General features: G+C 32.1%; 5 protein-coding genes across 9 annotated transcripts; 1 reads left to right on the forward strand and 4 right to left on the reverse strand.

Moving 5' to 3' along the window:
- Window positions 1–16,161: 16,161 nt before the first annotated feature.
- Window positions 16,162–19,699, forward strand: LOC107421182 (nuclear matrix constituent protein 1a). Its single transcript, XM_016030363.4, has 2 exons — window positions 16,162–16,514; window positions 17,190–19,699. Exons 1-2 carry the CDS (start codon window positions 16,452–16,454, stop codon window positions 19,452–19,454), a joined length of 2,328 nt encoding a protein of 775 aa, XP_015885849.3. The 5' UTR covers window positions 16,162–16,451; the 3' UTR covers window positions 19,455–19,699.
- A 711-nt stretch (window positions 19,700–20,410) lies between these two features.
- Window positions 20,411–25,360, reverse strand: LOC107421183 (protein KINASE OF THE OUTER CHLOROPLAST MEMBRANE 1). 2 transcript variants are annotated; one of them, XM_048475806.2, is made up of 5 exons: window positions 25,155–25,360; window positions 23,628–24,001; window positions 23,445–23,536; window positions 22,867–23,340; window positions 20,411–21,622 (listed from the first exon to the last, which is right to left on the reverse strand). In XM_048475806.2, the coding sequence occupies exons 2-5, from the start codon at window positions 23,991–23,993 to the stop codon at window positions 20,659–20,661; spliced, it is 1,896 nt and encodes a 631-aa protein (XP_048331763.2). In that variant the 5' UTR covers window positions 23,994–24,001; window positions 25,155–25,360; the 3' UTR covers window positions 20,411–20,658. The 2 variants fall into 2 exon arrangements, with proteins under 2 accessions (XP_048331763.2, XP_048331764.2); XM_048475807.2 differs by having other exon boundaries at window positions 23,628–24,048.
- Window positions 25,361–33,331: 7,971 nt separating this feature from the next.
- On the reverse strand, window positions 33,332–34,290 carry LOC107421175 (ATP synthase subunit b', chloroplastic). The gene has a single exon (XM_016030357.4). The coding sequence runs from the start codon at window positions 34,127–34,129 to the stop codon at window positions 33,470–33,472; it is 660 nt and encodes a 219-aa protein (XP_015885843.3). The 5' UTR covers window positions 34,130–34,290; the 3' UTR covers window positions 33,332–33,469.
- A 4,079-nt stretch (window positions 34,291–38,369) lies between these two features.
- Window positions 38,370–43,333, reverse strand: LOC112492137 (uncharacterized). Of its 3 annotated transcripts, none has more exons than XM_048475021.2 (6): window positions 42,906–43,333; window positions 42,387–42,486; window positions 42,123–42,222; window positions 41,260–41,348; window positions 39,482–39,687; window positions 38,370–38,802 (listed from the first exon to the last, which is right to left on the reverse strand). In XM_048475021.2, exons 1-6 carry the CDS (start codon window positions 43,132–43,134, stop codon window positions 38,765–38,767), a joined length of 762 nt encoding a protein of 253 aa, XP_048330978.2. In that variant the 5' UTR covers window positions 43,135–43,333; the 3' UTR covers window positions 38,370–38,764. The 3 variants fall into 3 exon arrangements, with proteins under 3 accessions (XP_048330978.2, XP_048330979.2, XP_024931023.3); XM_048475022.2 differs by having other exon boundaries at window positions 38,370–38,742; window positions 42,906–43,332; XM_025075255.3 differs by lacking the exon at window positions 38,370–38,802 and having other exon boundaries at window positions 39,165–39,687.
- Window positions 43,334–44,889: 1,556 nt separating this feature from the next.
- Window positions 44,890–52,244, reverse strand: LOC107421174 (UDP-N-acetylglucosamine transporter UGNT1). 2 transcript variants are annotated; one of them, XM_016030355.4, is made up of 10 exons: window positions 51,752–52,233; window positions 50,359–50,435; window positions 49,855–50,010; window positions 49,619–49,752; window positions 47,705–47,835; window positions 47,586–47,630; window positions 47,355–47,452; window positions 46,636–46,743; window positions 45,470–45,526; window positions 44,890–45,349 (listed from the first exon to the last, which is right to left on the reverse strand). In XM_016030355.4, the coding sequence occupies exons 1-10, from the start codon at window positions 51,903–51,905 to the stop codon at window positions 45,275–45,277; spliced, it is 1,035 nt and encodes a 344-aa protein (XP_015885841.1). In that variant the 5' UTR covers window positions 51,906–52,233; the 3' UTR covers window positions 44,890–45,274. The 2 variants fall into 2 exon arrangements, 1 of the variants encoding a protein (XP_015885841.1); XR_009639146.1 differs by lacking the exon at window positions 44,890–45,349 and adding an exon at window positions 46,092–46,189 and having other exon boundaries at window positions 51,752–52,244.
- Window positions 52,245–72,089: the final 19,845 nt, after the last annotated feature.

A 72,089-nucleotide genomic window follows, 5' to 3' on the forward strand; every position in this document is an offset into this window, starting at 1 on the left:
GAATTTAAGAACATAGGAGGAATGTTTACCACATGTTGAATTTGCTTATAATAGATCTTTGCATTCAGCTACTAAATATACACCTTTTGAAATTGTTTATGGTTTTAATCCTTTGACTCTATTTGATTTAACACATTTACCTTTAAATGAACGTGCTAAGATAAATGAAAAGCAAAAAGCTGATTTTATGAAGAAGATTCATGAAAAGACAAAGGCAAATATTGAGAGGAGGACCAAGCAATATGCAAGGAATGCTAACCAAGGCTGGATTAAAGTTGTCTTTGAACCTAGAGATTGGGTATGGTTGCATTTAAGAAAGGAGAGGTTTCCCGAACAATGAAAGTCGAAGCTTATGCCGTGTGGGGATGGACTTTTTAAGTTCTGGAAAGGATTAATGAAATGCTTACAAGCTTGACCTATCAATTTAGTATAATGTTAGTGCTACGTTCAATGTTGCTGATTTATTTACTTTTGCTTCAGGTGATGATTTTGATTTGAGGACAAATCCTTTTCAAGAGGAGAGGAATGATGAAAGTTTGCCCGTGCTTGCACAACCGATAACACGCTGAGGTACAAATCCAATACAATTGAAGACCGGACCAATCACTTGGGCTCAAGTGAAGAGATTTGAGGAAAAACTGGTTGGCCTTTTACAAGGAGTTATTAATTCTCAAAAGGGCTTGTCAATACCCGAAGATTCAAAGCCTGTTTTAAGTATCCAAGTGGTGAAGGCCAATATGGACCCAGATAGTTGTTTTAGTGCATTTGTGGACTCCGAGCAGCAAGGAATGGGTTCAACACTTCTTGAACTCAATTGATATCACTAAGAAGTCATGGAAACAAGTAAAGCCAGAGAAAAAGCAACCAAAGAGGCCATTTGCACATGGAAAGCATTTTTGGCCGAAAACTGCTCCTTTGCAGCTGGCTTTACTGTATTTTGATGATTAAGCGTTTTCTTTTTGTTTCAATCAAGGGACATGTATCTGAATCAATATTAATCCTATTCGGCATCCTACATGGCATATTGAAGCTGATTTGGAGCCTTTACAAGCTGGAGATTAGTCAAAGTTAGCTTAATTGTCAAACTAGTCATCTAGTTTTCTAATTTGAGTTTGATATTTTGTTTTAGGAAATTAGTCTTTTACTTGGTTTTTTTTGTTTGTTTGTTGGACAAATCAACTTAGGAAAGTTATTCTTTTATTATTTCAATTGTAGATTAATTAATTCTTAATTCAAAATAAAGGAATTAATTAACCAAAATTAGATTAGGAAAGGAATGGCCAATTTTGTCTTAGTTTTTTTAGGATTTTTTTTTATTTTGTAACTTTAGCCTATTTAAGGGTTTATTTTTCAATGAGGATCAGCTTACATATTATTTAGAAAATTATTTGTGAGAAAAGAATTGTCTTTGAACACCTAAAACACCATTAGAGAGTGAGTATTTTAATTTGACTTATCAATAGGGTTTCCATCACCTATTGTAGCGTATTCATCGTATACCAAGGTTTCTAATCACAAGTTGATTAGTGGTTAAGATTTCCATTAGAATTTGAACATAATTAAGATCCGGGCTAATGTAATACGGGTGTAGTAGCAAGTCGATCTAGGTTCGTATTATAGAATCTTTGTTTATGCTTCCCAAGGGGTTATCCATCCTAGGATTGCTCCCACTAAAGCATCCTTAATTGTAGAGTTCTTTTGATGCCTGAAGCTAACCTTTTTCAAAAGACCTCGATGTTACGAAAGTGACTATCCTTTTATAAACTAAGTCCTTGTTACACGGGACGTTGTGAGATAATTGAGATGTAAAGACCCGCCCACTGGTGTTCTGTCACTTGCTCCAACAATGTTGTCTCCAATTTTGCCACCACAATCTAAATGGTATGGAATTTTTGTTTAAGCTTCCCAAGGGGTCAGCCATTCTAGGATTACTCCCACTAAAGCATCCTTAACTACAGAGTTCTTTTGAAGCTTGAAGCTAACTTTTAAAAAAGATCTCGATGTTACGAGAGTGAATATCCTTTTATTTGAACAATTATCGTTACAGATCTGGGTGATGTGCAGTTGCTTATTGATCTTGTCCCTTTTTACCTTGCATCTTTCAAGGCTCACAGCTTTTATAATCCACCTTCCTAATTGCTTACTAATCTTACCCCTTCTTACCTTACATCCTTTAAGGCTCATAAGTTTTACTATCTATGTCCCTTAACTGGCACATTTTCGACCGGATACAAGCTTTGATACCATCTGTAGTACGTCGTCTTCACTAGGTGTCCCTCCTTCATTGATTTTATCCCTCATTTGCCCATTGCACTCCAGACACTAATCAATTTTTGTTCAAACTTCCCAGTGGATCACTCATCTTAGAATTGCTCCTCCTAAAGCGCATTTAGCCTTAAAGTTCTTTTGAACCTTGAAGCCAATTGTTTTAAAAGTCCTTAGTTGTTAAGAAAGTAGCTATCTTTATATTTAAACCATTATCATTCCACACTTAGGTGATGAGGGATTGCTCAGTAATCTTGCCCTTTCTTACCTCGCATACTTTAGGGCTCGTAGGTCATACAATCCATTTAAATGTTCATTGATCTTACCCATTATTGCCTTGTATTTTTTAGGGCTTACAGATCTTACAATAGAGTAGGTCCAGTAGCCTACAAGCTAGATTTACTATATAGACTTTTTTGAGTTCATGATGTGTTACATGTCTCCATGCCTTACCCACATTTAACAAACCTTTCACATGTTTTAGAGGCACTAGAGAAGAGCTGAGAGACGACTTGTCATAAAAAGAACAACAAGTGCAGATTCTGGATTGGAAAAGAAAGAGCTTCATAACAAGGCCCCTTTCTCATGAAGGTCCTTTTGCAAAATTATTAACTAGAGGAGGTAACATAGAAATGAGAGACCAAATACATAGTCAGCATCCTTACCTATTCCAAAACTAAGGTATGGATTTCATGGATGAAATTTTTTTAAGGGGGAGCTTGCCTCAAAACGGATTATCCAACTAAAATAAATCTAGATCTTGGATTTGACTTTTTTTGTGGTTAAGTTTTTGCTTTGACCAGTATGCCATAGCGTAGAGCTCGTTAATACAAGTTCATAAACTGATTGCATGTCTAATTTTGAATTATGGTTAAAAAGTAATGGATCTGTGAAATTTTGAGTATCACTATTTTATTCGTATTCAAACCAATCCTAGTTTTTATCCTTATTCAACTAGGGGTTTATATATACCAAAAGAGTTAAGCCATGATTTAAACAAATCCCAAAATTTCCATTTTATCCCCAACTCGAATCGAGTATCCATGACTCGATTTCACACCAAACTTAGTCATGTCAAATTTCATCCATTTTTCGACTTTGGAACACATGATAACATTCCTATTGACAAGCCAATTTTTGACCAATAATTGAAAACCCATGGTGATTTGCGGCTAGATGCACTAAAATTGGTTGGCCAAATCACGATTGCACCGTTTTGGTTTCTAGTGGGTTAGCTGAAAATCTAACAATTCCAAGTTGATCTATACACTTTCCTCTATTTTAAAGCCTCTGAATCCATTCCCACCCTCCGTTTGATGAGATTCTTGTCTGTTTAAGAGTTTATGACACCATGAAATTTTGCTAAACTTTCTAACATTTTTTCTCATCATTGGCAATGCTTTGGACCAAGATGAGTATACCAATGTGTTCCCATTTCATGGACTTTCCATTGCTATATGATTTATCAATTTTGGATATAGTTTAAGTAATTTTCCCTTTTTAGGTTAATTAATTTAATAAAATGTAAAATTGGATTATGTTTGGAAAATCTAGAACCAAATTTGTGTTGATAATGTGTTCTTACATGTTATTCTGACCTATTAGAAAGTTCAATTTCATAAAATTATCATAGGTTAAAATACCAATTTTGGATACTGGATTTTGAGGGTTCGTAGAACAAATGGATCCTTTAGTGTCCAATTTATTTAATTTTAGAGTTATATAAATTATTTTAAGACATTTGATATGCACTCGTATCTTTCTTTTGATTTTTTAGGTCTAAAAAATATTCTATTATATTATAGGTACTTGTATTATGCCTAGACCTCGCCTTGTCGAGAAGCAAAAGTGATCATTGCCGATTTTTATGAATGAAATTATTTTTAATATATGGTCTCGGCATATTACTATAATAATTATGTGGTTTTTGAAAAATAAAATGCTTATTTATGCCTAAATAGTTATGTGTACTTACATATATATTTTATCATTTTGTTTAATTTCTTAACAAGATTTTAAATGATTCCAAACTTTAATACAATTATTGTCAAATTGTGAATTTTGGTATTTAAATGTGTCAGTATTTGTATCCATGATTTAGTTTAATTGTTGCTAAATCTAATTCTTGTAAAATGGAATCATGGATTGGAAATAGTTAAGTTTGATAGTATTGTTTGATTAATCATGTATAGAAGATATGGAATTATGGTATGGTTGGTTGAAATTAAGATTTGTTGTCATAGAATATCTATATGCAATTTGATCGTATGGTTAGATAGTGATGCTAAGTTTATTAAATTTAGTGTAGCGTACGGTATAAGTGGATATATTAGATATTGGTTATAGTCATTGTGCATTAATATTCATCTTCCATTGCAAAAGTGGTGATGATATATCCCTCCCACAATGCCCTTAGGATTCTAGAGGGTCATGAAGATTCCCCTTTCTCCTTGTATCTTGTAGTGCTTTGAGACGCCAAGGACCACTCGGCAGCACTAGGTTCATAGTATGGTATTCTAATGATCAATTAGTGAATATAGGTTTTTTAAGGTGATAGATGACCAATGAATGTTTATAGATAATTACATAAATATTACAGTCTTATAAATCTTTTTGATGCATGAGTTCATATTGTTATTTCTTCGCATATTGGTTCTATTCGAATAACTTTGGGATTTAAAGAGATGGGTTTTGGTGAAAATTATTTGTAAACGAAAAAACAACTTTTAAAAGAGTGGTAATGTAAGGTCTTAAGAGAATATTTTTCAAGAAGAGACACTTATTTTTTTATTACACTATACCATTCATTGAGATATTTTTATTTCACCTTTTATTTTTTTTTAATTTATTCCTCTAGGTTAAGCAGTTAAAGGACAATCTACCTCGTGCATCACTTATTCACATTCATATTCCAAAATAGCAACAGTATTTTATCTTTCCTTTAATTTCTTTTTAATTTATATAGACTTATTTGTATATGTTGTATAGCCTAAAATTTTAATTACTCTTAAAATGCTCTGATCTAAATTATGGACATGGTAGTAACCATATTTATGTATGTGTGATAATCACTTGTAGCATCACCGATTGTAGTTATTGACTGTAGTTGATGATTTGCATGTTTTTGTGAACTTTTCTTATTTTATTTGCATGCGAGACCACCTTAAGTTCTTGGGGCAGGTCTGATAGGTGAATTTATGTACTCAAATCAAACACTTTTTACTTGATATTTTACAGTTTTTACAAGCAATTTCATGGCTTTTGTGTCTGTTTGTAGAAAATTTCAAAGGTCAAGAGATATGAATGAAGTAGACATATTTCAAAGAGTTTTGGACTAAAAAGAATGTGATTCAAGCTTCATTAGTTGTGGGCTGTGACACTATGCAGAAAGCAATCTCAATATATTTTCTTGAGACTTGGGGTTGTAGTTTTACAATCCTAGGTTTGCGACAATGGCTCCTTATGTAGTTGTGTTCTTTTAGTCGTTTTCCGAGGCCATGATACCACAAAGGTAAAGCCATGATACGACGACAAACATTTATGGTGAGAGTTCTAGTCAAATTATTTACAAAACCTTAACTTAGGAGAATTCTAAATAGAGATCAATAGATCGTTCGAGAGAACTTTTGGAAGGCTGGAGATTGAAAGTGTGCATGCAAGGAAGCTAGGAACGAAAAGGGAACAGAGTTTGGAGATGAAATTTGATTATCATTCTTCTTAAATTTGTAGTTTCTTCTCCTTCTTTCTCTATGCTATACAATATGTTTAGGAATTTGTTTTTATTCATAATGTCCTAATTTTTTTCCTAAGGCACGCTGTAGTTGGATTATGAATACTTAAGTTCCTTTCTAGTTTTAATGAAGTTGATTTTTATTTCATATATTCATTAAGTATTTTATTATGTTGTTTATGCTTATGGTTGTTTGGCCATCAATTACATGATTCATGATTTGATTTGAGACTGAGAAAAGATAACTGAATTATATCCTAATAAAATACCATAAGATTGTCATAAAATAGAGATCTTATGCAATGTAGTTAATTTCTTCTGCTTAATATTAAAGTAACATAGAAATATAATTTGCTTATTTATTAGAATATGTTATTGGTGCTGCAGAAAAATTAATAATCACTATAGTGAAATTTATTGTCAATATAGGAAATAAGCATTAGTTCTTTAATCTAGGGGATTCAAGTAGGATTAATCTTGGTTAATCGGAAACCCTAGAGTTTTTAAGAATTGAATTGTCCATCACTTTTAATTATATAGTTTAATTAGTTTAATTTGTTTTCGTTTAAGTAACTCTTCAATTTAGATTGTTCAAATACAATTAAAGTTAAATTAATTTTGTAGTTAGTAATCATAGTCCTTAAGGAAACGATATCCTATTCATCACTGTATCATTTGTTTTGATTCGTATACTTGAGATTTTGAGTTAAGAGGGTATGAAGGGATACATGTTTGAAGAACCTCCTAAAGTTGAGAGTTTTAGATTTAAAGGGAGTTAAGTGCACATATCGAGTTTAGGATGCGTTTGTGTAGTTAGATGAGATTGTATTTATGATACATTTTGTATTTTTTTTATTTTCTTTTAGTCAACATGTAAAAGAAGTGTTTTGTCATAAAAAGTTCCAAAGGTAGAGATTGTTGAATTAATTTTTGTGTGTTGGCAAATTTTTATGAATCAAAACACTCAATTGTAAAATGTATCTGTCTTAGCTAGTATTATAGTATGAAGAACATATCCTAATTAGGAATAGTAAGTGCCTTAGGGTGTGTTTGATACGATGTATTAAGGGGTATTGGAGTGGATTGTATTATGTAATACAATGTTTGGTACGTAAGGACACGCGAAGGGTATTGTATTACATAATATCCCTTTGTGTTTTCTATGTGGATGAGGGTGTATTATCTAATACACTTCTTTTTGCTTGTATAATTTAATACAACCCATCTGCTGTGGCGACCTGCTTCTCCTCCTCTCGTCTCTATCTCTGTTGTAAGTCTTCTCCAATTCTTTTTTTTTTTTTTTGGTTCTTGCATCTTATCTACCTGAAATTTGTCTTCACCAATTTCACCCCTTTTTTTTTTTTTTATCAAATGGGTATCATCTATGAGGTTAAACCTGCTTAAGCACTATGCGTGTGTTGATCTTTTGGCAAGGTCAGATATTGATACGAACCTAGGACGACCTGCTCCTAAACCCGTATTATATTAATTCGGATCTTAATTAAGTTCAAGTTCTAATGGAATGGACCTCAACCCCTAACCAACCTGTGGTTAGAAACCTTGGTATAATGTAGACGCCACAATAGGGGATGGAAAACCTATTGATAAGTCAAGCTAAAACAACCAATTCTCTAATGGTGTTTTAGGTGTTCTCAAAGAACAAAGAGATAATTAATCTCACAAGTATTTTCTTAATCAAATCAAAGTTGTATTCTTATTGAAAAATAAGCCTTTAAATAGGCTACAAAGCCACGAAATAAAACCCTAAAAACAAAGAAAACCAGCCACCACACATAAAGAAACCTAGTTGGCCGAAACTATACTTCCTTTCCTAATCTAAGTTTGATTAATTAATTCCTTTATATTAAATTAGGAATTAATTAATTTACAATGGAAAGAATAAAATAAAAACCTTACTAAAGTTATTTGTCCAGAAAATAAATAAATAAAAGCCAAAAAGTAATGGTAGTTTCCTAAAACAAAAAGTAAAAACAAATTAGGAAACTAAAAAATGCTAGCCTTTTGATCAAGTTGACTTTGATCAATCTTTGACCTCTTTGAGCTTCAAATCAGCTTCAAGATTCTTTTTAGGATGCCAAATAAGCTGAATATGAAGTCCCACACGTTGCCCATGCTTGGAAAAATAAGAAAAGGCTAATACAGTAAAATACAGTAAAGCCAGCAAGCAATACAGCAAATTCAGCCAAATTGTTGATGCTGTCCGTACAAGCCCTTTTTGATTGCATTTGAGGCTGATTTAACTTGATTCCATGACCTCTTAGGCATATGTATTGAACCCATAAAGCATTGGAACCATTTCATACTTCACGGACTCCAAAAATGTATCAAAACCGTCACCCGGGTCCGTATCGGCTTCCACCACTTGGATGCTTAGAATAGGCTTTGTATCTTCAAGTATGGACAAGCTCTATTGAGGTTGATTACCCCCTGTATAAATACTCCCAGGTTGTCCTTAAATCTCTTAATTTGAGCTCTTGTGATTGGCCTAATCTTCATCCGTGTCGAGTCAGCACCCCAGCGGGTTATCGGTTGAGCGGCCTCGGGCGGAATCACATCAGATATGGTAGAGGAAACTGAAAAAGTTAGCTGATATAGGGGTGGTTGATTATGGTACTCACATTCTTTTTTATAATATGTATAGGGCAGCTGGCTGGGAAATAGAAGCAAACAGAGTTAGGAAAATGATCTTAGAAGGGGGAATGAAAAAGAAACAAGGGTGCAGTGTGATAGAGATAAATTATATCTTCACAGGATTAACATAACAGAGAAAAAAAGCCATAACCCACCTTGTTGGAATTACAGAGAGAAAAAGAAAATTGTAGAGTGAAAGATAAAGAGAGGGAGAGGGGGGGATTACTTCTTGGAAGCTACGATGCTTTTTCTTTCTTTCACCTTTTTTCCATTTCTTTTTTTTTTCTTTTTTCTTTTTTTACTAGTGTGTGTGTATGATAAAAGAGAGACCAATCAATTGAAGGACCTTATCTCTTCACTTTCTATATAAATGATCACCTTTTTTTTTTTTCCTTTTTTTTCGCTTGAAATATATAAATGATCACGTTAATTTGGTAGGCTTTGGGTTCTATCATATTTTGCCTATGCAATAATAATTCTATTTACATTGTCCTAAATTTTAGGATAAAATAAAAATGGACAAGCTAGTTGATACCATTTATTTTTTTAATTTCTTTTAATATTAAATTTTATTATTGGCATGAATTATAATAATATACAAAATGAAAAGGGTAACATATGATATTTTATAATGTTTATTTTTTTAATAGTAATAATCTATGTAATAAAAAATAATACAATACAATATACTATTGTACCAAACAAGGTATTATATTATGTGATCCTGCACCAAACGCAGTATAGGTATAATATAATACATTCTACTGCAATCTAATACAATATAATTCATACCAATACAATCCAATACAATCTAATACTGCATACCAAACGAACCCTTAGAGACATTTTTTGTTCATAGGTGGTTAGGTACACATTATGTTACATTATTTTTTACTTTTACCGATTTTTATATTTTTGCATGGTATTATATTTGGGTATAATGTTAGGTTTACAAAGCTTTTGAAAATCAAAATATCTAGTTTGATATTTTGTTAGAATCATGGTGGGTGTTGTTTGAATAATTGTCTGCCACATGTCAGTTGGAAACAAGAAGATCTAATGTTTTTTTGAACAACATCTCTGCAACGCATCCATTTCTTTATGAGGGATCTGATATTGTTCAAACAACATGCTACCACATGTCAGTGCCACATTGCTGGATCTAGTATTATTCAAATAACATTAGTATGTTGTTTGAACATTATTTGACATGTGTCATTCACTGAATTGATTTTTTAACTATTGTTTGAATAATCCCTATATTATTCAAACAATTGCATTGACGTAGTAGTCCACATGCCCACAAGCCTGATGCATGTTATATATAGTAGTTTTTGAAAAAAAATCCTAGACGTTTCTTGGGTTTCGAATAAGAAAAAGTGATCCCTAAATACAATGTTAAATAGCAAGGGTTTTCCATGTATTTGTGAGCCTAACATCTTGTAAGTTAAAGAAAATACTTTTTCTTAAGTTAATCTACATTTTCATGGGCTGATCTTTCAACTTTTTCTTAAGTTTTATTTGTGGTTTCATGATGGGTTCTAAGATTTTGATTTTCTTACTTAGAGAGAAATCCTTTGGTTTTCCCATCTTTCAAACACCTTGAAATACCTTTCATCATATCTAAGTGTTGCTCTTTGAGATTTGTTATAACAAAGCTCAGAGAAGTCGAGCCCTTATGAAGGAGGCTTTGGAGAAAACGTTATAGAGTTATCCTTGAGAGGAGTGATTGCTGCAATGGTCTAGGTTTAAAGCCACTGTATTTAAAGTTAGAATACATATCACCTTTTATCATGATGGCTAGGAATGTCAGTACTATTCTTTACATTTTGGTTAATAGTATTCATGTAATTATATTTTTCCTTCTTATTGGATTTTTAGAGTAGAGGTAGTGGCTAACATTAATGGTTTTTCCCATATAAGGTTTCTATGTAAACTTTTGTGTGCTTGATTTTTTATTTTTCTTTTTTTTTTTTTTAAGTTCTTGCACTTTACTTTTTATTTGGGAGAATCAATTCTTTATTTTGTTCCTTTATTGCTTCTTATTTTTTTGTTTGTGGGAAGAATGAGTCCTTGGTTGTTGAAATATACATATACCTATGAATATGTAGTTTAAAGGTACGATGATAAGTTATCAAGTAGGCATAAGCTTTTGTACACTTTTTCTTTTTTTCTTATACAGTGGCCAAAAAGAATCACATAGATCTTGTAAAAGCATATTCAACCTCCTTTCTATCCTTTTTCAAGATTTATATTGTTCATTTTCAAAAAGAAATAGTTTAGCTTCAAAAGGAATGCTTTGATCTTGTTAAAACTCGTGGAGACTAAAAAAGCCCAAGCAACTCAAAAAGTAGTTAATATTGCCAAAGGATTCAAATATTCTATTAAGATGACAAGTTCAATGAATGGGAAAGTGGCTCAAGGTTATTTGGATCGTAAACATGAATTATCTCAAAAGAATCCTGCTGTCAAGATCAAATGTGATTGGATGGAGAATGATGACCCCAAAGATGGTGATGAAAATTATAAAAGATAAAGGGTCATCCTCAATAACTTCAAAATAGTTTGAGTAGGAGGAGCTAACCTCATAATTGCTTATCTTTTAGTTTTAGTAGGACGATATCTTTTGTTGGTATCATATTTATTAAGGACGTAGGATGACATAATCTATAGTATCGCATTTATTCTTGTCACCTTAGATCTTTTGATAATACATCTTTATATTTTAACATTTATGCTAAACATTCAAGATATTAATAAATTAATTTAGATTTTATACTTAATATTTGATAAAACATTGATGATTATCATATCCTTGGTACATTGTCAGTGTTATTTATCAATGGTTATATTTTCAATCATGCTAGTACAATATATATATATATATATATAATTTGAATATGATATATACGTGATTCGATTTAAATGGTTATTATATGCATATATAAATATCATATATATGTGTTATAGTTTCATGTGACTTTTGATAAGATTTGAAATAGTTTTAAATTCAAATGTGTTTGTACTAAACTCTTGAATCTTGATATTTAAATATTTTGACAGTTTAATGTTTTAATCATTTCAGAAAACAATTGATTTTGAGATAGCATATTTAAAATTATATATATTTTAACATTTTTAAGTGTTTTATATTTTAAAGTGCATAAAAATGATTTCTAATGATATATTTTCACTGTTGGTATTTGTGTTTTGGCATAAAATATGATTTGGAATTTTTAGAATATTTAAATAAATGATTCGGTTTGAATATTATATTCCAGTTTATGGTAAAGTATTTGTTTATGGAAAAATGGAAAAGTATGATATTCAAAAAATTGTTTATGAATACTAATGATCTTACAAAGATTGTTTATGAATATTATATTGTTGTTTTTAATATATGTATCATATAGTACTAGTGTTTCGATTTAGTATTATATTATAATACACAGGTTTGTCATAATGTCTGTAGTATACTAAGGGTCATAAGATAGGTTCATTCTATAGGTTTATTATTGTTATAATACCTTTTATATACCAAAAATCATCAATTGGGTTCATCCCAAGATTTTGTATTGCCATGATACCTTCAGGATGTTAACGATTGTGAGGTGGATGCGTCCTATAGGTTTGTTTCTCTCTCTTACTCTTCTGTGATGTTCCAAGATATCATGCACCATTTAGTACCACTAGATATATTGTATGATACATTATTTATTTTTCTAAGCACATTGTTGGTTTTCCGAACTATTATGTTTTTACAGTATTTTCCATAACTATTTTTATGAATATATTTATATTATTTTATACCTAATATATAAATCATAATTGATACAGTTTATAATATTTAAATAGTTTACTGATTTGTAACATTTAAGGCTTTGTTTTATGATATGGATTTTGGGTGCAAATTTGGGTCTTGTAAAATGATTTTAAAGGGAAACTTTTCGAAAGAGCGGATGAAAGCTCTTGAGAGAAAGATTTACAAAAATAAAATATTATTTTCTTATTGTATTATGCTCACTAAGATATTTTTATCACATTTTATTTGTTTTTAAATTTGTTCCCTAGGTCCAAGTAGTAAGCGAACAGTCTGCCTTACGCATCACTTGTTGCTATGTTTTTCATATCAAAAGTAGTATTTATCCTTCTCTATTTCTCTATTTATCTTTATTTTCCTTATACTTATTCGAATTAGTTGTATTACTTAATTTTACAAATACTTTTAGAATGCTTTAACCTATATAGTAGTAACCCTTTTATACATGTGTGGTAATGGCCTATAATATGATGGGGTGTACATGTTGGCTATAGTTGTGAATGTGCATGCTGTTGTGACTTTATCTTTATCTATTGAGTATTATTTGATATTTTTATATGTTGTTTGTCCATAGTTGAATGAGGTTGCATTAGATTTTCTTTAAGGATTTTCCAATGGGACTTCTCTAGGTTGGATCACCTGAGAGTCCTAGGAGGATTTCCGAGGCAAGTCTTATCACTTTAGATGTCCCTTTTTTATCAGACCCTCGATCTCATTGTTTAGGTTTATGCAATCCTCAATAAGGTGCCTTTGGTCATTGTGGAAACGAAAAAACTTGCTTTTATATCTCGTTTACGGGGTAGACATTATTATTATTATTAATTTTTTTTTTTGGGCAAATGTAGAAAACTCTTATCCATGATCTGTTTTAGAACCTATTCAAGTTAGGTGGTTAAAAGGGTATACTTGTGGAAGCAAGTCAAAGGTAGATGTGAAGGAGGAGTCTAGCTTAATTGATATATCTACCAAACTCTATTCTTCTCATGATCCACTTTTTTATCTTTTGATGGTTTCCTTTTCCTTTTCGCTTTAAACATGTCATTTTCTCTCCTTTATATTCTTTTAGGTTTGACCAATTCTTCTACATTAATGAAATTTTGACCCTTCTTAAGCATATCAGAGAAATTTCTCAATAGTTTTTTTTCAAAATTCTATAGAAACTTCTCCATGCTAATGCCCCCCATAATAGCCATTAATGCTACTCATCATTATACAATTCTATTGCATAGGTTCAAATTGAATCGCACAAGGTAATGTTTAAGAGGTTAACCGTTCTTTTGTTTTATTGAGAGAAAATGAGTTGTTAGCCTCCTGACAAACAAAAATGTGCCCCTGATGAGTGAATGAATCAATAAATCTTGATGCGAGCTTTATAAACAACAGTGTAACTGGTCCAATCAGTATGAGAGAGAATATTCAACACATAGCTAAATTTGAAGCTCTTTGAATCTCCATCCATATGTCAGAATGATTTTAGGTGTTCACTTGGATCTATCATTCTATTGTATAGGTTAATCTCCCGGATACGAAACTTGGATAGCATCGGTGCTTCTAAAATCTCCTTAGAATTAAGAGATTTTGTCCCTTTTGAAAGTTCAAATGATTTGGCTCCATTGTTTATTTTGAAATGTCTATTTGCTCATTTAATTGTCTGATTAGATCCTCTTAGCCTTGCTTTCTTATTCTTTAAGCTAAGAGGGCATGAAACCTCTAGATTGACCTGATGTTGCTTTGTGTTAAGGTAATGATGTAGGTTAGACCTGTTAAGACTTTCTAGGCAAAATGTTGTTGAATATTAAGGTTTACCTCGTCATTTCGCACTACGGTGATGATGTAGGTCAGACTTGTCTAACGTTTGACATTCTTTTCCAAGCTTATTGGTCTTTTGCCACTTCTCTTGATTATTGGTCATTCTTTCACTACTACTTAACTTTCCCTGAGGCTTACATTTTTTAGGATGAAGTTGTTATGGATTTATCTAAGTGATAATTTGTTCCGAACTTTAAAAGTTTTCTTCCATCATTTTCTTTGCATTAGTGTAAAAAGATAGCACTCTTTTCCTTTTTTTTTCTTTTTTTTTTTTTTGGTTGACGAAGGGAGAACTTGATTTATGATCTTCTTCAACTTACCTCCACCTCTTAATTAAATGAGAGGTGGAAGTGTACGTATATTGGTCATATTGGAAAGAACATTGTTTGGGGAACTCTCCTACGGTACTTATCATCAACACTGTTTCACGTTAAGATTTATTTTAAAATGTATTTATCCTTAAGTTATAAAAATTATTCTCTCTTTATTTAATTAGATATTATGAGAATATATATCAAAACAATTTATTAGATATAAGCGTAATTTGTTTGACGAATAATCCAAATAGGTTTGCTTATGCAATGTAGGAACGTGGTACAATGTAGGATTGCCACGTAAGATGATAAAGTGACATATTTAATATTTCCATTTAGGATTGCTAGATAAGCGAGAGGCAAATTAACCTATAATAAGGCCTTAAAAAAACAATTGAAATACCACACTTAGTTGTTAGATTGAACTAATTATTCATAAATATTATAATCATGATAAATTATGCAGGATCATTTATGAGATTAAAGTTAATATAAAATAAAATTAGAAAATATATTTTTTAGTTATAAGCATCTTGTGAGAACAAGTATACATATAAGGATCTTTTTTACCTTTCTTTTTTTTTTTTGTTAATCCATATTTCAGTTCATTATTAATATAATATTATATCATTTAAAAATATTAATAAACACTAAAAACAAATATATATATATATATATATATATATCTAAACCTTTTAGACCTTTTGTCTAATTTTATTTATATCCACCGATAATATAATATAATGTTATTTTATTTAAAAACATTAACAAATAAAAAAATAAAATAAACCAAAGTGATAAATAATAATTACTCTATAAAATATACTTGGAGACAAAAAAAATAAATAAATAAATAAATAAAATAAAATAAAATGATGATGACAGAAGATATAGTTCAAGTACACCACCTTTTTCATTTTTTATTTTAGACGAAAAGGTTGATTAAAAAGTTATATATATATATAGATAATAGAATTACTAACGAAAAATACCCTTTTTTAACTTGAAAAAGAAAAAAGTAAATAAAATAACTAGATTCTTCTTCAACTAAAGGAAGGCAGGTATGGCACAATGGGGGAAAAAGAGAAACGAAAGCGTTGGAGGGTGAACGTGAAGCACGAAAAAGCCCCAAAATGCCAAAATCAAATCGAAGCAGGTACATACCCATGCTTTCAACGTGAATGGCACAACTCTTTCCACGTGTCAAGCTCAACACTTCCAGGCTATATCACATTTTCTCATCTCGTGAAGAGGAAGCTTTTGCAGCTGGTTCGCATAAAACAGGCCCGATAAATTAAAAAAGTAAATAAATAAATAAATAAATAAAAAGACAGAAATAAAGAAAAATAAAAGTGCTTTGCAGATAACTGAAGAACAGTGGTCACTAGCTCGCATCGCCTCTTTTTCATTAGCCAGATGGCAGAAACGTGAAGTCCAAAATCTTTGTCATTCCCTGGTCTTGCAACCATTGTATCTTAACTCTAGTACTACAGTAGTATACCAGGATTTTACACGTAGGATTTCTCCATCCAAACAAAATTATTGTTTCCACAACGCGGCGCAAGTTAGTCCATTTGCTAACGTGAACGGTTCTTTCCTTTCTCTTCCTTCCTTCTTTCCTTAATTAGCCCCCACAAGCTGTCATTTCATTTCCCTCCAATCCCTACTTCCATTTTCGAACCTCATCTTGTTCTTCTCGACCTCTCACCGTGTTCTAGAAGCTTCTTCTCTGTACGCAACCGAGGTCTTTTTGATGGAGATGAATCATGGACTTGTTTCTTTTTACTGATCAGCGATAGGTCCGATCAGGCATAGATCTACAGTGGTGGTGTAGAGCGCGGATGTGGTCCAGGGTTCAGTCATGGCGTTCTCGGCCGCTACTCGCTCTGGTTTCCATACCACCTTTTGTCACTGCGACCCCAGGGTATTGTCTCTGCTCCATTTACCTGTGTTGTGAAATATGTGTAAAATGATTTTGTGGATTTATATTTACGTTGTAATTGAAATCTATGAGGATGGTTTTGTTATGTTTTTTGAATGTTTGGATGATTTTTTCGCCTTATGGTTGGTTGCTGAGAAAATAGTGAACGAAGATAATAAGAAACAAAGAATAAAAAAAAAAAAAAAAAAAGCCGCTTACTGAAGTGAAGTAGTTTTAGGATCAATTTCTTTCTGCTGAAAATGGAAAATCTAGGGGTTTAAAGGTAGGAATTTTTTGTAATATTTGGGTGCCACTGAATTTTTGACGTGTTATCGTTGATGTGCCTGGTCAAAATGGAGTTTGGATCTTTATGTTAGCCATCAACGCTCAAACACAGGGCTGGTTCTGTTTGGTCTGACTTGTTAACGAATAAATTCTTTTATCTTGACAAGAATTCTACATGGTAGTTTCAGTTAAATTTGATATTATGCTTCCATTTTTATCCCCTTTTTGGAGAGTAAAACAATAGCTCCTTTTTGATTCCTTTTTTGGATGTGTAGGTTGATATGTAACATTTGCAATTGACTCAATGCATGAAGCTGAAATATATGTGTTTGAGTGTGTATACAACTTCATTTGTCTATTGAAATGATTAATAAATCACTTATAACTCTGCAGTTGTGCTCTCTGAGGTTGAATTGGAAGCATGATAAGCTGGCATTTCTGAAAAACTTGAAAAGACGAGGCCCATCTTTAAAGTTCATAAGATCAGTCTTAGACAACAGGAATTCAAGCATCAGTGACAATGGAGCAACTGAACCGGCAAGGATTCTTCTTGAGAGATTGTTTGCACAGACACAGAAACTGGAAGAACAGATGAGCAGAGATTCTCGCATTCCTCAGGATGATCATCTTGGGTTTAATCTTGAAATCTTGGAGTCTGATCTTGAGGCTGCATTGGCAGCATTAAAGAAGAAGGAAGATGAATTACAGGATGCAGAGAGGACAGTCTTTCTGGAAAATAGTGAGTTGAACCGTGCAAAGGAAGAGCTGCAGCAGCGGCAGAAAGAAGTTGATAGTGCTCGTTGTAAATATGAAAAAATAGAGGAGGAGCTGAAGCAGGCCAATCTTAACTTAGCTTCTCAAGCCAGACAAATAGAAGATCTAAAGCTTCGGATCAAGGAGAGTGACCAGGAGATTGGCACTGTACAGTCTTTGCTGTCTCTGAAAGAAGAGGAAATGGATAAAATGAGAAACGAATTGCTGAAGAAGAGTGAAGAAGTGGTGAAAGTTGATGCTGAACTTAAATCCAAGGCTCAGCTACTGAATGAAGCCAATGAAGTTGTGAAGAAACAAGAAATTGAGCTTCGAGGACTAAAGAAAGTTATCCAAGATAAAGAAGAAGAGCTACAAGCTTCTTTGAGACTGGGAAAACTTGAAGAGGAGAAGGTAAAAGTTGCAGAGTCCAACTTGGAGAAACGGACAATGGAGTGGTTATTAGCTCAGGAAGAACTGAAGAAACTTGCGGAGGAAGCATCTAAACATGCAGAAGAAGCCAATGAAACTTCAGAGGATTTTAGAAGAGTGAAGAGACTTCTTTCTGATGTGCGTTCTGAGTTGGTTTCCTCTCAGAAATCTTTGGCATCCTCTAGACAGAAAATGGAAGAACAAGACCAGCTGTTAGAAAAGCAGATGGCAGAACTTGAAGAACAGAAGAGAAGTGTGATTACTTACATGACAAGTTTGAAGGAAGCCCAAATAGAAATAGAGAGTGAAAGAGTAAAGCTTCGGGTTGCAGATGCTCGAAACAAAGAGCTTGAACGAGACTTGTCTGTCGAGAGGGAGCTAGTGGAGGAGTTACAGGAGGAGTTGAAGAAAGAGAGATATTCTCTGCAGCAGGCAATGCAGGAGATGTCTTCTCTGCAGGAGGATCTTGACAAGCAAAATAATGAATTTGAAAATATGCATAAGCTTCTTCAGGTTAAAGAGTCAGAACTTGTGGAGGCTAAGCTTGAAATCCAGCATTTAAAGTCTGAGCAGGCTGCACTTGAGCTTATCTTAGATGAAAAAGATTTGGAACTTGAAAATGCAAGGAGTAATCTTGAGGAGGTAAACAAGGAAATTGCTGAGCTGAAGGTGCTTTTGAACAGTAAAGAGAACCAGCTTATTCAATCAACTAACATGCTGAAAGAGAAAGATGAAAATGCTCAGAGGATGGAAGATGAACTGAATAATACGAGGCAAAGAGTTTTTGAAGCAGAAAATGTGGTAGAACGAATTGTTGAGCTGACAAACAAATTGGTTATATCCATCAAAGATGAAGATTATAGCTCATCCAGACCAGCTGATGACATGGACCATGAGTTACTCCAGCAATTATTGGACAAACCAAGTGATGATTTTAGGATGCAGAAGAAACAGCTCGAAACTGAGCTTGAGCTGACCAGAGACAGCTTAAGAAGAAAAGAAATGGATGTCCTAGCTGCTCAGAGGTCTCTTTCAATCAAGGATGAGGAACTTAAGTTGGTTCTTGGGAGATTAGATGCAAAGGAGAAAGAACTCAAAAAGATGAAAGAGGAAATTTCAGATGCTAACGATCTGAAAAAGCTTTATGCTTTGGCACAAGAGATGGTTGGTGACAAAAGTGTTGGCGACCTGGCAATTGAGAAGCTCCAACTTGAGACAGCTCAACTAGAAGTTGAAGCTGCAACAAGTGCACTCTATAAGCTTGCTGAAATAAGCCGAGAACTTTTGAATAAAGCTACTCTGAGTATTGGGGCTAATATGGATACTAAGCTCTTGCCCAAAGATGGCCCTGATTTTATTACTAGTATGATGGAGAACAATGAATGTTTCAGTTTGGTTAAAACAGAAGTTGGCCGACTTTCGACATTGTCTGAGCAACTTGTGAAAGAAGCCGGTGTTTGCTTCAGTGCAGACTAGTAGAGGTAGCTGTAAAACTAGTGGCTGGATTCTGTATATAGAAATCTTGTTGGTTGTTACTATCATTAGCAAAAGTTATTGCAATAATTTCTCCACTTGTAGTATTCATCAATCAACATAATGGCATCAGATGTGGCGAGGCGGGTTTCATTGTAAGTTTGTAACATGATCATGTATAAGTACTTTTAGTACGTTTTTACTTCAAAAAGATTTTAATACGAAATACAGAGAGCAATGAGAACTTACACAGAAGCTCGCGAAAGGTGTCTTCTACCAAGCGCTATGCTAGTTTGTTTGTTTATGTTTTTGGTTTTTTGTTCTTTGTTTTTTCGTTCTCTCCCCCTAATTATATATTTGCTTCCAATTCCATCATGAGCTTACTTAGGGGCAAGTCATTTACATTTTCATCCGAAAATTGTATAGAACTTTGACAGCTGGACACACTTTTGGGTTATGGCATTCCACAGATAAAAGACACCACGCAAGTTCAATCAAATACAAGATGCTGGTACTAGGAAAATGACCTCTGATGCAAATGACAAATAGCATACATTGAAGTTCGTGGAGACCATCGAAAACCATTGAAGGTTTTTTATTTTTTATTTTTATTTTTTGGTGAATAAACGATTGAAAATTTAAATTGAATTAAGCATTCAATTAGAGAATACCGTCTGCTCTTTCCAAAGTTTCTTGGTTACCCTTCTGACAAAATGTTTCTTTATTGCTCGGCCATTAGAGACTCGGAGCAATTACTTTTTCCCAAATATTTCAGTATCATATTTTCTACCCACATGGAGGTGGAATTTAATTGCGTATGAGGAAATGTTGACACTTTTAGAGCAATAAACATATGCTCCTAAAAGCAGCCTTGATCCAAATTTCCAAAAACAGCTAATTTACATTTTCCAATTCAAAGGCTTAGCCGTTCACGGTAGAAGAAGTGCATGCACATGAAGTTGAATAAAATAAGAAAAGAGTTTTATAGTAAAACTAACGAATTCACGACCATACCTACATCTTCACATCTATGTACAAGCCAGACATTATCGTGGAAATTTAAAATAACTATTTGGCAGCAAAATAATATTGGTCCATTCTGCATTTCAATACCCAACATAATAGCTTTACCAATAAACCAGGTGCTGCTAATCTAATGTTAGCAAATTCCAACTAGCCATGGGCAGAGAGAATTTGAGTTCAAAGACTATCGTGCAGTAGTGGTGGCGATGCCTTCTCTGAAAAGGATATTTGCCACTGATGGAGGCATCCATGCTGGATTTCCAGCATTCTGACTTTCCACATGTTGATTCTCACTTTCTATAATGCCGATTTCTCGCCTCTTCAACTTCGACCTCCTCATTCCCTTTCCTACGAAAATACCTAGCTTCATGGCTGTAAACAGGCCCAATGCAATCAAAAGAGGTCTCACTGCCCAGTGAAAATCCTCAAGATGTTGGTATTTCCTCACCATCCCTGGGCAAGTATTGAAATTAACCACTTCTACTTCTGCTGGATCAGCCAAGAAGGTGCTGTTTTCATCTCCTAAAGTCGGGATTCCAGGAAACTTGACAATGAGGCATCCATTTGGTAGGATCCTCATAATCCTCCCTGTGGCCCAAGTCCCTCCCCTTTTACGAGGCCATTCAAATCTGGGGCTCAAAACATTGGCTTTCAACCTAATAAACTGGCCCACACAGTAAGACTCTGCCATCTCAAATACTGATGAATTTCCTTCCCAAAGTGTTTCCACTCCTATAAATCCGACATTGACTTTACCATCACGGCTGACAGAATGTAGGATACCCACTGGTGAGTGTTTCTTGTCTTCTTCCTTCAAGCGCACCCAATCACCAGCAGCCAAGCCAGAAGTGACACGTTCCAGTGTTGAAACATGGACCCTTAATGGATCATGGATGCCATGGACCCTTACCAGAACAAAGTTACCATGATCTGTGCCACGTTCTACACCCACTACTGTTCCTTCTGGGACATGCATGTTCTCAGATTTGCAAGAATTTGGTGGCTTTCTGGACCGCACAGTGTCGCCCACTTGCAGACGATCTTTTGAAAGGAACCACTCTGTGTAACCAGTGCTGCTTGATTTTTCTGTGATTGTTCTGCTTCCAAGACCCGTCCAGCTTCCATCACCAGAAAGTGCATTCTGTGTGCTGCAATTGGTAAAAAAAGGTGCAGGTAGTAAATACTAGAAAAATAGTTTTGACATATAAAATAAGCTGAAAGGATCATATCTAAGCTTGAGAAAGAGTTTTTGCATTCTACATCTGTAACTGTTATTCTAATCTTGTACACAAAAGGCATTACCCACAAATATCTGCTCTATTTTTTTTATAATTGGTGGATTAGAAGCCTTCTGCACCCTTTGCTTGCATAGGCTTAGAGGCACTATGGAAAATACAGACTACTTATTCAACTTTAGGTACCACCAATCCCAAAAGTCTAAGCTGTTAGGAAGTGAGATTAACTCTATACAAAGCTTATAAAATACATATCATAAACACTTCTCGGTGTCTTCCACTTTTGCACTACATCTTCCTCATTATGTAGCATAGCGAAAGCAAAAATAAAAATAAAATTAACATAATCAAATATTATATCTATGCTTGTCATGTAAAAATCAAGAAAAAAATTCAATTATGGTTATGTCAACGTAAAATATTCCATTGAAGATTAATCTGATTTAACAATTGTTTTAAAGCAGTCAAATGTTGAAAGATCAACCATCGCAACTTTAACACACCACACAACTTATCAAATTGAACTCATGGCTACATGCAGATCAAAGTATAAATCATAGATGTTGTCAGCAAAAATCAATCATTGACTTTGACTTCTTTTTCCTTTCAGAGTTCATATTGAGACAAGAAATCTGCACTATGAACTTGAACATCCATATCAATCAAATGAACCATGCTAACAGATGCGATCTAGCACACTATAGTTATGCAACTGGAGAAACTAATCTCCATTTCCTTTCATGAGAGCGTCCAAACGGTTCCTCACAAATGTAAGTTTATTTTGCCTTCTATTCTAATTATAGAAGAATCTCAAGCAACTTAGGCTAACAGGTTTCATATAACTAAATGCAAATGAAGAAGAAGTTGATATATAAATGATCATCGAGCTTTTTCGCACTTGAATTCCAGCTTTTTACCCATTAGTCCTTGACTAGTCCAAAAGAATACAAATCATGCACCCATAGAATTAGCCTCTCAACTCTAATCTAATTTTAAATAAGATGTCACCAACATGCAGCAAGTCATATGTACCAATCCAAATCCTGTAAGGAAATGTCTAACCTAAAATATAGCACGATATAAATGCTTGCAGATATCGAACATTGCACTCTAGTATCCACCAATCTAAGAAGCACCACAAAAACAAATAGAAATACCTTTTAAACACTTCTAATATGTCTGTTACTAAAGGGCGACTTCTCAAGTCAGACTCAAAACAACCCAAAAGAACACTCTCTACTGGAGGAGGAAGGCAACTTGGTATATGGGGTTTTTCCTGTTTTCTGACAACCAAATTATATATTTCATCAACAGATTTTCCACGCCAAGGCTGAACACCAGTTAACATCTCCACAATAGTGCACCCAAATCCCCAAGAATCAGTCTCAAAGGATATTGGACCTCTTACTTCTGGTTGCCACTGTTCTGGAGCCATGTAGTTTGGAGTTCCAAGCCTACGGACCATATCTGAACTTGGAAGCGGAATACCAAGAAGAAGATAAGGAATACCAAATTCTCCAAGAATTGCTTCATTGTTCTCGTTAAGAAGAACATTAGATGGTTTAAGGTTCAGAACCAATATCCCTTTCGAGTGTAGTTCCAAAATTCCTTGAGCCAACTCTATTCCATACCTGTAATTAGCAGCCAATAGTGAGTGTTGAGGACATAAAGCTTATTATGGAGCAGATAAAATTAAAATGAAAATAATATAACGTCTCATCTGGATGCACATCACCTCAATACATCAGGCAATGCAAGCTTCCCTCCCTTGAGATGGGCCATTTTGTCACCAACTGATCCTTCATAGAATTTCATAATAATGCACACCTGCCAGTACAAATATTTATTTATTAGCATGCTGAGAGGTCAAAAAGCAACAAAATCTTCATTTGCTGCACTGAATATAAGACTGACAAACCTTTCCACTTAAAATTGAAATTCCATGTAGCCAACAAACACCTCCTGTCCCTTGACACTTAAAAAATAGAGTCTCAAATTTATCAAAAACAGCTTTCAAGTGGTCCTCTTTAATCAGAGGCAACAATTTGATAGCCACTTCATGATACTCATCATAATCTTTAGTTGAGTGATGATGGGTTGCCAACCATACATCACCAAAAGGCCCCCTTCCAATTCTGTGCCTAAGTTTCAATTTTGCTGGTTCAATCCAAGGACTTATCTGACTTGATGAGGCTATAACAGTTCTTAGATGGTCAGGATCACCTTCAAATAGTTCATACTCAAAGGAAGTTGCTGGTTGATTGGCAACAACTTGTTTAGCCATTTCTTGTTCTGCAGTTGATTAAAAAAATCGATCACTGATAAGTTCCTGCCAACATCTGAATCACATATAAAATTGAAACAGAATCATATTATTGCTCAAAATTTCTAAGCTCATCCCATTACAAGAAAACGAAATTGATTCCAGATCAGCAGGTCATACTATCCACCCATGAAAAATATAAGCACACTCAAGACTGCAACTTCTGTTCAAACAAGTGTCAAATATTAAACTACAAGAGTACTGAAAGCCAAAAACACTAAGAAACACTCTTTTCCACAAAGAATATGCATTTTCATACCCCATTACAGGTAGCTACTCCTTTTGTTCTCTATGATGGTAGTCTATGCCTATGTAAATCTTAACAATTACTATTAAAATCAAAATCCAGGTTAACAAAAGCAACCGTCCTCCACGATATGGTATCAGGACGTCCCCGTTGTTGCAGGATTTTGTCAGGATGTGCATCCTCACCGTCACTGGGACTGTTATACATGTGTATATACGAAAGCATATATACATACATAAAAATGTAAACAGAAGATCATTCTAAATACTACAACTTCTTTCTAACCAAAATTACATAGCAAACTCCACAAAAAGAACTAAAATCACGAGATAACTCTATGATCACCGCTAATAAATTAGTGTTTTCATTACTAGAAATTAAGAAATAAACCCCTTGACCAATATACAAGGCTTAGCGGCATAAAACAAGAAATCCAAAACACCATTTTCTTTAAGATTATTCAATCTTACAGACAACAAAAACGGAGTCTAAAAACGAATTTTCCTAACGCTCCGTTCCGAAACTGAGCAAGTAAAGAAAGAGAAACAGAATTATTTATTTATTTATTTATTTTGCCTATTCAAACTTTCTGGGAAAACCCCATGAAAGGAAAAGGTAAAAGGACTCGACCAGTTTAATCATTTATGGAGATGGGTAAATCCAAAACTTCAAACAAAAACGGAAAAAAAAAAAAAAAAAAAAAAAAAGAAAAAACAACAACAACAACAACAACAACAACAAAAAAAAAAAAAAAGAAACCTCCTTTTTCTTCCATGTAAAATGATAATAATATTTCTCGAAAGCTTTTTCTATACAATAGAGTTTCCAATATATACACAAACACAGATACAAATATAAAAGAAAATGATACTCACTGAAGTAGATAGTATATTGATGAGGCAGTGATTTAAGTTCGAGGTTTCGACGAATTCAAAGTTAAAGAAAAAAAAAAAATATATATATATATATATTAATAAAGGCGAGGAAAAAGAGCTGAAGGAGAATCCATGGGGTTAGAATCGATGAGAGAAAGGGACAGAGAGACAGACCCAGAAAGAATAAGTAAGAGAGAGAGAGAGAGAGAGAGAGAGAAACCTACAAATAATATATATAGGAGAGTTGAGTTGGGCATGTAAGCGGTGATCGGTGAAGCTACAAATTTTCCCCCACATCTAATTTAGATTAAGTTAAATTAAATTTAATTCTACAACCATTATTATCTTTCATTTCGGAAAACACAATTTTTATTTTAATTCTTTTTTGCCTTTTTGTTTATGTGACTGCTTTCAATTATTTACCTTTCTCTTTTTCTTTTACAATTTTATTTATTTTGGCTAACATATATATAAATATATTTTTATGTAAAAAAAAAAACTAAAAATGAAAAAATGAAAATTGGAAGGATAGGTGATTAAGCCAAGCAGACCTTTCCCTTTTTAATCAGAATTTAAGCACCTTACTAATCCATTCGGTACCAGCAAGGTGGCTAACATATGGGATAATTACAAAAAATTATTTTTTAGTTTGAAAATTTTTCATAATTATTTTTTTTCTTTCAAATATTTCCTTTTTAGTTTTATTTTTCTTTTAAATTATTGTTTTTTTTTTACATAAAATAGATAATTTTATGCAAAATTAATAAGTTAAAAGGCCATAAAACCCATTTAATTAAATCAGATTTATTCGTTAAAATCAACCCATTATAACCTGTAGCCAAAGATCCATCATCGTTCTAAATTAATCTTCTACACGATAAAATTTACTGTAATAGAAAAATTCAGTATCAATTTCCGATGACACTTTATTTTCCATGCGTAATTTTTGCTTTCTTCCAATTAAATACGATTATTGTGTCATTTTTATTCCTTTTTTTAATTCAAATATTAAATAATATTGACTTGGAATTAAGGTTGTAACTAAAATATATAATATGCATGGTAGATAATGCATATAATTAAGTCTATAGATATATAGTTAATGGAGATTGTACCAGTATTTTTATCAAATATATAAATAAATTGAAAATTAAAAAAAATAATAATAGTTCAAAATGATTGCTTATTTATTTATTTTTTTTTAAGGGAATGGATCATGGTGAAATATAGGACAAAATTTATTTACCAACAATGAGAATTCTTTTAATTTAAGATGTGCACAGCTCAACCTGGCAAGTATAGAGCTGTGTATTTGATTATCTCTAATAATTTAAATAAACGCTTGCATTACAAGTTTGGTTTGTGGTTGACCAAATTTATCCCATACTCAATATGATTTTGAAATATGTAAGGAAACCATTCTGATCAGCTAAACAAATTAAGGAGACAGAAAACTGAAAATTAAAGAGAATAACAGAAGAAATGAATTATTATCTGTATTATTCAATAATCAAGCAATATATATGGTTTTATTAACTTAGATTAAAACAATTTGCATTTATTAACTTTGCTTAAAACAATTTGCATTTGGCCCGGTATCTTGGTCAACTTTTAATGGAAGCTAAGTTTATACATATATCTATATGGTTTTATTAACTTAGCTTAAAACAATTTGCATTTGGCCTGGTATCTTGGTCAACTTTTAATACAAGCTAATATATACATATATATATATATATATATATATAGTTACAAAATAATATGTTAAGGGCCTTATGGTAAGAAAATTATATTTAGCAAGACTCATCATTTAATAAATATCACCTCATTTAAATATATTTTGATTGTTTTAAAATAATTAAAAAAAATAACAACCTGCCATCATATTTATATAAAATTCACTACGAATTTTTATAAAAGATGGTTAATTGGATATTTTTAGATTCAATTGATAATTTATCTTTTTTATATAGTATAAATATTGATAACCTTGCTTGTTATATAAGATATTCTTATGCTGACCATCGTATCAATAATGCTATAAGTATTAAAATATTAATCAAATTTATTTATGAAATTATATGCATTGAAATTTATTTATTAATATAATCATATAATTTAAATATAAAAAAAATAAACATTTAAATAGATAAGTAAATCAAAAAAATAAAACAATTAAATATTTTTATATTAGCTGATAAATAATTTTGCTAACATTTTAATAGCTCTAACATTAATACCATCTTATACATATATATATATATATATATATATATATATATATATATATATATATATCATGTAGTTTTTGTTCTAATTTTGTCACCCTAATTGAAGGTTAGGACTTGAAGCCAAGCAAGAACTTGAACGGTAGAATCTCTACCAATTTGATGCATTATTTGAGTGGAGTGCTTATAGATTTTTTCCACCCACCATAAGGATTATTCAAAATATTGAATGAATATCATTATATTAATTTTTTTTGAAGATGGAATCATGGAAGATCTCTGATTAAGATTTTCATATTGAATAATTGAATCATGATACAAGCAGAAAATATTTTATCTATTTATACAGTCAGTTTAATACCAAATCGATAATATAGTTTTCGCATTAAAACTGTTTTTAAAAGTTTGGATCGCTTTAAAGAATTAAAATTAAAAAATACACTAATATACACTAAAATTCTATTTGAGAAAATTAAACTCTATTTGGAAACTGTTAATATAATTTTAAATTCAAAATTTAAATGATTTAATAGTATGATTGATAAAAAAAAGTCCTGATAGTTAAATTAGAAGATTAATCTGTTGTATTCATGGTTGCATATGTAGAGTTATGTTTTGTTAAGCATATCTTCCCCATATAAAAGTGAGAACTTAATGATATTTCAAGTGCTAAAAGTATTATTTCAATTAATGATTTAAACTAACAACTTGTTTGGATGAGTAATGACCTTTAATATCTGTTGATTTAATAGGTTCCAATGTAAAATTAAAAAACATGTTCTAAACAAATAAAATCTTATAATAAATACAAATTTGCAGTCCAATCAAGTTCAATGTTTTAGATATACTGATTGTTTAGATTGAAACTAGCTATAATATAGACAGATTACAGTTTACTTTTCCCAATAGAGGGAGAGTTTTAGACATTAAGTTGCTTAAAACTATCTTTCTCCGGCTGTTACGGCATATGGATGGTATATGGTGAAAGATTCAATGTTTAGTCGTCAATGATGGAGCACTAGGTTGGCGTTTTCGAAGAAAAAGATGATGATGATCAACTAGGAAGCATAGCATTTTATGTTACATACGTAGGCTTATAATATCATTCTGTTTGAGTGTGCATCATTGTGCCGTAACTTTGTGGCTAATTTGCAACTTCTAATTCGGTGGTTTTCTTTTTGTTTGGTTCTTCTTTCTTATTTCCTAATTTGAATGAATTGTGTGGAAGAACTCCCCAGTCTAGTCTTTCTCTAGTTTTTCCTGTTTTATTTATGTTTCTCAACCTTATTTTTAAGTTTGCTGTAGAACAAAGTTTTAGATGTATGTATTCAAAATATACACGTAATACAAAAACGAAAGAAAATGACACTCAAAATCTGAGAGAGTCCTTGGTGTAATTTTCCATTAACTCCTATAAAAGTTTAAGTTACGATTAATAATTTTCTAAAAAAATTTATGAATAGTGTTTGCTATGATTACTAAGTGATATAATATTATGTTAATGATATATTACAAGTTAATATAACTTTTTATTTCTTTTTTGATATTAGAGGTTGGAGGATTTAAATTTGAGATTTTTATATGAGGAAGTGGTGGCTTTACTTTTAGACTATTATCAAAGAAACAACCTAATATCAAGTGAGGTGGACTCAATTATTAAGCTCTATGTACATACATTTGGGAGGTTGTGGGTGTGAGATATTAGAATAGAAAGAATTATTGTAAATATGTATGGAGTATTATTGTAAATAACCAATACAAAATAAATAAATAAATCATATATAACCTAACAATTAATATAGATCCAGACAAATATCAAGATTTTGCTTTACAGTTATTCGAAATTATCAAAAGTTATAATTTAAAATTATATTTACTAATGATGGATCCTAACATAATTTATTTTTTCTAATTAAGATTTTAGTATATCACAAAATTCATATTTTATTGCTTTTGAATTTTAAATTTAATTATTGATATGGTCATTAATTATATATATATATATATATATATATGTGGGGCCTAAACTCAAGTCAAATCCTTAGTAAAAGAAGTGGTCAAAATAAGCATATTAAAATTTTATTTTAAAGAAAATGAATCATGTTGGAATCGACAATCAATAAATGTAATTTTAAATTTTAATTTTCGATACTATATAAAAAATGAAAAATAAAATCTTGATGTTAAACATGGTATTAATAAATTGATTTGAACCTACTTGTATATATATATATATATATATAAATAGATAAGTGAATCCAAATTGATATAAATTAAATATAGGGATAATTGCATTTTAATATCATATCCTTTACCACGTTACATATTGAGCCCTCAAATTTAAAACATTCAACATCAAATTTTTGACTTTATAATTTGTTTTAAAATAATCCAATCCTCAAATTGAATCTAAATGAACTAAAATTTAAAATTTGATAAAATTAATTTGTTTTTTCATTAATCAATTAATTAATTTTCTCATAATCTTTTAAATTGAGAAAACTAGTCGAATTTCTCAATTTTTGAACTTTTTATTAATTAATTTGAATATTAAATTAATATAAAATAAATTATAAATTAAAAATATGATGTAGAACATATTAAATTTGAAGATTTAATGTGCAAGCTATCAAAAATAAATGATATTAAAATGTAATTAACCCTTTATGCACATGTGAATCCAATAAAACAATATGAGAAATAAACTAAAAATTTGGTGAATTAGTGTTGCTACTATTAACAGTCAGCTATCTGTGTTTTAGGGGGCAAATCCAACCGATCCCATAACCTACATTGAAAGCTTGATTATTTTATAAACTGTTTTGGAGGGATCTTTTTGACACCTATTTTTCTTTGTTTTGTTGTTGGTTTTTTGTTTTTTTGTTTTTTAAATAAATAAACTGGGGCTTAATAACAGCCCAGCTATGTTCCATTTTGGGCTGTCCAATTACTTCCTTTTAGCAACATCTCCCTTTGTCCACAAAGTGTTAATTGGACATTGCATGGAATCGTAGCACGGTTTCCTCGTCACTGTTGGACCATCTGTTGGACCTGTTTTGTTCAACCGTCTTTTCTCTTTTTACAAGCTTTATCTTCTCCCAAAAAAACAATAAATAAATAAATAATAAATAATAAATAATTAAAATAAAAAAATAAAAATTGAGAAGTTATATTTTATTAGCTTTGATTAGAATTTCTTTTTGAAAGCTCAAAGATCTTTTAGAAAATTTTTCAAATATTTTCCAAAGCTGTTTTCAAGCTTTCATGATTTAATTCGGTATTATTATAACTTTTAAGAAAATAAAATTTTGCTATGCTGTAAAAATAATCAGTTAAATATTTAGTGAACTATTATTTTATATTTATAATTTTTTATTTAGAAAATTCTATATATTCATATTTTATTTAAAATAAAATTCTAAAGAAATTAAATATTATTTTATCTAAAATATGATAAAAAATAAAAATAAAATTGAAAATTTTGAACTAATAACTTTTTTTATTAGATCAAAAATTAAACAAAATAATTCTACTAGACAAAAAATTAAAAATATTTTTTTATGCCTAAACCATAAAAAATTGACAAAAATTACAAAACAAAAATTAGATTTAAAATTAGACAAAATAAAATTAAAATTACAATTAGAATTTTTGCTCATGTAAAAATATATTAGACCAAAAATTAAATAAATAATTTTAGAACAAAAACTTATAATAATTCTTTATGACCAGTCCATAAAAAAATAAAAATTAGACTAAAAATAAAAATAAAAATAAATTTGAGTTTTTATGCTTTTCTCATTTTGGTTTAATATAAAAATTAAAATAAATTTATTATTTTGATTTTATTTTTTATTTTTATTTGATCTAATAATATATTTTTATTACTTTTAGATCCTTATCTTTTTAATAAAAAATAATTTATTTTATTTTTAATTTTTCTATAATTAATTGTCCTTTATAAAATCAAATGATTCGCAAGTAAGTGTAGGTATATTACGGTTTTTACTTTTTAGAGCAAAATAAAAATAAAAAAAACATAAAATTAAATTTTATTTTATTTGTTTTCTAATTTTTGGTCTAACTTTTAAATTTTTTTTATTTTGGACTAATTTTTTTTTATTTTTTATTTTTGAGCATAAAAAATTATTACTAATTTTTGGTCCATTAAAATTATTTTATTTAATTTTTGATTTAATAAAATTTTTTTATTAGACAAAATTCCAAATTTATTTAAAATTTTTATCTTTGGTCTAATGTTTTTAGAGTTTTAGTTTAAATAAAATAGAATTGGATACAATTTTTTCAATAAAAAATCATAAATATAAAATGAAAAAATAAAAAATTTATTTCAAAAAAATTGTTTTTATTTTTTTTGCTAAAAACAAATTGTGATGCCAGATAACGTTACGTTGATGTCATCTGACATTAAAATTAATACCTTTAGTTCATTGAATTGATTTGCAACAATTTGAATGTTCAAAGTTTAATCTAAACAATTTTAAGATTTGATTGCCATAATCCTTTAAACTTCATGATATTAATTAGTAATTAATCCCAAAAAAATATAGCAAATGGAAAAGAAAAAAAAAGAATAAAAAATATTAATCATAATGTTGTTAATTAGAATATTACGATAAATAGATTTTAACTTTTTAATAAAGATTAAAATTGATGCTTTAATCATGGATAATTAATTAAGCTAAAATCAGAATCTTAAAAAACTAATCTTTTATTACTTCTATATAAAAAAAAAAAGAAAGAAAAAAAAAAGAAGCTGCAAGAGAATATAAATTTTTGTAAAATCAAAAATTTTAAATTTTACTAAACGCTTAAAATAGCTTTAAATTCATTTATAATTAGTTTTGAAACTCCAAAATCAACTTCAAACAAAGCCTAAAGCCAAAAAGCAATATTTCAGAAGCTATGCCAAAAGCAACCTACTTTTAAAAGGAACTGTTACCACAAGAGTCGCTTAAATGATGATAGAATGTAAAGTACTTGTTGGACTATTACAGAGAGATGATCATGATACTTGAACTTGGTGATTGTGGGCTTGCAAAATTTCGAGCTCAATTTACATTAAATATAACATATTCTGGTAAGTGCTAATATTGGAACGGTGATAAAACTGGAATTCCCACATCAAACATACATATGCATTGCATTTTCTTGACACAAGTAATTACCAAAAGGCAGTCTTGTATTATCATAGTCTCAAAGTCTAATTTATTGCTGTTAAGATCTTTAAATTTGTGCAAATTAAGTCAACATGTAATTGCAAACGCAACTTTGAAATTCTCCATTTGATTGAAACCGAAAAACATCCAAATCCCGACTTAGTGAGCATATTCTGCAAATCCTCAACGGTTTTTGCAAAAGAAACTCATCATGGAAAACTACACTAACCAAAATCTGTTTTTAAGAATATCTTTACGCCTTTCCTTCATATAAAGGCAGTCAATCTGCCGCCATGGATTACCAAGTTATAGAAAATGAACGATGGGAATCATAATGGGTTTGCAATCCAAATGCCATTTGACAATGCTTGGAACATATAATGTTTAATTTGGAAGATATGCAGTTGGTCTAAAGTTGAGATCTCAAAAGTAATGCAAATTGTTTTCCAAAAAGGAACCAAATAATAAAAAGGGCCAACTATTACCAAAAATAAAAAATAATGCAAAGGGGCAACCGTTGGAAACATCCATTGGCAACTTTAAATCCATAAACAATATTCTTTAACAAGATAAAAGTCGATGCAATTTCAAAACCATTTAGTTAAGTTTTGAAAATCAGGATGAGTCAAATGATTCAACCCCATCAACCACACCTTTACTTTCTTACTTTGAATTAAAAAAACACCCAAAATTTTATAAAATATTAAAACCCACCAACCAAAAAAAAAAAAAAAAAAAGAAAAAATCAAAGAAAACAAAACGAAAGGGAGAATATCAAGTATCTTTACATTTTCTGATTATACATAAATCATGCATTTCATATTTGATAACTTACAAATATTATAACTTCCCAATTTCGTCCCACCCTACAAAAATTAAAACTTGTAGAATATTTAAAAAAAAAAAATTAAATAGGAAGAACCTTCTTGACGATGTTATCGCTGAGAGCAGCAATCTGGGAATCCAGAGATTTGATGGTCTCCTCCTTCTGCTGCTCCAAATTGGCCAACGCTTCCTGCAACTCAGCCTCCACCTTCTTCCTTCCCTCGGCCAGCTTCTGCTCCACCTCCAACTGGGTCTCCTTCTTCATGGCGTTCAGAGCCGCTGATATCTCGGCCCTCGCCGCCCTCAACACGGCGGCGGCCTGCTCCTCCAGCTGCTTCACCTCCTCCGAGGTGTCCTTCACGCTGTTCAGCTTCTCTCTAATGGCGGCGTCCCTCTCGTCCATGAATTTCCCCAAAGGAGTGTAGTAAATCTTGTCCAAGGCCACCATGAGAATCAGGAACTCAGCGGCAATGATGGGCAAAGTCAGATCGAAATCGAAGAGAGCGGCCTTTTCGATTTCCGCGGCCAACGATGGAGGGGCAAGCGTGAGTGAAGTGGCTGCGAGGAGGGAGAGGGATTTGAGAGTGGAGGAAGAGAGGGATAGCAACTGGGTCTTTGAGATTTTGGGGGTTTGGAATTTGGGGAGGGAGACTCTGGGAGAGGAAGAAGAGGATGATGTGGGTGTGGTGAAGGAGAGGGAAGGGAAGAGGGGTTTTGTGGATGCCATGATCGTGTTGGCCATGGCTAGCTGGAGCTGAAAGAGCTTGAGCTTTGTGAGTGAATGTGTGTGATAATGGGGAAGAATGAGAGGAATTTGTTTGGGTCTGAGATTTTTCAAAGGAAAAGGTCTATCTCTTCCTTTGCCACACAAATTCAAGCGGGTGGTTTTGTGGAGTAGAAGTGAGAGAGCTCATACAATGGTGTGTGGACTTCACACGTGTGGCTTCCATGGATTCCAGTAACATACCCCCTTGAGAATCTGGGTATGACTTTTGGGCTTTCTATTACTCCTTGGGCCTCTTTCGATTGCCACCAAATGAAATGCCAAGAGCCGATATCATATGTCAACTCAATTGAGACGTCGATTGTAGAATAAGCTACTCACACTCGTTTTGATAAATGTAACTCGCAACACTTCTTAATATCTTTTTGAGCAAGTACTAAAATATCCTCCTAAAAGAAATGTTATTATATCAATCTTATGAAAGGTATAGTTATGGAAAATAGAATAAGTCGAACTATAAAAGAAATTCTAGCTGCTCCTATAGTAACATCATGTATAATAGTTGAAATAGAGATGGATAGCCATACATGAAAGCATAGGATGCTCAACAGTAAATTTAGCTTAGTGGCCCTTTTAAATTTTAAATTATTTTGTATTCTTTATTTGTTTGGTAATAATTTTGGATTCTTAATATTTTTTTGAGTAAATGGTTTTAGATTCTTATGAAAGGTATAGTTATGGAAAACAGAATAAGCCGAACTATAAAAGAAATTCCAACTGCTACTATGGTAACATCGTGAATAACAGTTGAAATAGGGATGGATAGTGTCACGGTTGAAGCATTTCATCAAACACTTGGTGAGCATTCTCTCCATTTTGGGCCTTATAATCCACTTTGGGCCTATTTTGGGCCTTACAATGGGCCAAGCACCTAAGCCATGTACATATCCATTCTAGATGCTTCTTTAGATATTTTATGTAAAGTAGGTGGGAAAGTAGGTGGGAAGGATCTAGACACCCATTCTCCACCGTAGGATTAAAGCAATTATAGCCGTAGGATTAAGCTTTGTATGCCTATAAATAGGTGGAGGCCTCATTTGGCTAAACCATCCAAGAAATCTCATCTATACTTGTAAAGCTCTCTTTCAAGTAATATACTTTCATTCTCCCAAACTCTCTTTGTGCTCTAGCTTTCTTTGCTTAGCTTTCTCTTTTAGTGGGCAAAAGGCTTACTTAGTTGCAAAAAGGGTCGGGATAGCAACTAAGGCCGCACGGCTTGAAGGGTAAACAAACAAGTCCGTGACAATAGGCATACATTAAAGCATAGGATACTCAATGTGGATTTAGCTTAGTGCCTCTTTTTAATTTTAAATTATGTCTTGTATTATTTACGTTTTTTAATAATAATTTTGAAATTTTAATATCTTTTTGAGCAAGTGCTAAAACAGCCTCCTAAAAGAAATGTTATTATACCAATAAAAGGTTTTAGATTCTTATGAAAGATATAGTTATGGAAAACAAAATAAGCCAAGTTATAAAAGAAATCTAACTGTTACTATCGTAACACCGTGTATAAGAGTTGAAGTAAGGATGGATAGCCACACATGAAAGCATAGGATACTTAACAGCGAACTTAGCTTAACATTTTTATTAAAAATTTAAATTTAATTCGACTCGGTTCATTACATTATAAAATTTTGTAAACTTAAATATTTATGTTTTTTAAAATAAAAATTTTAACATTATTAATTACTGAATTTATTTATTCTATTAGTTTTATCCTAAAATTAATTTATTTATAAAAAATTTATAAATTTAAAATATATAAAATATTATTTGTGCATTGAAAATATTCAATGGGTTTAAATTAATAATATAATTATTATATATATATATATATAATTATAAATTCAAACTATTTATAAAGTTTAAGTTTAATTTATCATTTAAGATCAATTTGCGACTTTTATTTCTTATTCAAGGTTCACTTTCTTTCTTTCTTTATTTTTATTTTTATTTTTATTTTTTATAAATTCAGCTCAAACCAATCATAAGCTAGTTGAGTGTATTTATAATCCTAAGCTTAGCCATGCAAAACGCTCTATTTGAAAAAGTGATAAAAATTTGGTAACCCAAAAAACAAATCCACAAAAAGAACTAAAACCAATCCCTCTGTATTTATCATGCCAATCCAACTCTCGCCATAATCTTTTGGTCTTGTCACAATACAATAATGCATGAATCAGAATCTGTTAGCTATAATTTAGTCAAGCTAAAACAAATTAATTATTTGTTGAACTATATTTTAAGAAATTATGATTTTACTATTATATTGTAAATATTAATGGTTTTCTTGAAACTAATTTTTTACTTATTTACATATTTATTTTACTATTGTTAGGTTGAATAGTTTGTCAAACTCTTTTCTCCTATCAAATACATTTTTTTTTAAATTTAGCTATTTTACTATTTTAATAATTTTTTTAAACTCAACTATTAGCTATAATTTTTTTTTATTGATTTTTAGAAAAACGAATATTTTATTCTTAAAAAAAAAAATTTAATGAGATGGGTTGGCCAGGCTACATTGACTACATTCTTTTAAATTTGTTACATTTTGTACGATTAGGGTGGTCTTTAGTCGCTCTCCATTTTTTATTTCTCTTTTCTCCACAAAATTCTGAATGTTAAGGCTTTTCTTTTCATAACTAAATATTCAATTCTGTTAAATAATAATAATAATAATAATAAAATTTGCCTTTAATAAGAGGGTTCAAATTCTTGATTTGAACTTTGTACCAATCGCAATCAATAGATGCAAGAGCTACATTCTTGGCAAAAAACTCTTTGTTAATCATTCAAAAGCCACCCTCGAGGTCCTTTGTTTGAAAGCTGTCGGCGTTAGTACAAAGTTTGTTGAGCTTTTGTTGTTGTCCAAATGTCCAGAGCTTTTTTTTGCTGCTTTAGAATGTCCAAAGCTTGATCGATTACAAATAGTCTTTTTCTTTTTGGTAATTAATGATTACAAATAGTTTATATGAAGTCTAATCTAACTCTTAAGCTCATTACAGGTTTTACTTATCGACCAAGTTTACTAGTTAATAAGTTAGTTTGTAAAAATAACCGCTTTATAAACTTATAAATTAGTATTAGGCTTTTCAATATTGTATCACAAACAATATAGAATTTTCTAAATATTCCCAAAAGAGAGTTTTTTTAGATAAGTTATTTATTTATTATTTTTAAAGAAAAATAATAATAATCTTTTCAATTTTATTTATTTATTTATTTTTTATCAAAATGGAAAATTGTTTTTATGTTCGAGGTGTCGGGTCCATTACTTGCTTTGAAGCATTTGGAGCTGAGGTACTGTGACAAAATCGAAAGCTAGCCTGTTTCGTTACATTACAGTGTTCTGGAAACTTGCCTTCTTTAACAATAGTTGTACGGAATGTACTACACGTTTCCTTCCGTCCCTGCATCCGTTGGCTTTGGTTGGTCGTGTTTTCCACACGCTTTTTATCAGTTGTCCTTTGCAGCTACAAATTCTGGAGCTAAATCTCTACTTCATAAAAGCTAGTAATCATCTATTATTTTATTTATTTATTCTTTTTAATTAATTAATTAATTAATTAATTTTTAATTTGGCTTTCAGTTTCGGGACTTTGTAAAGAATGTTGAATATCGCATAGAAAATCTCAAGCATTTGAAATTGAATTTTAATCCAAGTCAAATTTTTGTTCTTTTTTAAATAATTATTTTTCTGTAGGTGTTTTGTAACTTGCAGAAATTTAAATTAAAGTTATGGGATAAATTTTTTGATACGGTAATGGAATATAGAGAACTTACGAATAATTCTTAGCCTTATAATTATCTGAAAGAAGTGAAAATTTTAGCATATAAAGGTGGTCCATTAGAAGATGAAGTTATCCTCAATTTTGCAGAGAATGCATTGTCATTAGAGAAAATCATTATTGATTCTCGTTTAATTTGCGAATGGCCACAATCCGGACGACAGAAAAAGATCAATCAAAATGCGAGAGATCAAGCTTTTCAGGATGTGGAAAAAAAAAAAAAAATGGTTCCTTCAACGACTGCACTTATATGTGTCTATATATTTTAATTTAAGTAGGATAAATTATTATTTAAAATAATTAATTTTCTGTAATTTTTGGAAAATATTATTATTATTATAATTATTAAAAATTCTGTTTAGTTTTTCTATTTTATTTTTTATTATAAAATATATCGACATGGATATTATATTTGTATGTTTCATCCAATGTAAAATTATTAAAATGTACACCTTTAATTTAGTTTTGGTTCAAATTTCGATTTGAATGTACATCGACAAGGCTATTCCCACATTATTTTGGAAAAACGAAAAAAATTTGAAAACCAAAAATTGAAAAGTCTATATTTTCCTTTTCATATGTACAACTATTTCTATTTTACAGTCGGGCACTCTCATTTCTCTCTCTCCCCCTCTCATGGCAATCCAAATGATTACTCTCCAGCAGCTATGGTCATCAGTCTTTTATCTTCAACATTTTCTTCAGACAAGTCCAAAGCCATCATCAGCCGCCGCAGATCAGAATGTCAATTGTTGAGCTCTCTAACAGTTGGTAATTCTGGATGAATCAGTTCTTTTAGTTAAAAGAATATCCAAAGTAGAAAATTTAATTGAAGATCTGCACAAAAACAAATATAAAATACAACATCTGTAAATTGTACCAACCAAGACTAACCCAAAAATTAATCAAAACCGATTATTGACCATTAGTTTTTCCTTTCATGTTTTCGGTCAGAGGCCTTTTCACTATTATTATTATTATTATTATTATTTTTTTTTTTTGGGGTTCCGGAACATACTGAAGGCTTTTTCTATTGACCAAGATGATTCAGGAATATACTGAAGAAAAAAGGCCATGTGAAGGAAATGAAGAATGAGATGCAAAGTCTAGTATTGATCTACTTTTATAATTTTTCCTTCGAAAAAAAGGTTTTTCAAAAATATTTAAAAAGTTAATAGATTTTTTTTTTTTAAACTACATGAAAAAAATGAAACTATGATATATTATCAATCCTAATTATATCATATATACATGAGTATTTAAATTTAAAACCACCAACCAAAGCAAAATTATGCCAGTTATTGGACATATTTACAATACTCTTAACCAAATTAGGAGGGTCCCATTAATGCTATTTAAACACAACATTTTCTCCGAGTATTTCTTCTCTTATAGTGCCTTTCACCGCAAAGCAGTGAGACACCTCTCCTAGAATAGCATTTGTCACAACAAATCCGTATAATCTTCCTAAAACCACTAAAAAAATGAGTGGTGAATCTTGAGGTACAAGCCAAACCTTCGATTCTTCTTTTCCCCACAGCTGCCAAGCCAGAACATGGAAACCATCTTCCTATCAAGTGAGTTAATCGGGTTTCGCGCTGTTCGGTAAAACCTTCGTTATCATAATGCAGGAACTTTCCATTTTCTATGTCTTCACCATAGTAGTATTCCATATCAACTTTTACTTCGTCTTCACGTACAATAGATGCTGGTGATCTTGACCTGTATATAACCCGACTCTATCAATTAGTTTGCATCAAAAGTGAATAAAGGCTTGACATTTTACATATTCATAAGAAGTATCATATTTTTCAAAAAATAAAATCAATTATTGGTCAATAAGTTCCTCGTACTCATGGTTCTCACATCCATACTGTTCTTTGATGGATAGGAGAAGGATTACAATTGTTTCAAGTCTATAGCCTTTAAAATTCATTTGTAAGAAACAAACCTTATAACGGTGCCTAGGATAAGTTCTAAGAACCCCAAAAGTGCTACAAAATAAGAAGGTTATTTTACCCCAACAAGATGGGAGCACTGCTAGAACTCCAACTTGTGTTTTTGGAGATGACCCAGTAGTAGGATATAAGCATACAGTTGTTTGGTATAAAGCATCGGTATTCCTACCAGTTTACTTCCTTTGTTAAGCAAAAGCTGTACCCCTCTATGTCCCATTGCTATGCAATGTAGTGCCCTATGGAAATCCCTACCATCCGAAAGAAAAAAGAAAAGAAAAGACAAGATGCACAGCAGTATAGCACAAACTTTAGGGTAATGCTTCATATCTACAAATGGTGAATCACTATCTTAGCAACTATGATAGGGCAGCAATACCTGTGCACGATGTACTAGACCAAGTATTTATAAAGAAATGTGCAGACTAGATAAATACCTATGCACAATGTACTAGACCAAGCATTTACAAAGAAATGCGCATACTAGATACCACTTCTAGTACGTTGGTGCAACACAATTAGCTTGTTTGCACAAACATGTAGAAAATACAATCATTTGTGTGCAACTGGTCACGGGTAATATAAAAATTATTAATTAAACCTTTGCTACAATCAGTAATAGTATTAAGAATCTCGCTGATCCAAAATACTTTGTAAACCAATCATGTCTGGATATTATCTGAAATTCAGAAACAAGTTTTTTGTTTTCATTTTGCCACAATCTCTGGTCGAATAGAAAATATCTTTAAAAGAACAACATTGGTTATGGTGACTGTTGGTCAGGATGTTTCAGTGCTGGTAGCACTTGCAGCAGTAATGTTAAATTGGCCTTGGAATACAAAACTTTTTGGATAAGAAAACAACAATAGTTATGGTGATGTTGATGTTGATGATCATGTTTCAGTGCTAGTAGTGGTTGCAGCAATAATGACAAATTGGCCATGGATACGAATCCTTTTTTGGTAAGACTATGCTAACATTATTTTGGCTCTTCTTTTTCTTTTTGAAAAAAAAAAAAAAAATTGTTTTCTTCTCATATACAGATGTGTTTTGTTTTTTTAAAAGCTTAAATAGAAATAAAATACAACAAAACAATCAAACGAGCACTAATTTATTCTTTTCTAGACTTGACTAGAGTATTCAAAATCTTTCTGGCGAGATTTTGCCAAGGCATGGAAAGCCTATAAGACAAGACCACAATAAAGGCCAAAGCAGTGCAAAAGCTGGCTGGGCATTTGCAATCCTGATTTGTGTAAGGAGTTTGAGCATATATGATGCGTTTATGATAAAATACAAATAATTTAATCCATCATTGATTAAAAGATATAAAAGAGCTTACATTCTTTGTTCTTTCAAAGCAATATTTTCTTTCTTGGATTCCCTTTTCATCAGCGTATAGCTGGCTGAGATATGCCTTGCAAAATGAAGCTGCACATACCAAAAGAACAATATATTTAACATTGATAAAGAAAGCCGAAGTCACCGGGTTTTACACAAACAAAATATTAAGTTCACTTTGAGAATGAAAGCACATGAAGAACAATAGTGGTATGACAAACATCTTGAAAATTTTAAGTAACAGTAGGAACAAAAGTACAGTTAACTAGAGCCCAACCATATGCATTAAGCAAAAACTGGAAAAACAAGCTCCGTAAAATCAATAGTCAGGTTAATGCCTGTATAGACAAAATAGGCATTTCAATGAACAAATTTTTGGAAAGGCTTTAAAATATTTCAGAGCAAAAGGAACCATCTTCCATATCCAAGTAAATCTATGCATAGGAAAAACAAGAGTGACAAAGAATATTTCAACAATATTTCAACTGGATGTTCAATAAGGTCACAAATCAATTTATATGCATAGCATGCAAGAAATCATTTGGAGACTACAATCTAAACAAAATGTTTAGTTTTGCAACTCGGAATGCATTTATACACACTGAGAATCATTTTAAGGATAAATTCCAAGTTTGTGTTTATACACAATGATAAATCTACTAAGGATAAAATTTTCATCTAATACAGAAACCCATGAAATTACAGGAAAAATAAGAATTGTCAGAGAGAGAAAGAAAGTGTGCATGCCGGCGCAGAACAAGTTTAATTTACTGGTTGAATTAATAATATCAGGAATACTACATTCGCATAGGAATTGCTACTTAACAATTATACCAAAGAAGTAAAAAAAATCTGGTCAGATACCTGATCACCATCCTTGATGCCATAGTTTCTGATGCATTCATTTTCATGGACTAGCTTACGACCATAGTAGCACAAGCAGAAATGTCCCCACACGTGTGGCCTTCATGGACCAAAGTTTGATTAAATTTGATTAGTGAAAGTTACTTAATGCTAATGACTATAAAAATTCAATTTGAGCTCAGTTTCTATTGCTAAGGAAACAATGAGAAATTGACAAGAAATAATTAACTTTTGAGTTTGAATATTTTCGCCATTAAAACATACCAAGAAATTTTTCCAGGTCCCTTCTGCGGCATATGACTAAAGACTGCTTCCACCGCCAGCTTGAGTTCTGCAACGGTGGCTGTCTTTGTAACTTTAACATCTGCAACATTAACCACCACAATGCATTTATAATCCTCAGAAATGAGTGATAGAGAAAAAATAAATAAATAGATAAAGCTTAATCAGGCGTGTAAAACAAAAACAAAATCAGGAAGTGAAAAACAGCGAGTGAATAACAAAATCATCGATCAACCATGATTGATTGCCGAGAAATGGAAAGAAATTATCTTCAAAGTCCCGTATCTGCAAATTCTTAAAAACCTTCAGGCAATGCCAATATCAAATTCTTTCCATTTTTCTTTCAATTTAATCCTAGTTAAAACCGCAAACAACAGCCCAAAAAAAAAAAAAAAAAAAAAGTTTCAATTCCAAGTTCTTCCGTTTCCCTCAAACGTTCTCGGCAGCCAAACATCACAAAACCAACCAAATTACAGAAAAAACAAAAGAAGAAGAAATTACCGAAAGAAGAGCCATCGAGTTTGAGAACAGAGAGGTTGATAGGTTCGTCAGGAAGTTTACAATAGGAAGAGTTTTTCCTAGATAAGCCATCGATGATCAACAAAGGAGACAATGTCAACGTAGTAGATCGGCGAGGCCTTTCTACAGAAACCCTAGGGAGAAGATGATCGTCATCGTCGATCCTGACCATGGTTTCAACCATAGCTTCAAGGATGGTCGCAGTAAACATCAACCCATAGCCTTATACAAGATATGGAGAGAGAGAGAGAGACAGAGAGAGAGAAACCACAGAGAGAATTAGATTCTTAAGACAGAAGAACACGCACTTGCATTGGGATGGAATTTGAGGAAAAAAAAGAGAAGGTTTGGCTTTTTGGAGGAAGAGGCTGCTTTTTGGAACTTCTGTCGGAGGCAATTCCCCTGAAAAAAAGACAAAACAAAATAAGAAAAAACAAAGAGAGAGAAAATGAAACAGAAAGAAAATTATTTGTTTTTTACTTTTTTTTTTCTTTTTCTTTTTCCCTCTCTTTTGTTTTCTTAAACTATTTTTGTTGTTATTATTATTATTATTATTTTTTATTTTTTATTTTCTTAAAATATTAAGGCGGTAACCGCCAACACACGCCATTCTATAACTGCCCAAATCACTTTGCTTTAAAGCTGTATTATTAACAATTAAAAATAAATATAAAATAACTGTTTTGTTTTATAATAATTGTTATTTCATTTTGAATCTTTACGCGACCAGTTGTCGTTTCAGATTATTTTTGGAAAATATTTGGTTCCTAAAAACAACTCATTTAAATGTTATATACTTTTTGAATTCCTTTTTTGATTTTTTGGAGGTTATTAAAGAAATCTATTTCCAAAGTCTAACTACATATTAACTGTTGTAACAGAATATTTTGATCCTGAAGTATACGAGTTACTTAAGCTCTATCTTTTGGTTTAAGGAAAAAAAATAAAAAATAAAAAAGTAAAATACTGATTTAGAGAGCTCTTTTGATTACTTTTATTTCTGGAAGGCATCCCTTCCAGTATACTAGAGCATATTAATTTTTTTGTCTTAACAAAAATAAAAATAAAAAATTAAAATTTTCGTTTCATTTCATCTTTCTTTCCATTGTTTTTTAAAATTTTTATTTTTCTTCTCAAATTTAATAATAATGTTACATGTATAGAATGTTTATTAAATATAATTATTAAATAATATATATTAAAATATTATTAATTGATATATTTATATAATTTAATTATATATTAATAAACTAAAATAAAATAAATATTATTATATGATCTGACATATCATTTAATAAATATTTTATTAACTTCAGTATTATTACAGAGTAATGCCATTCAAATTTTCCTTTTTTCTTTTGATGGAATGCCAAATCCAATCCAATCTTCTTCAAACTAAAAAAATCAACATGAAGCAATACTCTTGAAAAAAAAAGAAAAAAAAATGATGTACTAATAATTTAAATAGATGAAATTAAAAATAATCAACTAGATAAAAAAAAAAAAGTGTAAAAGTAATTTGAATTTATTACCGGAAACTTTATTTGTCCAAATAAGATCATTCGACCTCCACCAAAGTAAGCAAGCATTTTTTTGAAAAAATAGAAAAATACACAATGAAATTTGATCTTCTTGAGATGCAACTTGTTTACTTTGGCTGTATTTCATTTGGTTTATTTGAGGTCCCTTTAAAATTAAAAATTAAAAAAAAAAAAAAAAAGGCTCACTCCCCAACCTTATTACCACCGACAGAAGAAGAGATCAAAGAGAAGAAAATAGTTACAAATTTGAAATAATGCTACAAACACCAATATTTCTTTTTAAATTTATATTAATTTTTCAACCATTAAAATAATGTCACAAAAGTCGATAAATAACTCAATAAGCAAATGATATAGCATTACTCATAAATTCGTTAATGGGAATTGAAAAAATAAATAAATAAATAAATATTTAACAAGAATCATGATATTAACATGTTAATTTTTTATTTCTTTCTATATTTTAGTAAATGATTCTAACAACCAACAGTTAATAGTATAGCATTCCATGTCAATGGCATTCTAAAGGACCAAAAATCCATTGGCCAAATGGAGAATAACATGTATAACGCAATAATTGGCTTTGCAACTACCTGACGATTAGAAGTAAAACAGAGACAAAGAAGCAGGCCTGCATGCCCTGCAAAAGTAGGGCAAGCAATGTCTCTCCTTGAGCAGAAATCTTCTGTCTTAATAGGGATCATCAACTTTCAAGAACCCCTAAAAGTAACTTGCCAATTAAAATTGGAAGGAAAAACAATGGCCGCAACACATAATCTCTGACGAAAAAAATTAACCATGCTCAAGAATTCAATGCCCTGTGAGCTTATAGTACGCATACAACCCGGAGCCGAGGAAACCAAGAATTTGACCAACAACATTCAGCTACAAAACAAACGGCATGGCATTATGTCACAACGGTGGAACAGAAAACGTGGATGTGATTTTTAACTTCAATTGAACCTTCAAGATGAGAGCAGATATAGGAGAAGAGTTTACACTCACAATGTCAAAGGGAAGCCCACCAAACAGTAACCAGCCAAATCCAATGGTAAAAAAATCCTACCACACCACAATACCCAAAAAGTTCAAGAATGTTAACACAAAGGATTTTGTCCAAGGACGGACTTTGAGATTGGCAAGTAATTTTACATAGAGCAAAGTGTATAAGCAGCATATATGATATATGAATTGAATTAGCATACAGGCATGGAACACATGGTGTCTTGTAAAAGTCTTATGGTCAACCGAGACATACTCTCAACAAAAATCTAATTTTCTGTTCAGACCTAATGTTACATAAATAGGATCATTAGGAGTTGTTACATCTTTTACTCTCAATTTTCATTTATTTTCTTTCTTCATAGCTAATATGGAATTTAACAACATATATGTTTCAAAAACAGAGACACACACAAAAAATGATGATAACATCATTTAACCATCTTCCATTTTTGCATCATACGTTTATCACACACATGTAGGAGTGCTTATATTTCATTTAACATAGGCCAGACAACTCATTGATTTTAAATAACGAGCATATAAGCTGATGAACATGCGACACAACCATTTCTCCCAAAAGTGGCAAAATGTCAGATAATGTTCCTGCATCATTCTTCCTCACCTAGAGAAATTCTCCCTCAATTGATGTAGAATTGGCCCAATCATTGATCCCAACGGTTGCAACTACTGTGGGGGCTCAATCAACTCCATCTATATAACCTACTCAAAAGCACACTCTTTAGGGTAAATCCCAATAATGGCTGGACGTTACAAACTTTTGTTGGACCCTCTTTAGGAACCCAACATAGGCCCACACTCATGTTCAATAGAGCTCCTAGAACAGATCTTTTTCCTTACAAAATGATCATAAATGACTGCAAAGTCTGTCTGTCTCTCTCTCTCTCAAAATCTTTCTATTTAAACATGCTAGATAACTCATTTAGGCAGCAAAAACTGATGCCTTGATCCTTACTACTTCTTGCAGCGAAAACGATCATCACTCATAAGGACTCAATTTATTTAGCCACATGATTAAGTTAAAGACTGAAAATCAGGACAAGATGAACAACAGAAAAGTCATTATAAGCTAACAAATTCATTTTAGATTCAATAGTTTAAAATTTGTTGCAAAAGACATGAAGATACAAAATAGCTGGCAGACAAACCTTCAAATTACCACAGATTGTCTGTGTCACTGCTGAGTTTAGCGTCGTATTTAGGAATATACAGTAGTTCAAGAAGAAAGCCAGTATACAGGAACAAAGCAACACAGCCTGACAAAAGAGAGGCAAGAACAGTGCATTACGAATGTCAAAATTTTGAATACATGTATATATTATAATTATTTACAATGCAGTACAGAAAGGAATAAAAAATACTCCCCAAAAAAAAAAAAAAAAAAGGGCATAAACAAGCTTTGATAACTCAGCAACATTCGACGATTCATGAGATGCCAGTAGTAACATAACAAAGAAGTAAAGCCGCTCCTACTGCCGTACCTTGAAATTACTTACTGAATAGAACTTGTTTTCTTTTTCTTCTTTTTTTTTTTCAAATTTTTAATTTTTAATTTTTTTTTTTATGTTTTTATTTTTTTAAATAAGAAAGATAGAAAAGAAAAGAAAATTGAACAGATACCACTGAACCCGATGATTTACATTTACACGTTCAAAGACACAATTGTCACCATTTTTAAGGAAAACATATAAAGTATGCACACATATGATGGCACAGAAACAGATATGGAGAGAGATTCAAGTAATTTCAAGGGTAGATTCAACAATGTAATATAACAAAGAACATTTCAGAAGCTGTCAGACAAATTTCCAAGCCTGAATCAACAATTAAATTTAAAGAGATCAATCCTGTAGTAAACTGGAAGTACCATAAAACCAGGTGAAAGCAGATAAGGAAAATTGATTGTCCTCTTCAAGTCACCACAAATAAAAGTCCAGAACAGCAAAATTGGTCCGCATACAATTCCTATTTACAAAGGGAAAAGTTAAATTGCATGTAACATAAGGTTTTATTATGGAGAAACAATCAATCCTCCTTCCCCCCCAGCAAAGAAAAGAAAATGCAGAGTCATGAATTAAGCTAGGATCTGTAAACTTACCATTGCACCACATAAGGCCAAAGCTATTAAGACCACTGGTTTTCCCTGAGAAACAGAAACTTTTAGTGTATATTTTAAAAAGATGATAAAAGCTAGTAAAGCTAAGTAAGAAACAGTACCAATACGGGCTATCATTGCAAGATATATTGCAGTAGCGATGTTGGATAAGAGAACAACAGTATACCCATAGGCTTCAAATGACAAGTCTCGAGCGCCAGCAATAAATGCACCAAGAACAATCAATCCAACACTGATAACAGCCTTAAAAATTTCAGTTCAATGACAAAATCAGGAATATGGTCTATTAAGTTTCATATAACTATAATAAGTAACAAATAACAGAAAACATAATCATGATTATTTGTAAACTATCAAATTGAACATTTAATCGCTAGAGTGCCTACAAACTCAAAATTTTCAACAGGAAAAAATAAGAAAAAAAAAAAAAAAAAAAACTATGGGCTCTAATTGGTGATGGCAAAAAGGATTTTGTAACTAGCATTTATCCATAAATCTTTAGAACAAGAAGTTTACTCATCAGAATTATGCTAGTGAAAGGAATTTATATATTAAATAACAGTGGACAAAAAAGTCATCTAATGAAAATTAAGCATTAAATTTGGTTGCAAACCCTTTTACCAGAGAAAAAAAACCAACTGGCTCAACTAACAAAAAGGGGGCAGGCAGTTTCCAGATTTTGTACATTAAAGCAAAATTCTGGAACTTATGTTCTTGGATTGCCAAAACGCAATTAGGAAGGCCAATACCATAATGTCCTCGGAGCATAACTTTGTCTACTCCTCTTCAAATATAGTGTAAGAGTATTATATTACAGAATACCTCTGGGTTAGATTTCGATTGATCAAAGAAACAAAAAGCACCAAAAATTAATAAATAAATAAATAAAAACAAAAACGAAAAGAGATTTGTTGTCAATGACACTATAAAAGTGAAAATCAGGAAACCGTGTTGATACTTTAGAGAAGATATTGTATGTCTTTACACTCTTTACCATAGGATCTAGCATATCATATGTTTTATGCAAAACTAATCAACATCCCATCTGTTTTCCAAGCTTTGCTATACGTACTTTTGCATTTTCAGATATTACAAATCCCGCTTAACTAAATTTCATTTTTGTTGAAAATGTCTTCCTTTCCTTACACTTCTTTTTTATTTTTTTTAATAAATTTTCACATATAAATTTCATGAAGAGAATGTGAGAAATATAGTTGTACTTCAATTGGTTATGTATACATGAAAAAGTGAAAATCTATTTGTGAAAAATTCAAAAAAGAAAAAAAAAAAAAATAAAAGTATAGAAGGGAGGACATTTGCAAGAAATACGATCTTTAAGGGGGAGGTCTCTATCAGCATATAGGCAAAACTTGCATATACATGTGAGGTTAACGTAATTTTCCTTTTTTCAAAAGAAGAAACTATTGAATTACAATCATGCACAAAAATATAAAAATTTCACCTACAATGAACAAGAAAAAAGAAAGTTCTATTGGAAGTCTCCATAACCTTCATGTAAGTCCATATGCACAATCAAGAGGAAAACTGGTTATTTCTATTAAGGGATGTTTGGTAAAAGGGAAAGTATTGAAGGAAACTGATTCTTGGGAATGAGTTTCTTGGGATTCAATTTCCTGAGAATGAGTTTTCTTGGGATTCTTTTTATAGTTTTTGGTTAATTATAGAAGAAAATAGGACTTACAAGTAATTAAATAAATTTATATATTAAAAATAAAGGATAAATTGTATTTAAAAAAATACGTAAAATCTGTTTCTCAAAAAATTTTAGAATGACACCTCTTCAGTAGGTTCCACTTTCCCTGTCAATTTCCCACACCATGAGATTTATTTTCCACTGGGGCCCACAAATTCCTTCTCTTAAAAATTATCCAAACAAGAAAAAATTTCATTTTCCTAGGAAATTTTAAATTCCCACTAACTTTACCACTACCCAAACAACCCATTAAAGAATATTCAAAATCAGCATATACAAGATCGAATAACAGAACATTTACCTTCCTACAATAGGAGATGTATATCTCTGCCCAGCCAAAATGAACTCCATTATCATAGTGAATACTACTGTTGTCCTCCTAAGGGTGGTGTACATCGGAACATTTACTCCACGGACAGACTCCATAGTGACTAGCTTTCATATAGAAATTAAGTAATGGGTAGAAATTAAGTAAACCGATATTTATAAATTATTCCCCAAAGAACAGCACCAAATAGTATGTAATAACATGCATACCATGTAAAGCAAATAGGATCCTGAAAGAGGAAGCGTGTGCCTCACTGTCCTTAATGGTACAAATGAATTATCAGAAGTTGTCAAAGGTTCAATCGCTGTGAATGAAATTAACTTCCAGCATCTCAAAACATAGAGAAAACAGCATGAACATATCATCTGCAGTGGCATTCAAATTGCAGGTCTCAGTGGACATTATACATGAAATACAAGTAAAAGAGGAGCAACTAAATTTGAACAACACAAAAGACCAGTTACAGAAAATATCATCATTGCAGAACCCCAAGAAAGAAGAAAGCAGTGGCATCATATACACTAGATATGTGAAGAGGGATTACCCAGAAGACTGAAGATTTATTTATTTATTTTTCTTTTAGAAATATAAGATTCATTCATTCATCATGCTTTACATCAACGGTTGAAGCACAAGGAACTTAACAATGGAAAACATAATCCTTAATTACAATGGACTGAACTTTGCAAGAAACAAGCAGGTTTTAAGTTTACCTGAAAGAGTGTGATGACATTTGCACATGGGAAGTTATAAGAAGAAAGTGCTGCCTTGTTGAACATAACCAATAGCACTGCAGAATAGATGGAAAATATATAAGTAGCTTTGAGAAAAATAAAAATAAAAAATAAGTGTTTTCCCTTTGCTTGGGCTTCGGGGATGTTAAATACAGAGGTGCATGCAACGACAATACATACATTAAAATAAATAATTATGAGAGAGAAGGAGAAAAAAAGTAATAGTTCCTTTGAAAAAAAAAATAATAAAAAATGAAGTATACTTATATGTCTCCATACACTCAATGGTCAACTCCTTATATCCTTAAATGGAAAGCACCAAAGAACAGTCATCCCAAAAAATTCAAGTATAATAGGAAGAATACTGCAGCATGCACATTAAAAAAAGTAGGAACAGGGAAATCTATATGCATAGGAGTTTAGGGAGAATGCAGAATAAGTCCAGATTACTTCATAGTAACCTAAAGTCTTAAACAACCACTTTTAAATTAACCTAATGATGTCCATTGCAGCTGACCTAAATTGATTCAGAAACATCAAGAAGTTCTTGTACTATGGAATGATGTCAGGCCTCAATGTGAAGGACGTTAAACATCGCCAGTAGGATATTTCTCTCAATGGTACATGAAACATTATGATTTTGGCCGAGTGCAACAGAGTTAATTAGTTCATCAGTTACACTGACTACCACCTTTATTCTTCCCGGCAATTCAATTGACCAAATAAAAGCGCAGTGTCTGTACTTTTATGAAAACAAATATCATAAATACTCTTAAAATGCAAAAGTGGATTGGAACAGTGTCCTAACAAGAAGGGTGACAGGGTTTTCAGAAGACTTGAAGAATGGAACAATGCTTCAAGTTTACGACATAATCGAGCTTTATCTGCACAAACAAATCGAAATCACATTTTCTTTGGACGACTCAAGAAAACTTGAAATTCCTGTCATGGAGAGCACAATCTCCATTTCATTTGAATTACATTTTGAATTGTAAATTAGTTCAAAAAATCTTGTCCATGGCCAAATGAAATCAACCACTAAAAACATCAAATATACAAAAATAAATAAATAAAGACTCTTACAATTACAATCCGGAAGCCAAAATTGACAACGCGAACCAGACCAGACTTTTGGAATTCAAACGTGAAACGAAACCGATCCAAAACACATAAATGATATCGCAAAATGAAGCAAGCAAGCAAGAAAGGCTCACCGATTAAGTAACAAAACTCCCAAATTCAGCCCCAAGAAGAAACTAAAATTCACAAAGATTATCAAGCAAGAAAATGGAAATATCGCTTTCTTTTGAATTTTTTTCAACCATTAATTCTCTCTCTATCTCTCTCTATAAAAAGCAATAATAATTTATACCTGCACAAGCCATGTAAGAGACAGCAGCATATGCTCCTCGTTTGGTCATGGAGGACCCTTTGAAGATTTTCTCTTCGCTCTTGAGAAGCCTCTCCGTCTCCTCGTCGGCCGGAGGATCGGATATCGGCAGCACAGGATTCTTGCCGGAAGACATCTCTGAGAACAGGCTTTCTCTCTTTTTTCTCGCCGTGGTTGCGTCTTTTTTGATCGGAGAGTTGAACGTTGGGGGAAAATGAAACAACGTAAGGTTTAAATCGCCAGGCGATTAAACTCAATTCAAAAAATAGTCAATAACTCGGTGAGTGGGCAATATAGCCGATTCTTCTACTTCTGTTAGTCGGGTCGGATCGGATTTGAACACTAGAGGTTTGTACGTTTGTAATTTGGATAACGGTTCGTCGGGCTTGTTGTGGAGCACCTTTTTCCGAGTTGAGATTGGGTGAGTCGGGACCCCGGATGGCTGAGTTAGTGGCTATATGGATTCGGAGACTTTTTTTTCCTTGAGTTTCCTGGTCAATTGGGATGTAAATGGGAATTGACCCGGTCATGGTGTTGGATGGTATGCCGTTGTAATGGTGTAGGAAGCGTTATGGCAATACGCCCGAATTCTTCACGTGCTATGTCAATGTCTTTTAAATGGAAATAAAAAAAAAAAAAAATATGTTGACTAAACAAATATAAACAAAAATAAAGAATAATAATACAAATAGAAAAGAAATTAAACGAGGAGAAATTACAAAAAATAATGGTATTAATCAATGACCTAATGGCACTCACATATGTTACAAGAATTATATATTTGTACATGAATAAGAATCAATATAGAGTTTCATAATCTGACGATGGGCATTTATATTCGTAACACTTCTCTTTAAATATCCATTATATATGCAATATATCTCGTTAAAATTTTTGTAGAAAATTTAATGGGATAAATTATAATAATGAAACAAAAGAAAAAGTATAACATTATTGTATATATATATGCGGATCCGTTTCGCACTTTTGGTACATAAAAAATTTTTAATTCCATCATTAAAACCTTATTAAGAAAACTTAATAGGATAAAACCTTAATAAAGGAATAAGAGTTTAATAAATATATATATCCCTTTGATATAACATTTCTTATAAATTTATATGCTAAATTGCTTTATTAAAATCTTGTAAGAAAAATCATATTAGAAAAAAACCTTATTAATAGAAAAAAAAAGAATATAATTTACGCATATATTGGTATTTTTGGTTTTTATCCATGCTAAATTGTTTATTGTACTACTTTGTTAAAATCTTATCAGAAAAATATAATGAATCCAAAACAATGGTAGACCAAAAGAGTGTAGTATCTTTATTGTTGATTTGCTTCTTCACCAAACTAAAATTGGTAAATTTGTTTGCATAACTAATGATTTGGCAATCATTTACAATCTTTTAGTAAAAGATTCAATCGTACCATACAGAGCGCTCGATTTCAATTTTAATTAACATACAATAATCGTTACATGCTTATGAATTAAATTTACCAGCATTATCATTTATTAAAGATGAACTATCTTAATCAAGCTCTAATCTAATTATTTGAGCCATAAACTTTGTAAATGCTAGACACAAGTAGATAGCAATTGTGATCAACAATTTTATGCATTTATCAAAATTATAAAATATTGAAATAGTTTACATGAAAGATGAATATACTTACAAACATCTTCATGAATTTGTCATAAAAATTCAGGAGATTAAATAACCATTTGAGTTAAAGATGGTTTAAATACTGGATTTTCCATTGAAACATACAACACATGGGTAATCATTAAACTACAAAATATTTCGGTTTTAAGTGGAATCCCATTTAATTATTTAGTGCATTATAATTGACCCAGATGACCAAATCAATTATAACAATTTTTGTAGCATTACACTTTTGATTCATGATAACATGTGTCTCAATTGTACTCATAAAAGTGTAATATAACTCATATGATAAAATAAGGAGGTTTTTTAAGGAAAAAAATTTGCTTTTTTACATAAAACTATATTAGTTGTATGAAGTATATTTCTATGACATAATTCCTTTGTACTTGGAAGAATATAATGTATTACCGATGTAAAATTTTGTTCCATTGCAAAATACAATATTAGCTCTTTTAGAGCCTTTAATCAAATTTTTAGTAGAAAATGCTTCAATTATAAATAAACATTTAATGTGATCTCAATATTTTATGCAATATTTTTAAAAAAATGTATATCATACAAATATTATGCATGTGACTAATCCTTCTAGAAAACTATATTTTATACCAACAAATCTAGCACATTTTAATTGTGCTTTTAAATCTCATTTCTAGTTGTGATAACAAATTGTCCTATATGGATTTTTATCCATGTTAGAATATTTACAACTGATAAAATTTCTTACTAGTAAATATAACTAGCAAATGAAACAATAAAATATATTTCAAAATTTCATATAGTTGTTCCACTTTCGACAACATTCCCGTAAAAACAGAAAAATTGTCTCATTTAACTTTTCATTAGTTTTAATATGCTAAAATTAAAACAATAATATTAAATATACGTAGACAAATGGATTTATTGACGTATCATATCATTTCAATATTACTCATTGAGACAATTATAATTCATTTGTCTAATTTATATAGCACTTTATTTGAATGAGTATATATCTCAATATTTTACTTCAATATCACATCCTTAATGAATTATCAAATCTCAAAATCCAATATTTCATAATATCATATGCCAATAAATGCAGCTCAAAATATTACAGAAACTATTAAGATCATAAAATATTGAAATATAATTGCGTTTCTTCTTTGCGAATTCATTTAAGAGACTTTGTGCCATAAGTAAGCTTTATATATAATAACCATATTTATTAATATTCACATTTTGGTGTAATACTTGAGATTTTCAATAAACTAATACAATTTATCTTAAATTAATTATTTCTCAATTTCTCAATTTGCCATAATGTGTAGAGAAAATCCATAATATTATATAATTTTGAGATCATCATCATATTTACTGATTTTATATAGCTATTTTGAAGCAATTATCAACAATTATCTTCATAATCTCAAAACATTTAACTATTCTTTTCAACATAATCTTTTCATAATATCTCTCTTCGTTTGGGCCATAATATTAATTTTCCAAATTAATAATATTGATTTATTGAAATATTATTTTTGGAGATATACTTGGCATGAGTTTCACATTAATTGGAGATGACAAAGGCACGTAACTTCCACATGTATAAATTAAATTATTGAAGTTGGAATTTCCAAAAAGTCCCACATTGGAAGTGTATGAAACAACTTAAAGTTTTCTACATATATAAATTTAAGCTTCATTAGCTTTGCGGGCACTCATCTCTACATAACTACAACATAATAGACTACTTAATTAATTCTTATTTTAGAATCTACTATAGTTAGCCAATTGTTCTTAGTTGTTTTTAGTTGAAATTTTATTTTAAAGTCCTTTAATCATTAAGGTAATTGAATGTTGTCGTTTATTGGTTCTCTAATAATCATTACAATCATATGAGTAGTTTGATTCAATTAGCATACATTTTTTTTTTTTTTGGAACTGTTACATATTCGAAGTGGCACGCCCACATGCTTAGGAGATAGTAGATTGTAGGAAATTTTTTCTTACATATTCCAACATATATTTTTGGCATGTTTGGTGGGACAGAAATATTTTAACTAAGGACAATGATACAAATTCGATCAATGTCTTAAAAATCTGATACCCTTCATGGCAATAAGGAGGAAAGAGTCAGCAAGACTGATGAGAATCTACTAGTGCAATAATCTACTTGCTGAGATACTGATCCTGTACAGTTGAACACTGGACTAATTACTAAAGCACAAGCTAAAAGGTATAAGGACACTGTTATTAGTTTCATACAAGGAGTAATTAATTGTTAAGAAGGCATAATAATATCATGAGATTCTAAGTTCGTGTTGAGCATCCAGGTTTTGAAGGCAGAAATGGACCTTGGAAGCTATTTCGGTGCGTTTGAGGGTTCCAGTTAGCAAGGGGTGAGATTGGGTGCCTATGAGCGTGCTTAAGCTTCCCAAGAGGTCACAAAATTATGTTGAGGAAGAGGCAAGGGTGCCTAAGCACGCTTAATGGCACCCAAGCTCCTAACATTGGCCGGTTTTGCACATATGGTGCTGAGAGGTGGTTTTACCTCCATTCCAAACAAACTTTGACTATTCCAATCAATTGTGACATGTGGGGATCAGTCCTAATCCTACTAGGTATCTTACGTGACATATTGGATTAAATTGGAGCCTAAATTAGCTGAAAATTAGATAAGGATAGCTTATTTGGAAAGCTAGTCAACTACTTTCCAAAACTAGAATTTGTCTTTTATAGTAGGAAATAATATTTTTTTTTGGTTTTTGTTTAATTATTCATTGGAAAAAATAATTTAGGAAGCATGAACTTTAATATTCCTGATTGTAAATTAATTAATTCCTCTTTTAAAATTAAAAAATTAATTAATGTAAATTAGAATAGGAAAGATATAGGAAAATCGGCAATTACCCTTGTTTAACCTTATTGGCCAATTTTTACCTATTACCTTAGGGATTTGATTTTTATAACTCTAGCCTATTTAAAGGCTTTATTTCTTAATAATAGGGGATCAATTCTTCATTCAAAAAATTATTTGTGAGAAAGATTTCTCTTCGTTTTTTTAGAACTCCTAGAACACCAAATAGAGAACCAGTGTTCTAGTTTTGACTTATCAATTGGATATTCCATAACCTATTGTGGCATCTTCTATATATACGAAAGTTTTTAGTCACAGGTTGATTAGAGGCCAAGGTGACTGTTAGAATTTGAACTTAATTTCGAACAAGGCTAATATAGTACGGGTTTAAGAGCAAGTCGACCTAGGTTTGTATCATTCTGGTTTAATCTATCTTATATGTTTTGTTTTATTTTTGTGTTATTCTATAATTTTAACATTAAGTTAAGGTTGCTTCTATCTATACACATTCTACATATTCAAAAATAAAATTAAAAATCATTCACATAGCCGAATTAGGGTTTCCTTTTTGTTTAGCCGAATTCCTTCTTTTTTTTTTTTTTGGCTTATTAGATTGTTGGTTGGTTTTGCGTATTAGTTTTTGATAATTTGGTTCATTGTTGAAATTTTTTTTGCTGGTTCTAATTTTAATTAGTTGAATTCATATATTCAAAAAAAAAAAAAAAAAAAGAGAGAAATTTTTGAAAACATATTGCATCAACTCTAAAATTTTGCAATTTGTTTTGTTTAGAAGATATAATCAGATTTGAGACTTTGTTTGGAATTGGAGTTTGCAAATTTTTTTTGTGGTGATTGAACTGCTAGAAATTGTGTTGATATTATTCTATTTGTGATAAAAAAAGAAGAAGCTGAAATTAAAAAAAAAATTGTGCAAAAAGGCCGATTTTAAGAAGTTGTAAAATTGAGTTTAGTTTGGATTTGGGAAATTCAATTGTGATTGTTGGAGTTGCTGTTTATTTATTCATTATTGGTTGCCAACTATTAAAATATTCTGTGCTAATTGATTGGATTAAAAATTAGCTTAAGGATTTGAGAGAAAGACTTAATTACGAGAACTACAACCAACAACTATCTCATATTTTGTTCGAATTATGTTCTTGTTAATTGTTTGAATTCTTATCTAAATTTTATCCTTGAATTTTGGTCTCTTAATATTCTAGTTTATTTCCATGTTGAATCTGAAAATTGCCTTATTATTTTTCTTGTTGTTGGATAGTAAAGCCGAGAGTTAGTCTTTATAATTCACTCAAGAAATTGCTTGTTTCTTGCTTTTGTTTTATTGATAGGTTTAATTAGAATATACTTGTGATCTAACTATTGGTTTTAAATGTGTTTATTAGAATTTTGAGATAATCTTTTAAGTAGAAAAATGTAAGAGTGTGTAAGCTTATAAGGGGGTTAAAAGCCAAAACTAGTGTAAAATATGAGTGATTGAGACCCTGTTGAGTGGTACACGTAAAGGAGTGAACTTGGTAAGGTTTCTTGCATTATTTCACTAACATGACAGATCCAAGAATGAGAAGAGGAGGTGACGCATTAAAAGGAATTGAAGATGAATCTGTGGGGTACAAGGGAGAATCTAGAGCATCAGATAGATCAGCAGGACCTACTGATATGTAGGTGGTGTTGGAGTAGTTGTAAAAGATGATTGCTAGGTTTGACCAAATCGACCAAAGGATGGACATGTTTAAGAGCCCACAGAGAAGGTCGAACCCTAGAATGGAACCACAAGGAAAACATGGTTGAGGTAGAGGAGGTCCTAGACATTATCAGGAGGAATATTAAGAAGGAGAATTTGGGGATAATTTTGAGGAGGAGTATGAAGACATATTTGCACTCCAAGGAAGGCAAAATCGTGGTAGACAAAATAGAGATGAAGATGATGACTTAGGAAATATCAAGGTTAGTATACCACCATTTGTAGGAAAAAGTGATATGAAGGCCAATCTGGAATGGGAAGAATAAATGGAGATGATATTTGATTGTCATAACTATTTTAAAGGTGAAAAACGTTAAGTTAGCTACATTGGAATTTAGACATTATGCTTTACAGTGGTGGAAAAATGAACAAAATACCCAGAAGAAAGTTGGGGATAAATTAATAACCACTTGAAGGTAGATGAAAGGAGCCATGAGAAAGAGGTTCGTTGACAGGACTTGTCCCAGGAACCCCCTCAGGACCTCTCGAGTGATCCCGCCTAGTGAAGTCCCACTGGACAATCTTAAAAAAATATCCAATGGAACCTCACCTTAAAGCGTAGATAATCAAACACCAGCATTAACATTAATACCTAAAATATATAAATATATATATAAATAAGTCCACAACCGGACTACTGTACTACATGCCATAACTACACACATGAGTACTATGGTTTCTACTGAGTCCCATATTTAAAATCAGAGCATTCTAAGAGTGTCAACAAAATCTATGAGTACAAATAAGTAATAAATAAGTCCAAAAGATAACAATAGGTGAAGAAAAGATAAATACGACTGCTGTAGTGGAAGGAAACAAACGATAAGCTATGCACGAGGTAGACTACTACTAGCTGCCTGGACCTAGGGGAACGAGTTTAAAACAATAAAACATGAGATAAAGAAATCTCAGTGAGTGGCATAGTATAATAGAAAAATAATGATTTATTTCTGAAAAATCTTTCTCTCAAGACTTCTCATTCCACTTGTTGAAAAGTTCCCCATTTAAAAATCATTTCACAAACACAAACTTGTACCCCAATTAATATCATAAAAACCGATGCTCAAACATATGAATGAACGATCATTGTAATATTATGAAATGTTTCATATCCAGATATAAATATTTGAGCATAAACTATAATAATTACAGTTCCACCAAATAAATATGAAAATGCAGAAATCACCACAATATTTGTAAATCAACAATATATACAAACATATACACTGTACCATACGATGTACCAATATACAAACCGTGGGATACACCCACCTCACGATCCTCAATATATGAACGGTGTCGTGGAAATAATAAATGACCGTCGGGACGTACCCAACCTCACGGTCCGTGGCAATAATAAACCGTTGGATGATACCAACCTCACGGCACCGTGGCAATAATAATAAACCATCGGATAAACCCGACCTAACAGTCCGTGGTAATAATAGATAACCATTGGATGAAACCAACCTCACGGCATCGTGGTAAACCCACCGCACGGTAATATAATATAATATAATACTGATCCAGGGTATTGGCATTACATGGTACATCAATTAAAAATAACCGATACATTATCCTAATGTATCATAATCATAATTTAATTGTCAAGTTCAACCGCTTGTTTAAATACTTCAAAATCTCAAAACATTATTTCATACGAAATCAGAATACCACAGTGAAATATATTCACCATAAACCAATTTTAAGCATATAAAATTATAAAATATTTGATCGTGCTTAAAATTATATGATTTTCATTATGGTTTCTCAAACCAAATAGTTTCCAAAATGATTTAAAATCTCAATTTAATTACCAAGATATTTAAGTACCACAAGTCCATTTATGGACCCATTAAAATTGAAAATCGCTTAAAATATTATCAAAAGTCATATAAAATGATAACATATATATATGAAAGCAAATATTTATATATGCATAAAACAACATTTCAATCAAATGATATATACGTAAAATATTTAAACCACATATATAATATACTATATACCTAAATCATTTAAAAATGATATAACCACTCACAGTACTGTAGATGCTCATGCCTGCTCCTCCACAGGATTGCCTCTAGGCTCAACTTGAATGCCTGTAATATAATATAATAAAATATTCCTCAGGCTCCAAACAACTAAACCAGAGACACTTTTATAACCCAAATGTCTCAAAATGATTTACAGTACTACAAAATTTCATAAATTGGACACCGGGCAGTCCAATTATACCACGTGTCCTTAGGACTCGATACCCAAAATTGGGGATTTTCATCCGAAGCCTAATATTTCAAAATTGAACCACCTAATGGGTCCTAATAATATCCAATGTCACTAATCTAACTTCAATTCTAACCAATTTAACCAAAATCGTCCAAACACAGTCCCAATTTCTCCGAAAATTAACCAAATAACCCCAAAAATAGGAAAATTATCAAACGACCTCCAAAATTCACAAATTATATGTCAACAGAAAGCCCAAGAGACAAGAAGTTCATCAGTGGTCTTACCTTGGTCCGGTGACTCCTCTGGTGACCGAAAAATTAACGTAAAGGTTCGGTCGAATTTAAACTTGAGAGATCTCTCAAACGGTGGAGATTTTGGGCAATCTAACCACCGAAATGGACTCAGAGGGGTCAAAAATGGTGGGATGGAAGTATGGGTCGAGCTGGGTTGGCCGAAAAACACAAGAAAAGAGGGGAGAGAAAATTTCCAGCCGTCCAGCTTCTCCGGCCAGATCTGGGCGTGTCCGCCGACCGGTGGCCGTGAAATTTTACGGCCGAGCTCACCTCTGTCCCCCGTTCCTCTCTGGCCGGTGCGTGTAGCAAGGTGGTGGCCAGAGATGGATCAAACGGCATAAGCCCGGTTGGAGGTAAAAACGGTCGGTTCATGCCCATGGGTTTGGGGTGTTTTTCTCGGGTTTTGGAGAGGAAATGGGTATTTTTGGGCTTTTCTTCCTGTTTGGCAGACTTACCGAGGCTTATATAGAGCCTAAATCACTAACAGATAAAAATTGGGGACTGGCTTGGACACTGATTTAAAACTTATGCTTAAAACTTCTCAGAACCATAACTTTTTATCCGTAACTCAGAATTTGGCGTGCTGCCAGTTTGTGAACTCATATCGACGAGATCTACACAATGCTATATCAGTCAAACCAAAAATATTAACTGTTGAAAAAGTCAACTCGAACCCACATATTGTTCACTTGGTCAAACTTGGTCAAACTTAGTCAAACTTATTTAATCATGTGTATTTTTGGTACCGGGTGTTACATACGTACCAAGCCATTATCACAGGTTGTTGAATAAGAGATTGCAATCTTTCTCTCAAGGAAGTAGATCTGTAGAGGACTATTACAAGGAAATGGAGATGCTCATGATAAGGTTGAGTTTGAATAAAGATTGAGAGGCAACAATGATTAGGTTTCTTGGTGGATTAAAGAGAGAGATTGCCAATCAAGTGGACCTACAGTAGTATGTGAAATTGAAAGAGATGCTGCATGTACTGATCAAAATTGAGAACCAACTCAAGAGGAGGGGTAGTAGCACATGGCCTGAATGAGCTTCAAATAGCCGGAGAACAAGTTCAACTAGTTGGAAAAGCAATCCAGCATTCGAGCCAAGGCCAAAATCAAAGTAGGAGGAAGGAAGTGACATTCGGCCAAGGAAGAACACAAAGGCCGATCCTATACAAGCATAAAAATCGAATGGTAAGGCTAATTCTAAACCATCTAGAGCTCATGATTTTATGTGTTTCAAATGTTAGGGGCGTGGACATATCGCCAACCAGTGTCTAAATAGAAGGATTATGGTACTGAAGGATAATGGAGAGCTGAAATCAGACAGTGAGGTGTCTAAAGCTGAAACTGAAGATGCTGAGGAAAGTCTGAAGAGGAAGAGCATGATGAACCTGTGACTCAGAAGGTTTCAAAAGCTGATCTAAGTTTGGTGGCATGTAGGATTTTGACAGTATATAAGAATGAAGAACAGGTGCAGAGGGGAAAACATCTTCCATACTAGATATGACATTTAAAGTAAAATTCGTAGTATGATTATATATAGTGGAAGTTGCAACAATGTTATAAGTACTGTTGTGGAAGAGATGTTAGGTTTATCAACAATCAAACATCCAGAACCATATAGGCTTCACAGTGGAGAGATGAAGGTAAATAAGCAAGCTAAGGTAAAGTTCAGTATTGATAATTATGTGGATGTTGTTGTACCTATGAATATGGGACATATTCTGTTGGGGAGACCATGACAATTTGACAAGAATACCATACAGTATGGTCGAAAAAACTCCATTATGTTCCGATTTAAAGGCAAAAAGATCAAGCTTGAGCCATTAACACGAAAGGAGGTGTTTAGGGATCAAATGCATATGGAACAAAGGAAGGAAGCTGAACTGAAGAGGCAGAAGGCCATTATGCCACCCACGGTTTCAACAAGCATCCAGGAGAGCAAGGTCAAGCCTAATCACTCGGGTAAGTCCTCTAAACTTAAATGTGAAGAAGCTAAACTTTTATCTTAGTCAAGGTGAGGTTAAAAAAGCATTTTTAAATTAGAAACCTATGTTGGTCATGATATATAAAGATGCTTATTTAAATCATCTAGCTGATTCTGAAGAGCTTGTATTTTCGAGCTCTGTTTTTTCTCTTATGCAAGAGTTCAATGATTTCTTTCCGAAGGAGATTTTTAGTGATTTACCACCTATTCGAGGGATTGAACACCAGATAGACTTCATCCCTGGTCAACAATTCCTAATAAACCTGTTTACAGAAGCAATCTTGAGGACACAAAGGAGCTTCAATGCCAGATAAATGAATTACTTGATGAATGTTACATTAGAAAAAAACATGAGTCCATGTGCTGTACATGTGTTGTTAGTGTTTAAGAAAGATGGTTCTTAGTGAATGTGTGCAGACTGTAGGGATAACAACATAACTGTCAAGTATAGGCATCATATTTCTAGATTAGATGACATGCTTGATGAATTTTATGGTGCATGTATGTTTTCAAAAATTGATCTTGGGAGATGATATCATCAAATAAGGTTGAAAGAGGGAGATGAGTGGAAGAGTGCATTCAAGATAAAATATGGATTGTATGAATGGTTAGTAATGCCCTTTGGGTTAACTAATGCATTTAGTACTTTCATGAGATTAATGAACCATGTTATGCATCCATTCATTGGAAAATTTGTAGTTGTTTAATTCGATGATATTCTTATATATAGTAGGAATTTAGATGATCATGTAGAACACCTTAGGTTAGTTTTAGATGTACTTAGAAAAGAAAGGTTGTATGCTAATCTCAAAAAGTGTGATTTCTGTCAAGAAGAGCTTTTTAATTTTTAGGGTTTGTTGTGAGTGTTGCAGGAATTAAGGTTAACCAATCTAAGGTTATAGGAGGTTCGTTAAGGACTTCAATACTATTGCAGCACCATTGACAGAGATAATCAAGAAAAGCGTGGGATTCTAATGGGGAGAGGTATAAGAAAAGTCTTTCAACTTATTGAAAGGAAAAGTGACTAATACTCCTTTGTTGGTTTTACCTAACTTTTCTAAAACTTTTGAGATTGAATGTGATGCTTTAGGTATAGGTATTGGAGCAGTGTTGATATAGGAATTGAACTATCTGACCTATGACAAAAGATGTATGCTTTAGTTTGAGCTTTGAAAACTTGGCAGCATTACTCGATGCCAAAGGAATTTGTGATTCACATTGTTCATGAATCCTTGAAGCATATCAAAGGTCAGGGGTAGCTTAACTAAAGACATAGAAAGTGGGTTGAGTCTATTAAAACTTTTTCCTATGTCATCCGCTACAAGAAAGGTAAAGTAAATGTGGTAGTAGATGTTTTGTCTCGAAGGTATGTCTTATTCTCAACATTAGAATCTAGATTGCTTGGTTTTGAACAATTAAAGCAAATTTGCGAGCATGATAATGACTTTGGTGAGATATATAGAAATTGTTCTAAACATGGCTATGGTAAATTCTATATATTTGAGGGGTGTTTGTTTCGGGAAAGTAAATTTTATATGCCTTGTTGTAGCATTAGGGAATTACTTGCTAGGGAAAGTCTTGGTGGTGGATTAATGTGTAACACCTTGTCCCAAAATACACTGGAAATTTCTCATGTTGATCGAGGTTAACTGAGTTTGACTGCCATTGATCGAGAAGGGTCAAATTTTGACTTTTTGATCTGGTTAGAATTCTGCTTTGAATAAGGCTCCATTGCAAAGTACGTGTCAACCTGAATTCCTAGACTAGTAGCTCATCGAAAACAGAGCTACGGATTGAAAGTTATGACCAAAACAAGTTGAGGTCCGATCTATTCGAGCGTGTCTAGTTGACTTTTTATTCTTGTAAAATTGAGTTTTGACTCATGTATGGTTGTGAATTACTCATCGATACAAGTTCATAGACTAGTGGCACGCCTGATTTGGCAAGTGATTTGAAAGTTACAGACCCATGAAGTTTTTTAGAGACAATAGTTACTATTCATCAATCTGTGTGAGTGTGTGCACAGTATCGCCACATGTCAAAATCTGGCCAACCCGTGAGTGCACAGTGGCACCCACGAAAGGCATTTTGATTGGCTGAGAAAGGGAGATAGAGAATGGAGGGAGAGAGGAGAGAGAAAGAGGAGAGAGGAAGAGAGGGAAAAAAGGGGGGAAACACTGGCCACCACCGATTCACCTATTTTCAACCACCACCCAGCCACATGCATTGGACCATCATGTAGCCCACCTCATTTCCAGCCAGCCACCTAAATTTCACAGCCAACCGACCGCCAACACCCTCAGATCGAGGCAATTTTTGATGGCTACGTCGATTCCTTCTCCAACCGATTTCTCCCAAACCAGACCTCCATTTGCTTCACCACCAATCCCATTGGCTTACCCAACACCATATCTACCTCTCCCGCCAAATTTCATGACCAGTGGCTGCCGAACTCGCCACCAACGGTGGCAGATTTCGTTAACCACTGCGGCTCGTCAGAAAATCCACCTCCGATGGGTTCCCGATCACCTGACCTACCCTTTCTCACTAATTTAACCTCCTTTAATCCAAACCCGAGGTCGGTTTCCTCCAATTCATGATGATTTGTGAGATTTTGGGACTTTAATTCCGATTCCGACGAGAATCCAGCCACAACAGGTCCGAGCTTTGGAAGGTAAGACCTGATTCTTAACCCTCGCATTGTAAGCTTCGATTCGGTATATTATTTATGAATTTTTTGGATACCGTTTGTGTTAATTCCCCCAGTACACTTGTATAAATTACCACATTAAAATATTATTTTAATCGGTGTTGTATGATTTTGATATTTTAGGAGCACGTGTGAGTTGTGAAAATGATCCTGCAGCGGATCTTGGTTGATAAGCATGCTTGAGGTGAGTGCTCACCTTCAAATTTATGCTCGGGCATTAAACTATGTATATTTTGTATTAATTGATTAATTTTAAAAATATGTTGTATGTGTTGGATATTTATGTTTGATATAAAAAAAAAAAGGCTATATAAATTATATTGCCTATTTATGATAATATTAGTGTATGAGATGCTGCCAAAATAATATTTTAGGATCGTGAAAATATGTACATATGGAGTGAATTGATTACTGAAAAATATTTATTTATGTTTAATATTTAAAGAGATTATTAATTAAATTTTGATGATGATTTATGTGGACTTATGCATCAAAATTTATATTCTGGGTTTTCGAAGAAATTATATTTAAAATTTTTGTTGAAATTAATTGCGAATTATTTATGTTTGATAAAAATATATTTATATGAATTTATCCATATGTGGATTTTTTATGCGAATTTCAATGCGATTTCAATTGTATTGAATTTGGAGGATTTGAAGAAAATATATTACGCATTGAAACAATGGTGGGAAAATTATTTTATGGTATTGGAAATTTTTGGATATATATATATATATACCATTGGATTTAAGATTATGGATTGATTTTATGCCACTGGAATTTTGGTATATTTGCATCAATGAAATTATAATGGATTTTAATGTGAATTTATGTATATGGAGAGAGATATTAAATCCAGTGGTAATGATAAGATTTTGGTATTTGAAAATGGTATATATATATATATATATGGTTTTTAAGACTCACTATGCAGTATCTGTGTTCTGTAGTTGTGGATGTAATGAGCACGTAGGTTTATACTCTCCCATGGTTGCCATCAGGCCGAGAGTAGGCAAATTTGATATTGGCTATAGTCGCCCCATTCCATGGCCGGAATTAAGGTTTATAGCATTGGCACTGCTGGGACGCCAGGGCAGCCTGAATGCAAGCTTCTCTCTTTAACCTCCCCGTCAAATGATGCTTTAGGGAGTTGGGCACCGTCGGACATCACTGGTACATAGTGTTTGCGTCAAGTTATTTTCCTGATCCGATTTTCAAAAATTAAAAATTTTCAAAATTATATTTGAAATTAAAAGTATTTAATTATGATTTTATTATTTATTTAAATTGTGCCCAAAAATATATTTTACCATATTTTCAAGGCTTACATAAATTTAAGATTTATCAAAAGGATTTTCTATGGTATCTCGTATTTTTATTAAATTATTGAGCATAAATTTTATAAATTATTTATTGAAATCAATTTTGTTTTATGTTAAACCCCTTTATTACTAAATTGATTTGTTGCATATTATTTGCATTTTATTTATTAATATTCCTTGATTATTCCTTTGGCTTGATTAATAAATATCATGATTATATGTTGAATTAAATGTTGGCTTTGTTAATTTATTTGTGATTGTATTTTATCTTATGATGATTATTATAAATTCAACTAATTGTTGTTATATTAATCTTGAAGTGTTACATTTTAGATTCTAAAATTATTTGTATCCTATTTGGTTTATTGATTAATTACTTTATTGGTTTTTGGGTTATATAAAATGTTGGATTTTGTGAAAGGCTTTTTAAAAGGGAAACATTTTCAACTAAGTGAATCATAAGGATTTTGAGGGAAAATGTTATTTCCTATTATTATTAATTATCCAAATTTATTACATTATTATATGACTATTATTATTATAGTAGATAAGGTCGCTCACTAAGATGATTAGCATCTCATGTATTTTTAAATTTCGTTCCCCTAGGCCAAGGTTAGTAGGCGTTGTTCGTCCAGGACGAGCTCGACGTCTTGATCATCTCTGAAGTTTGAGAAGCCTTTCCTTTCTTTATTTCCATCTTGTATTAATTTTATATTCAGATATATCTTATAATGCTCTATTTGCTACATTGGATGTTTATTTATAATATTGCATTGATCCTCTATTTATTATTTTGAAGTGCTGCAAATGTGTGGAATAATCTGTTGTAAGGTAAGAGGAATAAGGAGATACTATTAGACGTGTGTTTTTTGTGCAAAGAATTTTGTGGTAAATCAAACCGTATGGGAGATGCTACCGGATTTTCCATTGGAGGGTCCAGTAGAAATTTCCCGTGATCAGGATTTGTCTAAGATTCCGGTGAGAAATTTTGGATAGGTCCTGACAAATGGGTCACTTTGGTGTAGTAAAGATTTTGTCCATACTACAGGAACACTTCTATTGACCAAACATGAGGAAAGATGTAAAAAGGATATGTGAGAGGTGCATCAAGTGTAGAAAATCAAAATCTAAGCTAAAACCACATGGTTTGTATATGCCATTGCCTATTTCTTCTTATCATTGGGTAGAGTTATCTATGGATTTTATACTGGGGTTACCAAGGTCAAGGATGGGTAAGGACTCTATTTTTGAGGTTGTTGATAGGTTTTCTAAGATGGTATACTTCATAGCATGTAATAAAATTGATGATGCATTTTATGTAGCTAATCTATTCTTTAGGGATGTGGTGAGACTATATGGCATGCCTAAAACAATTGTTTCTGATAGAAATGCTAAGTTCTTAAGTTATTTCAGGAAAAACATTGTGGGCTAAGTTAGGCACTAAACTTTTATTTTCGATGACTTGTCATCCACAGACTGATTGTCAAACTGATGTAGTGAATATAACTTTGTCTACATTGTTAAGAGCATTAATTAATAGAAACTTGAGAAATTAGGAAGAATGTTGTCACATGTTAAGTTTGCTTATAATAGAACCATACATTCTGTTACTCAATACTCATCGTTTGAAATTGTTTATGGCTTTAATCTTTTAATTCCATTAGATTTAACACCTCTAACTTTAAGTGAATGTACTAATCTAGATAGTAAACATAAAACTGAGTTTGTTAAGCAAATTCATGATAAGACTAGAAAAAATATTAAAAGGAGGACTGAACAATATGCTGAAGCTACTAGGCAAGGCCAAATTAAGGTGATGTTTGAACCAGGTGATTGGGTTTGATTGCACTTTAGGAAGGAGAGGTTTCCTGAACAACGCAAGTTAAAGCTTATGCCTCGAGAAGATGGACCTTTTCAAATTTTGAAGAGGGTTAATGAAAATGACTACAAGCTTGATTTACCAAATGAGTATAATGTAAGTGCTACCTTGAATATTTCTTATCTATCTCCTTTTTCTACAGGTGATAATTTTGATTTGAGGGCAAATAGCCCTTAAGAGGAAGGGAATAATAAGAATCCACCAGTGCAATCATCTATTCGCTGGGGTGCTAATCCTGTACAACTGAAGACTGGACCAATTACTAGGACACAAGCTAAAAGGTTTAAGGACAATCTTTTTAGTTTCATACAAAGAGTAAATAATTCTTAAGGAGATTCTAAGCCCGTGATGAGCATCCAGATTTTCCAAACAGTAAGGGGGAAATTGGTTTCCTATGAGACTGCTTGTGGTAAGGGATCACAAAATCATGTCAAGATAGAGGCAAGGACACCCAAGCACACCTAATAGAGCACAAGCTAAGAGCTTTAAGGACAATCTTATTAGTTTCATACAAGGAGTAAATAATTCTCATGGAGATTTTAAGCTCGTGATGAGCATCCAGGTTTTTCACACAACAAGGGGGAAATTGGGTGCCTATGAGAGTGTTTGTCACAAGGGATCACAAAATCATGTCAAGATAGAGGCAAGGACACCCAAGCACACCTACTGGCGCCCAAGCTCCCAGCATTGGTCGGTTTTGTACATATGCCATTGGGAGGTGGTTTTACTTACATTTCAATCAAACTTTGACTATTCTAATCAATTGCAACATGTGAGGACCATTTCTAATCCTACTAGGCATCCTACATGGCATATTGGATCAGATTTGGAGCCTAAATTAGCTTGAGATTAGACAAGGACAGCTTATTTGGAAAGCTAGTCATCTACTTTTTAAAATTGGAATTTATCTTTTATATTAGGAAATAATCTTTTTTTTATTGTGTTAATTATTTGCTAGACAAATTAATTTAAGAAGGTTGCATTTTAATATTCCTGATTGCAAATTAATTAATTCATTTTTTAAATAAGAAATTAATTAATACAAATTAGAATAGGACAGATATACGAAAATCGTTAACTACCCTTGTTTAACTTTATTGGCCAATTTGTACCTATTGCTTTAGGGATTTGATTTTTTAACTCTAGCCTATTTAAAGGCTTTATTTTTTAATAATAAGGGACCAATTCTTCGTTCAAAAAATTACTTGTGAGAAAGATTTCTCTTCGTTCTTTTAGAACAACTAGAACACTAAATAGAGAACCAGTGTTCTAGTTTTAACTTATCAATAGGACATTACATAACCTATTATGGCGTTTTTGATATATACTAAATTTTCTAGCTACAGGTTGACTAGGGGTTAAAGTGACTATTAGAATCTGAATTTAATTTCGAATAGGGCTAATATAATACTAGTTAAGGAGCAAGTCGACCTAGGTTCATATCAAATACTTAGGACCTGACGAAGATGTTCACCCAAGAATCGATCTGTAGGCTGTCTTGGGACTTGAAGGAGAGTTAAAGGAAGATGGAAGCATTTCAAAAGACTCAGCAATGGATGATGGCTGGCATTATGGGTTTGTTGAGTCAGCAATTGCATGTTACCCAAGCCTCATTAAATGGCATAAGGGTAACTATCGATTAGGAAAAGTTGGGGTTGGCTTTTTCGACCGTACTTGAGGGAAACATGTCGAGGACTAATGCAATGACCTTTTCGACTAGGATGAATGGTAATGAAGGAAGAACGAATGGCAATTCCAACCTTATATTCCCTTACCAGCTAGGAATCTAATTCATATATGAGGGCCAATTGAGAGCTAAAGCCAGAACATCAAAGATGGCCAAGAAGAGCAGATTATACAGGCCCCTTAGGCCATACTTCATGCAGTGTGGGCTTTTCAAGCTGCATCTTATGGTATGTAGGCCTTGTTGGCTGCATATAATGGTAATAGAGGAAGGGCAAACTTCCATCCTTATCTCTTCCCACTTGTCTAGAATCAAGTACATTGTGGGGCATATGCTGAATAGTATGGCTAAAACTTCGGCATAACCGTAATGAAGACCAACATTATCAGGTTGGCTATCATGATTCAGTATGGAAACATGGATATAATGTTTGAAATTGGTTGAACTACAACTTTGGCATAGATAAGAAAGCCATTGCAACCATCATCTATGAGATGATTGACCATACATTAAGAAGAGTTGGTTGACTATCTTACAGAGGACCCTACCTTGAGGCTATTGACCGGATAGAATTTCCAAGATGATTCAAGTTTCTTAAATTCATCTTATTTTTCAGTGAAAAATAATCAGTCCATTGTGGAGCTTATATGCCACTTCACTATCTTATGTGAGGAAGTTGCAGCTAATGACTTTTGAAGCTCCATTTGTTTGTAAATTGTTTGACAGGATTTGCTTTCTCTTGGTACATGAATTTGCAGCCAAATTCAATCTATACCTGGTAGGAATTGGAGTAAAATTCCATGAAAAATTTTAAAAGATTAGGTTAGAGATCTCCATGGTCGACTTGTCACATTTGTGCCAGATGGAAGGAGAATCAGTGAAGAACTTCATTGCCTAGTTTTAACAAGCGAGGATCAGATGTCATTTGGACCTACTAGAAAGGGAATTCATCAAGCTAGCTAAAGCGAACTATGTTTTAAGCTCTTAATAGAGTTTTACGATTTGTTTGAGCTAATCTCTTGGGCTTTTAGATATGAAAGTATTATGAAAGAGTAGTATAAGAGGAATAACTCATCCCAAGTATTGAGGACTAAGAAATAGAAGACGTCACCGCCGAATCGAAGAAGCTCTAGCTAGACCAACAGGGGACTAGAGGATTCTTAAATTGGTCATAGATACAAAGAAGAATTAGCTCTAGTAGAGAAGGTCTATAGTGTTGATATCTCCAAAGCTGATTAGATTTTTGACTATCTGCTAATTGACAAGGTAATTAAGTTACCTGATGACCATATCTTGTCTTTGGTTGAAAAGTTGAAGAAAAATCATACTGCAAGTGGCATAATATATGGGCACATCAGATTGTTCACTATGTAATGTTCAAGGATGCTATCCATGCATCAATGGACAAGGGGTGATGAGAATCCACCAGTTCAAACATCTAGTTGCTAAGGTCCTGATCCTGTACAGTTGAAGACCGAGCCAATTACTAGGGCACAAGCTAAGAAGTTTAAGGACAATCTTGTTAATTTCATACAAAGAGTAATTAAATATGAAGAATGCATATTAATATTAGAATATTCAAAGCCCGTGTTAAGCATCCAGGTTTTAAAAGCAAAAATAGACCCGGGAAGCTGTTTCGATACATTTAAGGACTCTGGGCAACAAGCGGTGAGCTTGTATGCCTATGAATGTGCTTGAGCTCACTAAAAGGTCACAAAATCATGTCAAGGTAGAGGCAAGGGCGACCAAGCACACCTAATGGTGTCCAAGCTTCCAACATTGGCCGGTTTTGCACATATGGCACTGGGAGGTGGTTTTACTTGCTTTCCAAGCAAACTTGATTATTCCAATCAATGGCAATGTGTGGGGATAAGTTATAATCCTATTAGACATCTTACATGGCATATTGGATTAGCTTTGGAGCCTAAATTAGCTAGAGA

Source organism: Ziziphus jujuba, chromosome 5, assembly GCF_031755915.1.
Source record: "Ziziphus jujuba cultivar Dongzao chromosome 5, ASM3175591v1".
In the NCBI taxonomy this organism is placed as follows: domain Eukaryota; kingdom Viridiplantae; phylum Streptophyta; class Magnoliopsida; order Rosales; family Rhamnaceae; genus Ziziphus; species Ziziphus jujuba.

What these genes read in the sequence shown, in the direction of transcription:
- LOC112492137 (XM_025075255.3), bottom strand. Translation starts at nt 43,134, where the DNA reads ATGTTTACTGCGACCATCCTTGAAGCTATGGTTGAAACCATGGTCAGG. An exon ending in GCATCAAGGATGGTGATCAG is followed by an intron (nt 41,349 to 42,122) that starts GTATCTGACCAG and finishes TGGTATGTGCAG; the next exon opens with CTTCATTTTGCAAGGCATAT. An exon ending in GCTTTGAAAGAACAAAGAAT is followed by an intron (nt 39,688 to 41,259) that starts GTAAGCTCTTTT and finishes GGTTATATACAG; the next exon opens with GTCAAGATCACCAGCATCTA.
- LOC107421183 (XM_048475806.2), bottom strand. Translation starts at nt 23,993, where the DNA reads ATGGCTAAACAAGTTGTTGCCAATCAACCAGCAACTTCCTTTGAGTAT. An exon ending in TTTCAATTTTAAGTGGAAAG is followed by an intron (nt 23,537 to 23,627) that starts GTTTGTCAGTCT and finishes TTGTACTGGCAG; the next exon opens with GTGTGCATTATTATGAAATT. An exon ending in GCATTGCCTGATGTATTGAG is followed by an intron (nt 23,341 to 23,444) that starts GTGATGTGCATC and finishes TGCTAATTACAG; the next exon opens with GTATGGAATAGAGTTGGCTC.
- LOC107421174 (XM_016030355.4), bottom strand. Translation starts at nt 51,905, where the DNA reads ATGTCTTCCGGCAAGAATCCTGTGCTGCCGATATCCGATCCTCCGGCC. An exon ending in ATGTCATCACACTCTTTCAG is followed by an intron (nt 50,011 to 50,358) that starts GTAAACTTAAAA and finishes ATGCCACTGCAG; the next exon opens with ATGATATGTTCATGCTGTTT. An exon ending in GTGGGCTTCCCTTTGACATT is followed by an intron (nt 45,350 to 45,469) that starts GTGAGTGTAAAC and finishes TTTGTTTTGTAG; the next exon opens with CTGAATGTTGTTGGTCAAAT.
- LOC107421175 (XM_016030357.4), bottom strand. Translation starts at nt 34,129, where the DNA reads ATGGCCAACACGATCATGGCATCCACAAAACCCCTCTTCCCTTCCCTC.
- LOC107421182 (XM_016030363.4), top strand. Translation starts at nt 16,452, where the DNA reads ATGGCGTTCTCGGCCGCTACTCGCTCTGGTTTCCATACCACCTTTTGT. An exon ending in TTTGTCACTGCGACCCCAGG is followed by an intron (nt 16,515 to 17,189) that starts GTATTGTCTCTG and finishes ATAACTCTGCAG; the next exon opens with TTGTGCTCTCTGAGGTTGAA.